This window comes from Pseudophryne corroboree, chromosome 1 (assembly GCF_028390025.1).
Source record: "Pseudophryne corroboree isolate aPseCor3 chromosome 1, aPseCor3.hap2, whole genome shotgun sequence".
NCBI lineage: Eukaryota > Metazoa > Chordata > Amphibia > Anura > Myobatrachidae > Pseudophryne > Pseudophryne corroboree.
The window spans coordinates 436,610,433-436,682,521 of NC_086444.1; the positions used below are offsets into that span (position 1 = coordinate 436,610,433).

At 43.2% G+C, this 72,089-nt stretch overlaps 1 protein-coding gene and 1 pseudogene across 1 annotated transcript; both read left to right on the forward strand.

The window, feature by feature from the left end:
* Positions 1 to 6,533: 6,533 nt before the first annotated feature.
* On the forward strand, positions 6,534 to 59,172 carry LOC134970256 (olfactory receptor 6M1-like). Its single transcript, XM_063946272.1, has 4 exons — positions 6,534 to 6,668; positions 28,191 to 28,274; positions 56,486 to 57,489; positions 59,052 to 59,172. The coding sequence occupies exons 1-4, from the start codon at positions 6,534 to 6,536 to the stop codon at positions 59,170 to 59,172; spliced, it is 1,344 nt and encodes a 447-aa protein (XP_063802342.1).
* Positions 34,669 to 34,788, forward strand: LOC134948407 (5S ribosomal RNA; annotated as a pseudogene).
* Positions 59,173 to 72,089: the final 12,917 nt, after the last annotated feature.

Here is a 72,089-nt window from a genome sequence, read left to right on the forward strand (position 1 = left end):
CTCACCACTTCTCCAAAAACTATAAATCCTCTATGAATTCAGGTCATTCCTCCATCAACCCCTCCCAAGGGGACAAAGTAGACCCGCCACCTCCTGCCCTGTCTACTATAGAAGATATTATGGTAAAACGGTCTTTCATCATGGATTTTTAAGAATCCCTGGAATCTAAATTAAACAAATCTGTTTCATCTACATCTATTAGATCTGATCTCTCGCAATTATCTACCAAAACGTTCAAACTAGAATCATGTCAGGACACTCTCCAAAAGGTCCAGAACGGGACACTGCGGGACGTAGATCACATTATTCAATATTTGACGGATCTTCGCCCTAAAAATGAGGATTTAGAAAATCGCAATAGGAGAAATAATCTCAGGATCCATAACATCCCCAAGTCCATTCTGCCGATGGACTTACCTACATGGAGTGTTCTCTCACTTGCTACCGGATCTGGGCACTCGACAACTCCCTTGGGTGAGGGCCCATACAGCCCTCCTACCTAGACCTCAGGATGGGGATCCACCGAGGGATGTCATCATGCGTTTCTTGAGTTCCAAGGATAAGGAAATGATTTTGGCTCAGACGAGAGGCAAGCTCTTTATTCTTCATGACAATGTTAAACTGCAGTTCTATCAGGGCTTGGCCCCTTTTACCATCATTAAGAGAAGAGAACTCAGAGACCTTAAGAATGTCCTCCGCAACTGGGGGATCCACTACCGCTGGGGTTTCCCCTTTAAATTGTTGGTGGATATCAATGGAAAGACTGTCGTAATTAGGGATCCAAGAGAAGGGAAAGACTTTCTTTCACAACTAGAAGACTCAAGTCCTTCTCATGCTCCATCTTCCACTACTTAAAGAATCAATTTTGGATCCAGTTCCAGACCATGGGGTAATTCAGAGTTGATTGCAGGAGCAAATTTGTTAGCAGTTGAGCAAAACCATGGTGGTCATTCCGAGTTAATTGCTAGCTGCATTCGTTCGCTGTGCAGCGATGAGGCAACAAAATGGCACTTCTGTGCATGCATATGCGGCGCAATGCGCACACGCAAAGTAATATTACAATGAACGATGTAGTTTCACACAAGGTCTAGCGAAGCTTTTCAGTCACACTGCTGGCCGCAGAGTGATTGACATGAAGTGGCATTTCTGAGTGTCAACTGGCCGTTTTCAGGGAGTGTTTGAAAAACGCAGGCGTGCCAGGAAAAACGCAGGCATGGCTGGGCAAACGCAGGGCGTGTTTGTGACATCAAAACAGGAACTGAACAGTCTGAAGTCATCGCAAGTGCTGAGTAGGTTTTGAGCTACTCTAAAACTGCACTAAAAAATTATGCCGCCGCTCTGCGATCCTTTTGTTCGCACTTCTGCTAAGCTAAAATACACTCCCAGTGGGAGGCGGCATAGCGTTTGCATGGCTGCTAAAAACTGCTAGCGAGTGAACAACTCGGAATGACCACCCATGTGCACCGCAGTTGTGGCAGATATAACATTTGCAGAAAGAGTTAGATTTGGGTGGTTTAAATGTTTTCTGTGCAGGGTAAATACTGGCTGCTTTATTTTTACACTGTAATTTAGATTTCAGTTTGAACACACCCCACCCAAATCTAACTCTCTGCACATGTTATATCTGCACCCCTCTGCAGTGCACAAGGTTTTGCCCAACTGCTAACAAATTTGCTGCTGCGATCAACTCTGAATTACCCCCCATGTCTCCAACCCCTACAAATAGTTTTAGTTCTCTCTCTGGTTGCATTCAGCTAAATACAGGGTTGGTGTAAGCCTCTGTGGGGCCCGGGGTGTTTAAGAAAGGGCGGCCTGGGGGAATTGGGATGTTGTATTTGAGATTGTCCATACCTCCCAACGTGACCCATTTCAGGAGGGACAAAATGCTCTCTACCTGGAATTCCCTCTTAATATATGATTGGTGTCACCTGTGTTGAACTATTTAATTGATAAAAAAGGTATGTCAACAGAGGTGATTGCAATCATAAATTAAAAGGGACATCCAGGTAAAGAGAATTTTTTCTCTCCTGGAATGAGTGATTTTGGGAGATATGGATTGTGTATATTAACTTTAAACTAATGGTGTATATCAGATTTAAAGTAATAGTTTAATAATGCCTGGGTACTAAGAATAGGGGATTCTCAAGGGAGCTATAACAATTCAATTGGTATAACTTCTCAAACCACCATATTAATCATTATATCTTCATCAAAAACATATAAGAGTTTGTTTATTGTCATAAAACAAACAATGAATTATTTGACATTGTTATATACGTCTATGACGCAAATATATAAAATAATTTTTACATAAGATCATTCACATCAGTTGTACATAAAAATGATGTTTACAGTATTTCACAGAATTTATCTCTAATGATATCAATAATATTGTGGTTTGAGAAATTGTACCAATTGAATAGTTATAGCTCCCTTGAGAATCCCCTATTCTTTGTATGTTTATCTCGGTACCTCGTCTAACAGGAAGTATTTCTCAAAGGTGTAGCTTTTTATTATTTAGCGCAAAACAGGGTCTTAACAAATACCGTCAATGCCTGGGCACTGTTTATAGCTCCACCTTATTGAGACACAACTATTTCATAAAGTTTCCTGTCAAGGCAGGAAGGAGGAGATGCTGGGTTCCCTGGGACACTTACAGCTTTCTCCCCCCTCCTATCTCTCCTCCAATTGGGAAGTTCCATCAGTATCTAATGAAATATGTACTCCTGTGCCTCTGTCAGTACTGTATACTGTCCGCACATTCTGGCTGCCTGTTTCTACTGTTGGACAAGAGGGAGAGCTAGTGATGTCAAGTGTGTTCTGGCCAGGGTAGAATCCTGAAAGAGGGGGGCCCAGGTTAGAGTATGCCCTGTGCCAACCCCCCCCACCCACCCACCCACCACCACCACCACCACCACCACCACCACCACCACCTTCCCCTCACAATCTGGCTATTGCTAAAAATCCAATCTAGTCTATCAGTCTGTCGCCACCTGGAGTTTACATAAACTCCTACTACAGTGAGCATCAGAACTTGTGGAGTCCAAGTAACTGTGAGAATATAAATCTATATTGAGAAAGGCAACTGCTAATGGTGATGACCTCACTAGTTCTATAACATGTTTCGGGGACTCCTATCCCCTTTATCAAAGAGATCTGCCGTTATGTGTAACCATCTTCAGCAATGAACTTCACCAGTGTTCGAGTGAGCGGCACATTTCATCTATACCCTATCCGTGGCTGCAGCCGGACCCAGCCGTGAGTGAAGACCAGCTTCCGCACTAGACTCCCAGTATTGTTTTTGCGTGGCTGCAAACTTCGTGATTTTATTGTATATCATATTTTAATATTAAACATCAGCTTTTTTGACCATACATTACACTGGACAGTTTCCTGGGGCGATCTAAAAATACCCTTATGTGAACATGTGACAGAATTAATATGTAAGTGATCATCTTTTATGAAGTTATCCCATTTTATTATATATTGAAGAAATTATATCGGGGGTTAAATATACCTTGTTTGACCTGCAGGTGAGAACCCTGATGTAAGTTCTAAATTAAGAGGGTGTGCTTCCCGGCGTACCACTCATGAATATTGAAGGATTTAAGAACAGTATACTGCAAGTGAACACCGCCTACACACAGTTTAATTTTATTTGCATTAGTGTCCTGTGGAGATTTATAGGTGTTCTCCTTTAAACTGTGTGGCTGCAGTTTACTGGTCAGCACATAAACCACATTTTGATTCTTGTGATTGTTAAGAATACTGTAGGCTCAGGCAATTCAATGTTCTGGTCCCAAAAACTTGTAGATTCCCTCAGAATCCAGCTGTGCACCAGCGCTGTGCTGCCTATGGCCACCATCTTGGCACTGCCATATGACAGGGATGTGCGATGAGCTAAATGGCTCAGGAAGCACTGGCTAGCACCAGCGCCAGATTTAAACAAAATATACGAGCCAAAGGGTATATCTGGGCATTATACAGAGGTACAGCAGTATAAACTCCTGGAAATTTGGTGAGTTTTGATAAGAGATGTGCGGAAAAGATAGGCACTGCCTTACCTGCCATAGACTTTTTACTCCAGAGTTTTGGCTATAAAAATGATTAGAATAATGCAAATATGCTTTGTATTTTTCATATACTTTATACAGTCAAAACTCTGGCACAAATGTTAGTATGACAGGAAAGGCTCTGCCTCACCTGCCTCATCCCACTGCATGTCACTGCCATATGGTGTTCCTGGCAGCTACTTCCGTGCAGAACTGTCCCACTTGCCGGGCTCTGACATTTCAGCTGGCACTTCACATGGTAGTCTCCTGGAGCTGTTGACACCAGTATGCCTCCTAGTGAAGCCAGTGATACATCTTGCCTCTGACATTTTAGCTGGCACTTCTAATGGTAGTCTCATGGAGCTATTGACATTGGTATGCCTCCTAGTGAAGCCAGTAACACACAGAGTAGCCTGTCTGTAAATGAGCTGTGTGTTACATACTGCTGCTGCTGAAGGTGATACACCCACCCAGTGGGCTGTCAACGTCATGTAATATTTAATTTTGGCCAGTACTGCTTGTCCACATATCAGTGGTTAAGTGGATAGTAGGTATAATGGCTTTTTGCAGGCCAAAAATTTGTTTTGTTTAACCTCAAGGTACAGACAAGCAATTGCTGTTCTGGTAAAATAGATTTGAGATGGAATTTGGTAGAAGTGACACAGGACTTTAACTGCCAATAATCAGATGCACTAATCGCAGATATTGGCTGAAGATCTAATGCTAGCAAAGCCATCATGGCTTCAGTGATCTGAGCAAATGGATGACAGCATTTATAATTACTTCCTCTTGCAAAGGGTTGTTTCACAGTCAATTGTTGTTTGAAACTACTATTCTTCTTGGTCCCCTTCTTGGATGAAGATTTACCACTGTCAGCAGGAGCCCCAGCATGCAAGAGTTCTTCTGGGGAATTCTGGATTGAGGAGGAGTCAGCTAGCTTGTGCAAATTGGAGGCAGGAGGCCTTCCTTCAATCATTTCTGAGAAGATTGATGATGAAGGTGTTGGTGGTGGAGATTGCATGTGCTAGAATCTAGCTGGGAGCTAGCTGATAATGGACTACTTGGTATTATTCTACCAGAATTTTCAAATTTTCCCAAATACTTTGCTTGCTGCAAATGATATAACAGAGGAGGTTCCTAGGTGTCAATGCCCCTACCTCTTACTTTGGCTGCACAAATGGTACAATGCTACCACTTGTGGCTGACTTGCTTTGACACAAACAACACCCTCATCATCCACATCCTCATTAGCATCAGATACATAAATATCCCTTTCATCCTCTTGCACTTCCACACTACCATCCTCAACGTCAGTGTCACCATCTTTACTTGTACTGCTTATCACCACATTTGCAGAAGGTGCAGAAATGGTGGAAGGATGCTTCTCTTCGAGTACAGTATCAGAACTCATACATAGCACACTTGGACATCCTTAGAGTCTCCTCAGAGATTTTTAAAGTTTGTGAACACAGTTTTAGACAGTGCTTTTTTTCTGCACTGCTTTACCTGCTTTACAGGTGACACCTCTACTACAATCAGAGCGAGAATGTATTGCATCCTCATATGAAGTTACAGAAGAAGATGCCTGGCTGTGTTTGACCCCAGCTCCTGCAATAGGCAGCATGTCATTGAAACAGCAGTAGCACTGGCAGGACCACCAGTCCCAAAAGCCATGGCCTAAAGCCTTTCCTTACCACTGCATGTACTGTATGGCATTTTGTCAATTTTACCTTTTTTGGCAGTAAATTTCTATTTTTATTATTAGAGGTGATGTTTTCTTTAACATAGGGGGTAATTCTGAGTTGATTGCTTGCTAGCTAATTTTAGCAGCCATGCAAACGCTATGCCGCCGCCCACTGGGGAGTGTATTTTAGATTAGCAGAAGTGCGAACGAATGTGCAGCCGAGCTCTGCAAAAACAGTGTGTGCAGTTTCAGAGTAACTCTGAACCTACTCAGCGTTTGCGATCACTTCAGCCTATTCGTGTCCGGTTTTGACGTCATACACCCGCCCAGCAAACGCCAAGCCACGCCTGCGGTTTTTTTTCAGACATGCCTGCGTTTTTGCAAACACTCCCTGAAAACGGTCAGTTGACACCCAGAAACGCCCCCTTCCTGTCAATCTTCTTGTGGCCGTCAGTGTGAAGAAAAACTTTGCAAGAACCTGTGCACAACCACAACGGCCTTTGTATGATAATATTTACCACACACAAAATCACAGGCGCTTCTCTATGAGATTTCAAGGGATACCCAACCTCATTATTATGATGAGAACAAACCTTTAAAAATGACAAAAAAACACAAGCATAGTGTAATACTGTTAAAATATAAATAATCAGAAGGAATGGTTTTTAGATCAAACTCGTACCCAGAACACTCAAGGTAGACAAGTATCAGCTTGGAAGGGAGCGGGCCACAAGCTTATAGATGTTGTTTGTAAATAAACAAAATGTTTTTACACTATTGAGCTCTACTTCATCTGCATGATTATTGTGAATGGACTGTTTGGAGAAGAGTCTATACCCATATGGAGTAGAGAAGGATTGGGACAAACCAAGCTGGTGGCCCACTCCCTTACAAGCCGATACTTGTCTACCTTGAGTAGACCACTGTTCTGGGTACGAGTCTGATCTAAAAACCATTCCTTCTGATCATTTATATTTTAACAGTATTACACTATGCTTGTGTTTTTTGTCATTTTTAAAGGTTTGTTTTCATCATAATAATGAGGTTGGGTATCCCTTGAAATCTCATTGAAAAACGCCTGTGATTTTGTGTGGTAATTATTATCATTCCTTGCTCTATTTATAAGTGTTGGTGACACTTGATACCACTTTTTATTCAGGCTGAATTGTGATCATTATTCTTTGTACAACGGGCTTTGTACCCGTACGACGTGTGTGCGCATTGCGGCCCATACGCATGCACATAAATGCCGCTTTTTCACCTGATCGCTGCGCTGCGAAAATCGGCAGCGAGTGATCAACTCGGAATTTCCCCCATTGTGAAATATTGTTTAGATTTTAGGAGTCCATTTTAAAACTTTATGTCCACTGCACCACCTTTATTACACTTCGAATTACCATCATGACTTGCAGCAACCACAGCATTAGCACTGGGAATTGGCGCTTCTGCTCTTCTATCAACTGATACATACAGATGTAGCTATGTTCATTGTGGCTACACCCGTGCTTGGCCATGCCCTGACAATCACAGGGCACGTTTGCGTCTGGGGGCTCGATGAGCATGGGTACATCTTTATTGACTCACAGCACCTCTAGTAATGGTGGCACCATGTGACATTATTTTTTAACACAGTGTCTGAACACATAAATGTTTTATTTATTTATAATCACATTGCCTAACAGCACTTCTGGTGATTATGACACCTAATGAATGTTATGTTTGAACAAAGTGCCTGAACCTGAACACACACAAGTTTTATTTATTTGTACTGTGAGTCACAGCACTTCTAGTAATGGTGGCACCAGTAGTGGGTCTTGCTACGGGCACACAGGATTTTTGCCTGGGGCGCAGCCTTCAGGAGGGCACCGGGGCCGTCCAGAGGTTGCCACCGCCATGGCAAGATTCTCTACTGGTGGTGCCCCCGGTGCTGTGCGGTGCTGACTGAGCGGTGCGCAATGAAGTCATCGTGCACCGCACTGCATTGTAGGAAAGGCACATAGACACTAGAGATCATGATTGACCTCTAGTGTCTATGCGGTGTTATGGGAGAGACGTCATGATGTCTCTCCCATAGTTCAGAGGAGCGGCACCGACGGCCAGACATGGAGGGCAGCAACAGTCGGGAAGCGGGAGTGGGTATTGTAAGTATAATTATTATTATTTTTTTGTAAGTGGCACCACTCTACTGGGGGCACAAACTAGGGGGAACAACTCTACTGGGGGCAATACTACTGGGGGCACAAACTAGGGGGCACAACAACTGTATTGGGGGAAATATACCTGGGGGCATCACTGACCATGCCCCTTCATGAAGCCATGCCCCTATTTTTTCACCCGGGGCACCACAAGGGCTAGATTCGTCCCTAGGTGGCACCTACTGAATGTTATTTTTTAACACAGTGCATGAACCTGAATACAAACAAGATTTATTGTTTTAAAGACACTGTAACTCACAGCACTTCTAGTAATGATGGCACTTAATGAATGTTGCTTTTTACCACAGTGTTGCAGCCCACAGTCCATAGTGTCTCTATGGGTTTTTATATTTTAATAACATAGTGCTTCTTTAAGTTGAACAGTGCCCCTAAATAGTGTTGTTGTTTTTTTTAAATGACAGTGCCCACACTTGTGGGGGCCCCAGGGCAACTAAGTTGTGGGGGCCCCCACCAATAAATTTGGTGCCCCACCTCCCTTGTGAGGGGGGTATATAGGTGGCAATCATACGCTGGTAAGGAAAGTATAACTCCAAACCTTCAAGCGTTCCCTGAAATCTCACCTATTCAAGCAAGCTTATCCAATTCCACAACCGCTCACATTACCTTCATAAGCTTTCCTATCCAAATATACCCCCACTGTACATTCCACACATATCCTCCACATATTTTCTCTTTCTTTACTTTCCTTTCCTCCTGACCCTGGTTCATCATCGCTGAGATGTGATATGCAGCCCACCGAGAATCTTTATAATCTGGTGGACAACTATTCAATAGATAGCACCTATTCTTGTGTATCCTTGCCTAGTTCCCCATAGATTGTAAGCTTGTGAGCAGGGCCTTCCTACCTCTATGACTGTTTGTTATTACCCAGTTTTGTCTTATCATTGTGTCCAGTTGTAAAGCGCAACGGAATTTGCTGCGCTATATAGGAAACTGTTAATAAATAATAAATAATAAAAATAAAATAAATATAGGTGGCAATCATACCCTGGTGAGGGAGGTATATAGGTGGCAATCATACCCTGGTGAGGGAGGATTATAGGTGCCATTATCAGGTGAGAGCTATGTATATAGGTGACATTACCTTCTAAGGTAGGTATATAGGAGGCATTACCTGGTAAGTGGGGTATATGAATGCCAATATCTGGTAAGGGGGTGGAGATTCCTTGTCCCCCTCAGGCCCATTCCCATGCCATGACTCTTGGGGGTGGACAAGCAGAGCTCAATCACCCTCGCAGCCTGTGTCATCTCTTCTGAGTGATCCAAATCCTGGGCTTTGTGCTAGTTCCCAGGGCCGGTCATCCTCTCTCCCCACTGCACTCTGCCATCAACACATCGGCTGCCATTACTAAGGTCTGAGCTTAGGCAAGCAGTATGCACTGCAGTTCTGACTGTGCATGCAGAACAGCCGCTGCAGCACCTGTCTGAGAATAGGTGCCTCTGGGTACCTATTCTCTGCAATTGCAGGGTCACACTGTGTGTGGGAAACTCTGGATGACCACCCCTGTTTCCCCTCAGTTTGGTACTGAATGTGCAGTTGCTTCTCTGCACTTGTGAAATACTGTACATCTCTGATTTAAGCCAAGTATAAAAAAAGAGATGATGCTGCAACTTTTTTCTAACACCATCTTCTTTTGTGTTACATCTGCAATGTTCATGTTTAAAATGAATTCCTATATGGATAAAGTTGCAGCCCAGCGTCTCTAGCATACTTTGGGATGTAGTTACCAAAGAGTAGGTTTATAGAAGTGGAAATGTTGCCCATAGTAACTAGGGATGCGCGATTGGCACTTTTCGTATTTTGGTTTTGGTTCTAATTCCACTTTTGTGTTTTGGTTTTGGCTTGGTTTTGCCAAAACCACCCTTTCGTGATTTGATTTTGGTTTTGGATCTGTATGATTTAAAAACAAACAAACATAAAAACAGCTAAAATCACAGAATTTGGGGGTCATTTTGCTTCTCCAGTATTATTAACCTCAATAACATTAATTTCCACTCATTTTCAGTCTATTCTGAACACCTCACACCTCATAATATCATTTTTAGGCCTAAAAGTTGCACCGAGGTGGCTGTATGACTAAGCTAAGTGACACAAGTGTGCAGCACAAACACCTGGCCCATCTAGGATTGGCACTGCAGTTGCAGACAAGATGGCATTATTCAAAAACTAGTCCCCAAACAGCACATGATGCAAAGAAGAAAAAGAGGTGCAATGAGGTAGCTGGATGACTAAGCTCAGTGACACAAGTGGCGGCACAAACACCTGGCCCATCTAGGAGTGGCACTGCAGTAGCAGTCAGGATGGCACTTAAAAAAACTAGGCCTCAAACAGCACATTATGCAAAGAAGTAAAAGAGGTGCAATGAGGTAGCATTATGACTAAGCTAAGCGACACAAGTGTGCAGCACAAACAACATGGGACATGCTGGAATTTGCCCAGATGTAATACACGCACAATATTGGTAGCACAGGAGAGTGTACCCCTAAACCACACAGAAACGGCAAAGTCTGTAAAATTAATTTGGATAATAATAACCCTTTTATTTGGAGCTATTATAAAAATATGCAGCACAGGCGAGCGTACCCCTACACTACACAGGGCAAACCCTGTAAAAATTATTTGGATAATATTATAAGTAATGTATATAACCCTTTTATCTGGAGTAAATAATATACAGCACAGGACACCACCACTGGACTTATGGCAGCACAAGACACCATCACTGGACTGATGCAGCACAAGACAGCACCACTGGACTGGACTTATACGGCAGTACCCCGGGACTTAAATGGCAGTACCCTTGGAGTTGTATGGCAGTGTCAGGCAGGATGGCACTTTAAAAAACTAGTCCCCAAACAGCACATGATGCAAAGAAGAAAAAGAGGTGCAAGATGGAATTGTCCTTGGGCCCTCCCACCCTCCTTTATGTTGTATAAACAGGACATGCACACTTTAACAAACCAATCTTTTCAGCGACAGGGTCTGCCTGTATGTACTGAAATGACAGGTTTGTTTGGGCCCCCACCAAAAAAGAAGCAATCAGTCTCTCCTTGTACAAACTGACTCTACAGAGGCAAGATGTTGACCTCATCCTCATCCTCTGGTTCCTCACCCCTTTCACTGTGTACATCCTCCTCCTCACAGAGTATTAATTTGTCCTCACTGGAATCCAACCTTCACAGGTCCCTCTGTACTTTCTGGAGGCAAATGCTGGTAAAGGTCTTCCCGGAGGAATTTATAATTAATTTTGATGAACATCATCTTCTCCACATTTTGTGGAAGTAACCTCCTACGCCGATCGCTAACAAGGTTACCGGCTGCACTAAACACTCTTTCAGAGTACACACTGGAGGGGGGGGCAACTTAGGTAAAATAAAGCCAGTTTGTGCAAGGGCATCCAAATTGCCTCTTTTTCCTGCCAGTATACATATGGACTGTATGACATGCCTACTTGGATGCTGTCACTCATATAATCCTCCACCATTCTTTCAATGGTGACAGAATCATATGCAGTGACAGACAAGTCAGTAATCGTTGGCAGGTCCTTCAGTCCGGACCAGATGTCAGCACTTGCTCCTGACTTCCATGCATCACCACCAGCGGGTGGGCTCGTAAATCTTATCCTTTTCCTTGCAGCCCCAGTTGCAGGAGAAAGTGAAGGAGTAGCTGTTGATGGGTTACGTTCCGCTTCAGTTGTCAATTTTCTCACCAGCAGGTCTTTGACCCAGACTTGTGTCTGCCAGAAAGAGAGATGCAGTACAACAAAGGCTTTAAACCTAGGATAGAGCACTGTGGCCAAAATGTAGTGCTCTGATTTCAACAGATTGACCACCCTTGAATCCTGGCAAAGCAAATTAAGGGCTCCATCCACAAGTCCCACATACTTTGCGGAATCGCTCCATCTTAGCTCCTCCTAAAATCTCTCCAGCTTCTTCTGCAAAAGCCTGATGAGGGGAATGACCTGACTCAAGCTGGCAGGGTCTGATCTGACTTCACGTGTGGCAAGTTCAAAGGGTTGGAGAACCTTGCACACGACAGAAATCATTATCCACTGCGCTCGAGTCAGGTGCATTTCCCCTCCTGTGCCTATATCATAGGCTTGAATGGCCTTTTGCTGCTCCTCTATCCTCTGAAGCATATAGTGTTGAAATCCCCCCTTGTTACCACCTTTTTCTTCAGGTGATGGCAGGGCAGTTTCAGGCGTGTTTGATGGCACTCCAGTCTTCGGCATGCAGTGGCTGGATGCCGAAAGTTGCCCGCAATTTTTCGGGCCACCAACAGTATCTCCTGCATGCCCCTGTTATTTAAAAAAAAATTCTGTACCACCAAATTAATTGTATGTGCAAAACATGGGATGTGCTGGAATTTGCCCAGATGTAATGCACGCACAATATTGGTGGCGTTGTCCGATATCACGAATCCCCAGGAGAGTCTAATTGGGGTAAGCCAATGTGCAATGATGTTCCTCAATTTCTGTAAGAGGTTGTCAGCGGTGTGCCTCTTACGTAAAGCGGTGATACATAGCGTAGCCTGCCTAGAAACGAGTTGACGTTTGCGAGATGCTGCTACTGTTGCCGCTGCTGTTGTTGTTGCTGCGGAAGGCAATACATCTACCGAGTGGGCTGTCACAGTCATATAGTCCTTAGTCTGCCCTGTTCCACTTGTCCACATGTCCATGGTTAAGTGGACAGTGGGTACAACTGCATTTTGTAGGACACTGAGGACACTTTTTCTGATGTCTCTATACCTTCTTGGTATTGCCTGCCTAGTGAAGTGGAACCTAGATGGGATTTGATACTGAGGACACAGTACCTCAAACAATTCTCTAAGTCCCACTGAACTAATGGCGGAAACCAGATGCACGTCTAACACCAACATAGCTGTCAAGGCCTCAGTTATCCGCTTTGCAAAAGGATGACTGCTGTCATACTGTATTTCATCTTCCTCACAAAGGACTGTTGGACAGTCAATTGCTTAGTTGAAGTAGTACAAGTGGTCTTCCGACTTCCCCTCTGGGATGGCGATCAACAGCAGCGGAAGCAACAGCAGGCGTACCACTCAAGGATCCTCCGGGGGAATCCCAGTTAGGAGAGGACTCCTCAGTCTTGCCAGTGGCATGGCCTGCAGGACTACTGACGTTCCTGACTGAGGAGGAAGTTGGTAGTGTGGCTTGCAGGAGCTTGGGGACAAGAGGAAGAAGGGATTTAGGTGTCAGTGGACTGCTTACGCTCTTACCCAAAGTTTCACAACTTGACATTGACTTCTGATGAATGTGCCACAGGTGACATACAGTATAAGGGAGGATGTTCCTAGGTGGCTAACATCCTTATCCCTACTTATTACAGATTGACAGAGGCAACACACGTCTTGACACCTGTTGTCCGGATTTGTGGAGAAATAATTCCACACCGAAGAGGTGGCTTTTTTGGTATTTTGCCCAGGCATCACAATGGGCTTATTCATCCCACGGACAACAGGTGTCTCCCCCGGTGCCTCATTTAAACAAACCACATCACCATCAGAATCCTCATCGTCAACTTCCTCCTCAGTGCCAGCAACACCCATATCCTCATCCTGGTGTACTTCAACAGTGACATCTTCAATTTGATTATCAGGAACTGGACTGTGGGTGCTCCTTCCAGCACTTGCAGTGGGCGTGAAAATGGTGAAAGGAGCCACCTCTTCCCATCCAGTGTTGGGAAGGTCAGGCATCGCAACAGCCGACACACTTGGACTTTACTTGGGGATTTGTGATACCATTTCAGAACGCACAGTTCTTTTCTGTGCTTTTTCCAGCTTAACTCTTTTCATTTTTCTAGCGGGAGGATGAGGGCTTCCATCGTCATGTGACACTGAACCACTAGTCATGAACATTGGCCAGGGCCTTAGCCATTCCTTGCCACTCCGTGTCGTAAATGGCATATTGGCAAGTTTACGTTTCTTCTCAGACAATGTAAATTTTTGAGGGGGTCTTTTTACTGAACTTTGGCTTTTTGGATTTTACATGCCCTCTACTATCACATTGGGCATCAGTCTTGGCAGATGACGTTGATGGCATTTCATTGTCTATGTCATGACTAGTGGCAGCAGCTTCAGCACTAGGAGGACGTGGTTCTTGATCTTTCCCTATTTTATCCTCCAAATTTTTGTTCTACATTATTTTTCTAGAGTTATATAACACAATATGCAGCACAGGAGAGCGTACTCCTATACCACACAGGGCAAAATCTGTAAAAATTATTTGGATTAAATATTAATAACCCCTTTATTTGGAGTTAATAATATACAGCACAGGACAGCACCACTGAACTTATATGGCAGCACAACTGGACTGATGCAGGACAACACAGCACCACTGCAATGGACTGGATTTATACAGCAGCACTGGACATATGGCAGCAGAGGACACCACTGTGAATGGTCACTGGACTGACTGATGCAAAGGACACTACCACTGGTCTGATGCAGGACAACACAGCAACACTTTAAGGGACTTATTCATATATTATACAGCAGTACTGGGCATATGGCAGCAGAAGACACCACTGTAAATGGTCACTGGACTGACTGACTGACTGACTGACTGACTGACTGACTGACAGGACACTACCACTGGTCTGATGCAGGACAACACAGCAACACTTTAAGGGACTTATTAATATATTATACAGCAGCACTGGGCATATGGCAGCATAGGACACCACTGTGAATGGTCACTGGACTTACTGACTGATGCACAGGACACTATCACTGGTCTGATGCAGGACAACATAGCAACACTTTAAGGGACTTATTAATATATTATACAGCAGCACTGGGCATATGGCAGCAGAGGACACCACTGTGAATTGTCACTGGACTGAATGACTGATGCACAGGACACTACCACTGGTCTGATGCAGGACAACACAGCAACACTTTAAGGGACTTATTATATTATACAGTAGCACTGGGCATATGGCAGCAGAGGACACCACTGTGAATGGTCACTGGACTGACTGACTGACTGATGCACAGGATACTACCACTGGTTTGATGCAGGACAACACAGCAACACTCTAAGGGAGTTATTAATATATTATACAGCAGCACTGGACATATGGCAGCAGAGGACACCACCACTGTGACTGATGCAGCACAACACAGCACCACTGAACTGATGCAGCACAACACAGCAACACTTGACATATGGCAGCAGAGGACACAAGTATTGTAACTGGACAGATTCAGCACAAGACACGGACACTGAGGACACTGAGAGAACAGAGACACGTCCTCTCTCTACACTGTCCAATGCCGGAGTGAAAATAGCGGCTACACGTGGGTCCTTATATGGAATCCAAACCCCGTGAAAATCCGACAGTGGGATGATGATGTTTTGCCTCGTTCTGGTTTCCAAGTCAGGCGGGAAAACCCGAGCCTGACTCATAGTCGGGCTCTGAGCGTGAAGTTCGGGGGGGGGTTCGGTTCTCTTAGAATCGAACCCGCTCATCCCTAATAGTAACGAATCAGATTCTAGCTATTATATTCTAGAAGGTGCTAGATTTATGATAAATTGAATCTGATTCGTTGATATGAGCAACATCTCTGCTTCCATAAACCAGCACTTTAGTAAATATACCCATTCCAGTGGTGTTTCACCATCCAGGAAATCATAGCAGAACATGGGCAAGAGCTATGGTTTTACAGCTGTTTTCTGTTTAGCATTCTCAATATTGTATATAATTTTACTCTTACTGATATTACTAATTTTTACTAAATACAAGCTTGTCTCACCTCACAGATAGAAGGGTGAGGGAAAGCAGTTAAACAAATTATTCATATTTCATCTATTTAGCTTTCTAGTGCATTTTTTATTTCACTCGGTACCACACATGAGACTTATATACAAGCTACAAGAATCAGGGCTAGGAAGCACAATATGCACTTGGGTCAAAAACTGGTTAGATAATAGGAAGCAGCGCGTTGTGGTTAATGGATCTTTTTCAACTTGGACTGAAGTGCTAAGTGGTGTGCCGCAAGGCTCAGTATTAGGACCGCTATTTTTCAATATTTTCATTAACGACCTAACAGAAGGTCTAGAGAGCATGGTGTCAATTTTTGCAGATGATACCAAATTGTGTAAGGCTATAAATACAGAGGAGGATGCTGAGTCTCTTCAGAACGACTTAGTTAAATTAGAAGCATGGGCAGCCAAATGGAGAATGCGCTTCAACACAGACAAGTGTAAGGTAATGCACTGTGGTAACAAGAACAAAAATTACACCTACCTACTAAATGGGGTAAAATTAGGGGATTCTGTACTGGAAAAGGACTTAGGTGTCCTCATAGATAGCAAGCTAAGCAGTAGTACCCAAAGTAGGACTGCAGCAAAGAAGGCTAATAAGATATTAGCATGCATAAAACGGGGTATTGATGCTAAGGACGAGAGTATTATACTCCCGTTATATAAATCACTAGTGAGGCCACACCTTGAATACTGTGTACAGTTCTGGGCACCGTACTACAAAAAGGATATCCTGGAGCTTGAAAAGGTACAGAGGAGGGCGACCAAACTAATTAAGGGCATGGAGACGATGGAATACAAGGAAAGGCTTGAAAGACTAGGCATGTTTACATTGGAAAAGCGGAGACTAAGAGGGGATATGATCAACAACTACAAATATATAAGGGGATAATACACAGAGCTTGCGCTGGACCTGTTTTTGGTTAGATCAACACAGAGGACTCGTGGACACTCGCTCAGGGTAGAGGAAAGGAGATTCCGCACAATACGGCGTAAAGGCTTTTTCACGGTAAGGACAATACGTGTTTGGAATTCCCTGCCCGAGGGAGTTGTAATGGCGGAATCTGTCAACACCTTTAAGAATGGGTTAGATAAATTCCTATTGGATAAGGATATCCAGGGGTATGGTGCATAGTCATGCATTATAGTTACTATAAATAGGGATAAAATGCAATGGCTGACAGCAGCATCAGTCAGAAATTTTAGTCAAATCATCATGCATAGGACACCACAAATAGGTTGAACTCGATGGACAATTGTCTTTTTTCAACCTCAGATACTATGTTACTCGGTTAAGTCTCTTTACTTATATATGAACAGATTCCAGATAAAAATAACACCTTATGGGGGTCATTCCAAGTTGTTCGCTCGCAAGCTGCTTTTAGCAGCTTTGCACACGCTAAGCCGCCGCCTACTGGGAGCGAATCTTAGCTTATCAAAATTGCGAACGAAAGATTAGCAGAATTGCGAATAGACACTTCTTAGCAGTTTCTGAGTAGCTCCAGACTTACTCGGCATCTGCGATCAGTTCAGTCAGTTTCGTTCCTAGTTTGACGTCACAAACACACCCAGCGTTCGCCCAGACACTTCTCCGTTTCTCCAGCCACTCCCGCGTTTTTCCAAGACACGGTAGCGTTTTTTCACACACTCCCATAAAACGGCCAGTTTTCGCCCAGAAACACCCACTTCCTGTCAATCACATTACGATCACCAGAACGAAGAAAAAACCTTGTAATGCCGTGAGTAATATACCTAACTGCATAGCAAATTTACTTGGCGCAGTCGCACTGCGGACATTGCGCATGCGCATTAGCGACTAATCGCTCCGTTGCGAGAAAAAAATAACGAGCGAACAACTCGGAATGACCCGCTATATTTTTATTACAAAAAATATCCAGGTATTTATCACGATAAAGGTTTATAATGATTCACTGCACCAAATTTTAAAAATGGAACAATTAAATTATTTTCTTTTATCAGTATTGTTACAGCAGTGACCTGTCGTAATACAGAAATTGTTTCTTAAAAACATCTCTGCAGAGAAAAATCGTACACTGTCTTTTTGTTAATAAGTAATCTGGGTGATGAGCAAATTGATTCTTAAACTGGTTCAAAGAATGAATTCAATAATGTGAAAATTTTACAGTATTTCGCAATTATTTAATTGATCAAAAAATACATTTAGACAGGTTTCTCCTTGTGTGAACCAGCTCAAATTTAAACTTCAGTTTATACATCTTTAAAACTTTTTGGTGTACTGCAAATCTGGAAAGCAAATTAAAAAAGGTGTTCTTCTAACTGTAAAATAACAGTAACAAATTGTTTTTCTCTTTTCTCTTTTCCTTTGGTTAACTTATTTACAGTTAATCATCTTCATCTACCTACGCGTTCATACCCAGGCATGATCAAAATTCACATAAAAATAACTAAATACTAATTATTAAGGAATAAATACATTAAGAAAAAATATTTGAAAACACAAATGTTCATGTGAATCGTAAACTTAAATTATGAATGCAAGCAATGTACAATGAACTTCTACCACAAATAGCAAACTCTGAATGCAAATGGGTAGCCAGGAAGCAAACTTGGGCTACAAATGTAAAAATAATGTCTACAGAGTTATGTGCCATAAAAAAGTTTGGACCATTGGAGCTGGTAAACTTTTATCATATTATTAACTGGTTAAAAACTTTCTTGCATCTCTGCCAGCCAGTAATTCATTACTGGTACAGTACATTTCTGGAAAGATAACTTTCTATCACACTAATTATTAATGATACCAAAGGGAATTTCATGTGTTTAATTGTTCTTTTGAGACACAACATTTTTAGATACTAAATTATTAAAAGGGAAGAAAGGAGAGAACTTTTCTCTTTAATAAATGGCAAGTGCACTATAACAATGAGTGATCCACTTCAAAGGTATTATAAGGTATGTCATTAAGCGCATGGAAATCTATGTCCATAATGTAGACATCTTTATTGTACATCCTATTGCTTGCTGAGTTTTTGAGAAAAGAGTCTTTGACACTGAAACTAGTCAGGTACATACAGCATGGAATCCTACCTCTCATATTGCTCACTGAAACTGCCTAGGATTTGCATCATATTTTGTCATCCAGTGACAGCCGTCTTAAAATCTCCTACTGACAAGAAATCATAACTGCTGCTGCAACTACATTTTGGATTGAGAAATCAAGCACCTTACTTATAAACTGGATTATAACAGATAGGACTGTGTGAGACATAAATGGCATTAAATAGTTTACATTGACTTGATCCAAAACTGGCAAAAGCACAAAAATGGTTAAACAAGTAAGGTAACAAGACCCCTCACGTGTGTAGTGTTCTATATTTTATTCTAATTTCCCACCAGTCCAGAGCAGGTTGACCACTGCTTCCCCTCATGGCCATTAGAATGTGTCTCATATCACTCATACTGTCCTATCATCAGTAGCAAGATGGCAGGTCTGCCAGAAACACGGTCAAGCACTGAGGTGTGTAGTGTGATCAGATTTCTGCATCTAAAGCAGCAGAAATTCATCGCTAACTTGTATTGTGATAATGTCATATCGTGGAAAGAGATATGGGTTTGGTGCACTGCCTTTGATAATGGCAGGACAGATGTTCAAAATGAGCAATGATGTGACTGGCCATGCACATACATCAAGCAATGCACTAAACCCAATCCTGTTTCCAGTTTACTTGATACTTTACTTAATAAACCACCCTGGTAGTTTTATACATGCAGTACCTGCACTTTGGTAAATAGAGGCTATTTGTCACTGCACTAACTCTGGAACACTAATGCGGGCTTATGCTAAATGCATCCTGTTGTGTAATAATGAGATAACTGCTTGAACCATATTAACAACTTACATAATTATTGTTTACATTATATTATGAAACCTAATAATGTATAATGAGAAATAAATGATTGTGCTTACACTGTTAGCATGAATACATATACTCGTAGCATGGACCTCCTAGTTGATAGGATGAATAACCTTCCTTTTCATGGAATATATAGTACAACAATAATCCTTTTCATTCAATTTGAATACCAAACTAAATTGAGTCCTTTGAATCAAATCCAATAATAGGACAAATAAACTGAAAAAGAAGAAGGAACACAATAGTGCAAACAGGAGACTGTTTAATGGTTTAGATTTTGCACTCACAGTAATTGGTATTATGAAGCATGTAACAAATTGTTGGTACACAGGTACATTTGAATCCAGTAGATCCCTTGTTGATTTACAGATAAATAAGGATACTGGAAAATAAAAGGAATGCAATAGTGCAGACACGCTAGTAATAGGGTAGCTATTTAATCATAACTAAAATGCACTCACAAACGTTCATAAATAAAAAAAATATAGCAATTCACTGGTACATGGAGGCACACATATACTCATCGGACAGTCAATTTTTAAATGTCCCACAGAGTTCCGGATACTCAAATGTTCCCACAAAGAAAGTCCTGGTAATGGTTGCTCCATTTCCAGTGGATAAAAATATAGCCACATTGCTTTTTGCATATCAAGGCCACCCGGGTTCTTCCTCAGAAGCGTTAGTGGCTAGTGTTTCGGTGAACATATTTATACCCCCTTTCAATTATCCTAATTAGGCTTATCAGCCATTATTACAAAGAACTTCCTGCTTCCGCCACTCACAGCCGCGGACAGGAAGTGACGTTATGCGTTCCATTGGCAATTTGCCACTTCCTGTTTCTGCCGCCTGTACTACATTTTTCAACCATTGGTCTTAAAGACAAAGGCATACCTGAAAGACACAGGTGATGTTTTAAGAAAATTAAATGATTTACCATGTACCAATTCAAGCATTCTATGTAGTGCTGATGTAAGCACACTGTATACTGTCTTCAGTAAAGAAAAGGGTATTCAAGCTGTGTCTTATTTTCTTAACAAAAGTAAATATGATGAACCCACAAATTTTTTTATTCATAATGGGATCAGTTTCATTTCATTCTGTGGGACCTTTGAAAATTGACTGTCCGATGAGTATATGTGTGCCTTCATATACCAGTAAATTGCTATATATTTTTATTTATGAACGTTAGTGAGTGCATTTTATTTATGATTAAATAGCTACCTAATTACTTGGGTGTCTGCACTATTGCGTTCTTTTTATTTTCCAGTATCCTTATTTATCTGTAAATCATTGAGGGATCTACTGGATTCGAATTTACCTCTGTTTACCAACAATTTGTTACATGCTTCATAATATCAAAGTCTGTGAGTGCAAAATCTAAACCATTATACAGTCTCCTGTACTTTTGGCTGTCTGCACTATTGTGTTCCTTCTTCTTTTTCAGTTTATTTGACCTATTATTGGATTTAATTCAAAGGACTCAATTTGGTTTGGTTTTCAAATTGAATGAAAAGGATTATTATTGTTATTATCCTTTATTTATATGGTGTCACTTACAGAGTACATAAATAAATAATCAAAACAGGAAAACAGCAATTTACAGTTGACGACAATATAGGACAAGTATAGGTTAAAAAAACATAGTTACATCAGCAGATGACACTGGAATAAGTATCAGGTGGCAGAAGACTGCTGGATTTTGTGCAGTTGATTATTAAAGTAAGAAAGGATAAGCACATGACGGAAGAGGGCCCTACTTGTGAGAGCTTACATTCTAAAGGGGAAGGGTAGACAGACAGGTGTGACACAGATGGGGTACATGGAGAACGTGTATTGTGTATTGAATATTGTTGTATATTCCATGAAAAGGAAGGTTATTCATCCTATCAAGGTCCATGCTACGAGTATATGTATAATATTCATGCTAACAGTGTAAGCGTAATCATACATTTTATTACTTTATGATCTTGTATGGAAAAATAGTGACATTTTCCTAAAGTGTATATGCTGCTACAATACACTGTTTAATCAGGGTAAAAAACCTCACAATGAACTGCTTTCTCTGTTGTCATTTAGCCATGTAAGCCAGTACTTTTTTGAGCTTTACCACCCCAATGGTAATATCTGTTTTTAGTATAATCAAATTTAAGTTAGGCCTTCTATAAGAAGAAAGTCTATAACATTTATTTTCATAAGCAGGTTAAAAAGGTTTTTTCTTTATAGAAAGAAATGCCTTTTATTGGCAGAGTTATATTTACTATATATTGAATAGTTGTTTTAACATTTATTTTGCAGATATACTGTAACTAAGTTGTGGAACGGTAGAAAGCTTTTGTTTTGAAGTTTAATGAATATGGTGGGGGTATATAGTTTGAGGTTTCTGAGTATACTGTAGGTACAATACTTTACTTTATATTCACACTAAAGTCTAAACTAAAGAGAATTCCACTATGGTATGTTGAGTTAGAAAATGTCTGACTGTGCAGCTTGTAATTATTTCTAGTAGCCTATTCATTATCCCAATACACATGTAATTACAATCGTTTATGCATGTGTTAAGTTACAGGCCTAGACATTATTTAGGGGTCCAATGTGCCCCGCCACCGTATTCATTAAACTTCAAAACAAAAGCTTTCTACCATTCCACTACTTAGTTATATCTGCAAAATAAATGTTAAAACAACAATTAAAAAAAATCATGCAAAACCGTATGAAACATGAAGAAACCATGTCAACCAGCAGGTAACATGAAGAAGCCATGCTAACCAGCAGGTAACATGAAGAAATCATGCCAACCAGGATGAAACATGAAGTAATCATGCCAACCATCATGCAACCCGAAGAAAACATGTTATCTAGCATGAAACAGGAAGCAACCATGCCAATCAGCATGTAACCTGAAGAAAACATGCTAACCATGCATGAAAGATGAACAGCAACAGCTGACCCAATACTTAGCCAAGTAGTAACACAGGAAAACGAAGCACTGGGCGGGCGCCCAGCATCCTCTATGGACTACGAGAAAAGGATTTACTGGTAGGTAATTAAAATCCTATTTTCTCTTACATCCTAGAGGATGCTGGGGTTTCATTTAGTACCATGGGGATGTACCAAAGCTCCCAGTTCGGGAGGGAGAGTGCTGAGGATCCTGCAAAATGGAGAGACCAAACTTTAGGTCCTCAGATGCCAAAGTATCGAACTTGTAGAACTTCAGCAAACGTGTTTGACCCCGACCAAGCAGCTGGTCGGCAAAGCTGTAAAGCTGAGATACCCCGGGCAGCTGCCCAAGAACAACCCACTGTACGAGAAGAATGGGCCTTAATAGATCTTGGACATGAGAGGCCTGCAGTAGAATAAGCATGCTGGAAAGTAAACCCGATCCAGCGAGCAAATGACTGCTTAGAAGCAGGACACCCAACCGTGTTGGGACCACAAAGGACAAACAGAGCGTCCGACTACCTGTGATGAGAAGTCCTATTCACAGAAACTTTCAAAGCCCTCACAACATCCAAGGACTGTGAAGTAATTGAGGAGTCGGTAGCCACTGGCACCACAGTAGGTTGGTGATATGAAAAACCGACACAACCCTTGGAAGAAATTGCTGACGCGTTCTGAATTCAGCTCCATCTTCATGTAAAAACAAGTAGGGGCTCTTGCATGACAATGCCCCCAATTTTGACACCCGTCAAGCAGATGCCAATGCCAACAATGTGACCACCGTCCAAGTTAGAAACTTGACGTCCACCTCCTATAAAGGCTTGAACCAATCCGACTGCAGGAACTGCACCACCACATTAAGATCCCAAGGTGCCATAGGAGGCACAAAGGATGGCTGGATATGCTGAATCCCTATCAAGAAAGTCTGAATCTCAGGGAGAGCAGCCAATTATTTCTGGAAGAAAACGGACAAGGCCGAAATCTGGACCTTTATGGAGACCAAACGAAGGCCCACAACCACACCTGCTTGCAGAAAGAGGAGAAACCATCCTAGTTGAAACTCCTCCGTAGGAAACTTCTTGGATTCACACCAAGACACATACATTTTCCAAATGCGATGGTAATGATTAGACGTTACCCCATTCCTAGCCTGTATCAGGGTAGGAATGACTTTGTTCGGAATGCCCTTCCGAGCTAAGATCTGGCGTTCAACCTCCATGCTGTCAAACGTAGCCGTGGTAAGTCTTGAATGGCCCCTGTTGCAGAAGGTCCTCTCGAAGTGGAAGAGTCCTCGGATCTTCCAGTAGTAACTCCAGAAGATCCGTGTACCAAGCACTTCTTGGCCAGTCCGTAGCAATGAGGATTGCCTGAAATCTTGTTCTTTTTATTAGCTTGAGAATGCATGGGATGAGTGGAAGTGGAGGGAAGATATACACTGACTGGAACACCCACGGAGTTACCAGTGCATCCACTGCCACTGCTTGTGGGTCTTGTGACCTGGAACAGTATCTCCAAAGCTTCTCATTGAGGCAAGAGGCCATCATGTCTATCTGAGGTACACCCCATCGGCTTGTTACCTCTGTGAATACCTCTGGGTGAAGGCCCCATTCTCCTGGATGGAGATCATGTCTGCTGAGGAAGTCTGCTTCCCAGTTGTCCACTCCTGGAATGAAGAATGCTGACAGCACCCGCGCATGCTTCTCTGCCCAGAGGAGGATTATTGTCACCTCTGACATTGCAGCCCTGCTCTTCGTTCCGCCCTGCCTGTTTATGGAGGACACCACTGTGACATTGTCCGACTGCACCTGAACTGCTTGATCACGCAGAAGATGTGCCGCTTGTAGAAGGTCGTTGTACACGGCCTTCAGATCCAGAATGTTTATTGGAAAGAGAGATACCTGAACTGACCACTTTCCTTGGAAGTTTTACCCCTGAGCGACTGCTTCCCAACCCCTGAGACTTGCATCTGTGGTTAGATGAATCCAATTCTCAATCCCGAACCTGTCGCCCTTGAGTAGGTGAGAAGTTTGCAGCCACCAGAGGAGTGAAATTCTGGCTTTCGGTAACAGGCATATCCGCTGGTGCATGTGAAGATGAGATCCTGACCATAAGAGCAGGATATCCAGTGGGAAAGATTGTGCAAGGAATCTTCCATACTGTCGAGCCTCTTAGTAGGCAACCATCTTCCCAAGAAGGCAAATGCATTGATGAACCAATACCCAGGCTTGCATCAGGACATCCCGGACCATTGATTGGATCACCAACGCTTTCTTCACTGCTAGAAACACCCTCTGCACTTCTGTGTTGAGAATCATTCCCAGGAAGGAACGCCTCCTTATCGGCTTCAAATGCGAAATTGGAAGCTTCAGGATCCACCCAAGATCCCAGGACAGTTGATTTGATTGAGCAACACTCCGTAACAACATCTCCCTGGAGGATGTTAAGGTCGCCCAGATATGGAATTATGTCCACTCCTGGTTTATGGAGTGGGAGTATAAAGGCTGCCATGGCCCTGATGAACACCCCCGGTGTTGTGTAGAAGCCAAGCTCAGTGTTTGGAACTGGAAGTGACATAGTTGTAGTGCAACCTTAGATAGGCCTAGAGAGGCGGCCATATTGGAATGTAAAGTACGCACCCCTGATATCCCTGGATACCAGGAATTCATCTACATCTCGAGCAGAGATCACCACTCCCAGACTCCAACCTGAATTGAACACCCACCAGTAGGGAATCAATGACCCCAGGCTTGAATAGTAACCCCTGTTACGTAAATGAGGTGCAACTGGAATAATGACATTAGTTTGACAAATGATATGATAGCTTCCAGCAGTAGTGCACTTTCTGCCTGAGAAGCTACTAAGCCTGATTTGAATAATCAGTGAGGCGGGAATACTAAAAATTCTAGTATGCACCCCTGGGCATTACTGAATCTCTTTAGTCTCGCTCCCACCTGCCTGATCCCCAGGCAGTGAGGTCCACCAACAAACCGAAGGGTTTGAAAAAAGTCAAATTTGAAATCCATCCCTGGGGACCTGGCAGCGCAGGTTTTCTGGATTTCCCCAACGTCCTCTAAAGGAAGTGGTGGAATATGTGGAATCAGGTTCTAAGGAATTGTAGTTATGTGGAGGACAGCGTTCCCTGTTAGCGTGTGTCTGCAGGGAGAAAATGGCGCTGGTTAGTACTGTATTTGCTCTGAGGAGAAGCTCCGCCCCCTGTAATGGCGCATCTTTCCACACTTTGAGATTATACTGGCCTAAGGTAACTTTTGCAGCAAACAGTGGGTTAGACCTTGAAAACGTTTGAACAGTGTAGGGTATCGCGCTGGCCCAGGACACAGCTCACAGCGCCGTACACAGTGTGCCACTGAGCCTTCCGGAGACTCAGGTATTAGATTCACCACTCTTCTTTCATCTGGCTCTGTTAGGGGTGGCAGCATGCTGCGGGAGTGAGCGGTCACCTCGGGCGGCTAATGATCATCACCGTCAAGAGATCAGTGTCCTGTCAGCGGAGATAGGGGCCATTAACCTCAAAGGTTGGATCCTACTCCCCCCCCTAAGTCCCATGAAGCAGGGAGGCTGTTGACAGCAGCCTGCCTGTAAAATAACAAACTCTAGAGAACAATAAAACTAAAAAAAACTCCTAGGAGCTCCCCTAGCTGTGACCGGCTCCTCCGTGCACATTTTCTAAACTGAGTCTGGTAGGAGGGGCATAGAGGGAGGAGCCAGCCCACACTGTTAAACTCTTAAAGTGCTAGTTGCTCCCAAAGAACTCGTCTATACCCCATGGTACTAAATTGAACCCCAGCATCCTCTAGGACGTAAGAGAAATGACTGGAACTGGTTGGTTGGTGCTTTATCACACTTTTGTATCAATTCATGAAGCAGTGAAATCAGTGGAGAAACAGACCCAATTTCCTTCAAAACCGATTGGTTGCCATGGGCAACTTCTCCACTGGTCCTTTTCTCCGCTATTTTCACTGCTTCATGAATAGACCCTTTATCACTTTTTAAGACTTAATAAATTTGGGCCCTTATTTCCTTAATGATTCCATATCAGAGCAGAAGGTCTGGATTGTGATTATTAATTTGCATTTGAATAAATCTCCTTACCAATATCTTTCAAAAGATTCATGTTGATGGGCTTGTTTATCCCTATTTTAATGACACTTACAACATCTTACATTTAAAACCACCATCACACAGGGCTGGTGCTAGGGTGTTCGGCGCCCCCCTGCAAACTATAAATTTGCGTCCTCCCATACTTTACAAAGGGACAACGCACATAATGCCTTTACACATAATGCTCCCTGTAGTAGTGCCACTTACACATGTAACACCCCCTATGGTAGTGCCGCTTATACACAACGCCCCCTGCAGTAATGGCACTTACACACATAATGCCCCCTGAAGTAGTGATGCTTACACACGTAACGCCCCCTGTACCAGTGACGCTTATACAATACGCAGTGGCGCTTACACACGTAACGCCCCCTACAACAGTGAAGCTTACACACGTAATGCCCCCTGCAGCAGTGACACACACGTAGCGCACCCTGTAGCAGTGATGCTTACACATGTAACGCACCTGTACCAGTGACGCTTACACATGTAATGCACCCTGTAGCAGTGACATTTGCACACGTAACGCACCCTGTAGCAGTGACGCTTACACACGCAATGCCCCCTGTACCAGTGATGCTTATACACGCAATGCTCCCTGTACCAGTGACGCTTACACACGCAATGCACGCTGTACCAGGACGCTTACATGCGCGACGACGACCCCTGTACCAGTGATGCTTGCACACGTAACGCCTCCTGTACCAGTGATGCTTACACACGGAACGCCCCTTATATCAGTGATGCTTACACACATAATGCCCCCTGTTCCAGTGATGCGTATACAAGACCCAACGCCCCCTGTACCATTGATGCTTACACACAATACGCTGCACAGTCACACATACACCACATACTGTACATACATTACACACATACAGTACAATTACACATATACACACACACACATGCACACACACACACACACACACACACACACACACACACACACACACATACATATGCACAGATACTGTATACATATACACTCACACACACACTTTCACCCACTCTTTCCAGCCACTTACATAAAGAAGTCTGGCAACTCATCCTTCTGTGTTGCAGGCTACAGTCTGGTCCTGTGTAGCTCTGCCCCTTATTCCCATGTAGCTCTGCCCCTTTTAGATCCACCCAGCATGCTGCACTGTGAGGTGTGTCTGTGACAGGGGAGGGTGAGAGGAGGCTACATGATGCCGGCGCCGCTGCCTGTCATAGAGTGTGACAGACGTAGCAGCCGCCTTCAGCAGGGGAACTCAGCAGCGGGGATGCAGAGCAGGGAGAGTGCCTCTCTAGTCTGGCGCCTACCTGCTTTGCATCCCTTTGCTGAGCGGTAAGCGCTGGGCCTGCAACCACCTACACTATATCACCAAAATTACATTTAAAAATGATTTACAATATATTCAATATCATAAAACTATGACTTAAATGTCTCATATAATATATCATCAAATTTCAGAGCAGTGGAATGTTTTACACAACAAACATGTTGTTGCCTGCAGGAGCATAAAGGTGCCAGGATAGCAGCAATGAGCAGAAGATTAAAGTTGGAAGACATTCTAAACCTCAAGAATTCTGGACCACAGGTAAGTAAACTTTGGGGATGGGGAGTAATATGATATTCCACTAAAAAATACAGTTTGTGTGGTGTTATGCTTTAATATACAATATTTGCTGGCAATAGAAAACCTCTAGAAGAAAAAGAAAGATGACTTTTTTGGGTGCACTGTGAAAGTTAAACAGTTGGTATGTCCAGATTATATATATAAAAAGACAGACACAAAGGGGTAAATTTACTAAGATTCGTAATTTTCCGTTTGAGGTCAAAGTTCAATCACGAATGACATTGAAAGTGTAAATATGCAACTTTTTGAATTTAGTACGACTAATTTACTAAGCTGCCGTATTCTGCATTTTCGGTTTTACCGATGTCGATGTCATTCGTTTTTTTTGGCAGTGTTTTACGTGAGTGACTTGTAAAACACTGCCGACTTTAATACAATGAATCTCGGCTGGATCTGAGAGATCCGTACTGGGCTTCATTGTGCACTTTTTAAAAAAAAAAATCAGTGTTAAATTAAAAAAAAATGCGTGGGGTCCCCCCTCCTAAGCAAAACCAGCCTTGGGCTCTTTGAGCCGGTCCTGGTTGCAAAAATATGGGGAAAAAAATGATAGAGGTTCCCCCATATTTCAACAACCAGCACCGGGCTCTGCGCCTGGTCCTGGTTCCAAAAATACGGGGGACAAAAAGCTTAGGGGTCCCCCATATTTCTGAAACCAGCACCGGGCTCCACTAGCCAGATATATAATGCCACAGCCGGGGGACACTTTTATATAGCTCCCGGCGGCCCTGGCATTACATAACCAACTAGTCACCCCTGGCTGGGGTACCCTAGAGGAGTGGGGACCCCTTCAATCAAGGGGTCCCCCCCCTCCAGCCACCCAAGGACCAGGGGTGAAGCCCGAGGCTGTCCCCCCCATCCATGGGCTGCGGATGGGAGGCTGATAGTCGTTGTGTTAAAAATGAATATTGTTTTTAGTAGCAGTACTACAAGTCCCAGCAAGCCTCCCCCGCAAGCTGGTACTTGGAGAACCACAAGTACCAGCATGCGGAGGAAAACCGGGCCCGCTGGTACCTGTAGTACTACTACTAAAAAAATACCCCAATAAAAACATAAGACACACACCTTGAAAGTATAACTTTAATACATACATACACACCTTAATATACACATACTTACCTTATGTTCACACGAAGGTCGGTCCTCTTCTCCATGTAGAATCCATGGTGTACCTGTGGAAAAAATTATACTCACAAAATCCAGTGTAGAACCCTCTTCTTCTTTTAATCCAGTTGTAATCCAGGTACTTGTCAAAATAAAAAAACGGACACCCGACCTCGCACTGAAAGGGGCCCCATGTTTTCACATGGGACCCCTTTCCCCGAATGCCAGGAACCCCCTCTGACTTATGTCTAAGTGGGTTCCATCAGCCAATCAGGGAACGCCACGTTGTGGCATCCTCCTGATCGGCTGTGTGCTCCTGTACTGTATGACAGGCGGCACACGGCAGTGTTACAATGTAGCGCCTATGCGCTCCATTATAACCAATGGTGGGAACTTTGTGGTCAGCGGGTGACCGAAAGTAACCTCACCGCTGACCACAAAGTTCCCACCATTGGTTACAATGGAGCGCATAGGCGCTACATTGTAACACTGCCGTGTGCCGCCTGTCATACAGTACAGGAGCACACATCCAATCAGGAGGATGCCACAACGTGGCGTTCCCTGATTGGCTGATGGAACCCACTTAGACATAAGTCAGAGGGGGTTCCTGGCATTCGGGGAAAGAGGTCCCATGTGAAAACATGGGGCCCCTTTCAGTGCGAGGTTGGGTGTCCGTTTTTTTATTTTGACAAGTACCTGGATTACAAATGGATTACAAGAAGAAGAGGCTTCTACACTGGAGTATGTGAGTATAATTTTTTCCACAGGTACACCATGGATTCTACATGGAGAAGAGGACCGACCCTCATGTGAACATAAGGTAAGTATGTGTATATAGAGGTGTGTATGTATGTATTAAAGTTATACTTTCAAGGTGTGTGTCTTATGTTTTTATTGGGGTATTTTTTTAGTAGTAGTACTACAGGTACCAGCGGGCCCGGTTTTCCTCCGCATGCTGGTACTTGTGGTACTCCAAGTACCAGCTTGCAGGGGAGGCTTGCTGGGACTTGTAGTACTGCTACTAAAAACAATATTAATTTTTTAACACAACGGCTATCAGCCTCCCATCCGCAGCCCATGGATGGGGGGGACAGCCTCGGGCTTCACCCCTGGACCTTGGGTGGCTGGAGGGGGGGGACCCCCTGATTGAAGGGGTCCCCACTCCTCCAGGGTACCCCGGCCAGGGGTGACTAGTTGGTTATGTAATGCCAGGGCCGCCGGGAGCTATATAAAAGTGTCCCCCGGCTGTGGCATTATGTATCTGGCTAGTGGAGCTCGGTGCTGGTTTCAGAAATACGGGGGACCCCTACGCTTTTTGTCCCCCGTATTTTTGGAACCAGGACCAGGTGCAGAGCCCGGTGCTGGTTGTTGAAATATGGGGGAACCTCTATCATTTTTTCCCCCATATTTTTGCACCCAGGACCGGCTCAAAGAGCCTGAGGCTGGTTTTGCTTAGGAGGGGGGACCCCACGCAATTTTTTTTCAAAAAATAAACACTTTCCCATCCCCTTCCCACTGATAAACATGCACAGATCTCATGGATCCCTGCATGCCTATCCAAACACGGAATAAAAAAGACGGTCTGTTTTTTTTTATCTCTTTTTCACGAATTGTATTTCTGCACGGCAGTGTTTGGCTATTGTCGGCAGTGTTTGTGATTTGCACTTTTTAGTAAATTACCGATTTCTACCAAATTGCAGGTGTATTTGACCGATGGTGTATTGATTCGTGATTTTTTCCTAGGACTTCCAAAATATTACGAATGCCCTCATCACTGCCGAGATTTTTGCTTAGTAAATTACCGAAATGATACTTTGAAGAAAAAACGGCATCTCGGTCAAAATCGGGACCTTAGTAAATATACCCCAAAGTTTAAAAAGTTGCACATCTGTGATGTCTAGAATGCAAATAATACAAGAGATAATCTCATATAGACAAAATAAAAAAGTGTGATGTCAAAATATTAATCAATGAAAGCCTTCATAGGGTTAATGCATAAATGGTCAGTGTCAATCAATGGGACCCATAAAGGGATAATAATCAATGGACTCATGGGTATGCTCATAAAGAATATTCTTCATAAATAATAACCATAAGAATTTCGAAAATATAAAGGTTATGAAAAAGATTTTTTAGGTGAAGAAAATAATCATACAAGGTTATCTGGAAGAATAGAGAAAAGGCAAATAGAAAAAAGTTGTGAATCTGCTGTCAGTGTTAGGCACAGAGTCTGCCAATCACTTAAACCTCTACTAAACTTAGTCTTCCCAGGAGGTCCCCCATCCAATTACTGACCAAGCCCAACACTGCTTCGCTTCCAAGATCGAATGGTGTCAGGCGTTTACATTGTGGTATGATAAGTAGGGGTATCAATACTCGTTATACTCTGGAATCACTGATGAGATTTCACATAATAGAGAGTATGTGGAAAAATTCAGAATTAGAAAAGATGAGGGAATATACAGGAGGATCTGCTGCCAGCGTTAGGCAGAGTTATATAGGGTAGTGACAAGTCCCTACCGTATACCTATGGATCACTGGTGAGAGTCCAGAAATTCAAAGAGATAGTAAATAGGAGCACAATGGATAAACAAGCAGGCAACAACCTGCGCAAAATTAAGTTCAAATTGGATTCTGATCATAAAGACAGCATCTAAAATACAGCATGTCAAATTAGTATATGATGCACTGATATGAGCCTCTAACGTTGAGGTATGATAAACGACAAATGTTAATGCTATAGTTGTTTGTCAGTGAAAAAATAATACAAAGAGAAAAGACTGAAAGAACTAGGTAAAAACTGTGGAAGATATCTGGAATAAATTCCTCTAGGCACAAAGATGAAAACAGCTATACATAGAATATAGCATGGATACACAAAAAATATATATGAAAGGGCACAGTGTAAAAATAAAGACAGGTTAGTAAATAACCCCTATACTGGTCCTCTAAAAAGAGACTATGTCCTGAACATAGTATATACTGTAGTTATACAGAAAAAAAGATAAAAGTAGAGAGTGCGCTGTCAGCGGTGGCCTATACAGGGAGGGTCAACTCCCTTAAATATAAATACAATGGAAAAGAGAGTGCGTACTGGCGCAGGCTGTTATTTCAAATATTAAAGGGCCAATTTCACCATACACAGTAAAATACAAATGCAATTAATTAACATTCATAAAAATGAGGTTTTCTGGTCCTCAGTTTGTAAAAAGAAGATAATATAAAACATAGATATCATAAATGCAGGTACCACTGGTTTACCCTTTTAGTAGTTATTATAAACCACAGATTCTGGCTAGGGCTCAATTCTACATATGCTCACAAGTTCATTAGAAGATGCATATTACCAGATCCTTCAGAAATAGTCCCCTAGGTATCTCAATTGCCGGAGATCCAAGTTGCAAACGGGGTCAAATACGGATCCACAGATACATGTGCAGGAATTTATCCAGTGGATATAAAGAGTCCGTAAATATTGCCAGTGATGTGAAAAAAGGGTTCAACAATTGTCCTGCAGGGTAGATGAAAACAGCTATACATAGAGTATAACATGGATACACAAAAAAAAATATATGAAAGGGCAAGGTGTAAAAATAAAGACAGGTTAGTAAATAACCCCTATACTGGTCCACTAAAAAGAGACTCTGTCCTATACACAGTAAATACTGTAGTTAGTTCTTATGGGTCAGTGCAATTAAGTCAATGCATATAACAATTCCCAATTATAAATATGCCGTAGGACGGGACTTGGCTAGCAATTACCCGTAGTCCGAATCCGAAAATGTCTGGTCTGGTAGTAAACAGATCTGGTGAGAAGCCAGAGGTATAAGTGTGTCCGTGGTCCAGGTGGCTAATACTGGTGGGGCCGCAGTTTGAATCCACGAATTAGATCTCACAGCAGCGGAACTGATGGCGGCGTGTACCCGTGGTCCAGGTGGCTGACGATAGCGGGGCTGGCAGCAGGCTGAAAGGTCTGATGGTAGCGGAACTGACGGTGGTGTATACCTATGGTCCAGGAGGCTGATAGTGGGGCCGGCGGCAGGCAAAAGACGCGTTTCGCCCATCACTTGGGCTTGATCACTTGTATTAATCAGTATGAGCAACCTCCATGATGAACTGTGTATTCTGGTTACCTAGCAACCTCAAACATCCAGTTATATCTCACTCACTGATGGAATGAGGATGGGCACAAGTGTAGCTTAAAGTTCCGGGTACTCACAGTCATGAGGCAGGAAGTGATCAAGCCTGAGTAACAGCCGAAATGCATCTTCCGCCTGCCGCCAGCCTCCTGGACCACAGGTGTACACCTCCGTCAGTTCCGCTGCCATCAGACCTTTCAGCCTGCTGCCAGCCCCACTATCGTCAGCCTCCTGGACCACGGGTACATGCCGCCATCAGTTCCGCTGCTGTGAGATCTAATTTGTGGATTCAATCTGCGGCCCCACCAGTATCAGCCACCTTGACCACGGACACACTTATACCTCTGGCTTCTCACCAGATCCGTATACTACCAGACCAGACATTTTCAGATTCGGACTACAGGTAATTGCCAGCCAAGTCCTATCCTATGGCATATTTATGATTGGGAATTGTTATATACATTGACTTAATTGCACTGACCCATAAGAACTAACTACAGTATATACTGTGTACAGGACATAGCCTCTTTTCAGAGGACCTGTATAGGGTTATCTACTAACCTGTCTTTATTTTTACACCGTGCCCTTTCATATATATTTTTTGTGTATCCATGCTATATTCTATGTATAGCTGTTTTCATCTTTGTGCCTAGAAGAATTTATTCCAGCTATATTCCACAGTTTTTACCTAGTTCTTTCAGTCTTTTCTCTTTGTATTCTTTTTTCACTGACAAACAACTATATTAGTCATTTATCATAACTCAATCTTAGAGGCTCATATCAGCCTTCCCTGTGCATCATATACTAATTTGACATGCTGTATTTTAGATGGTGTCTTTATGATCAGAATCCAATTTGAACTTAATTTTGCACCAGTTGTTGCCTGTTTATTCATTTATTGTGCTCCTATTTACTATCTCTTTGAATTTCTGGACTCTCACCAGCGATCCATAGGTATGCGGTAGGGACTTGTTACTACCCTATATAACTCTGCCTAATGCTGGCAGCAGATTCTCCTGTATATTACCTCATCTTTTCTAATTCTGAATTTTTCCACATACTCTCTATTATGTGAACTCTCATCAGTTATCCCAGAATATAATGGGTATTGATACCCCTACTTATCATACCACAATGTAAACGCCTGACTCCGTTCGATCTTGGAAGCAAAGCAGTGTTGGGCTTGGTCAGTACTTGGATGGGGGACCTCCTGGGAAGACTAAGTTTAGTAGAGGTTTAAGTGATTGGCAGACTCTGTGCCTAACACTGACAGCAGATTTGCAACTTTTTCTATTTGCCTTTTCTCTATTCTTCCAGATAACCTTGTACGATTATTTTCTTCACCTAAAAAATATTTTTTCATAACCTTTATATTTATGAACTTCTTATGGTTATTATTTATGAAGAATATTCTGTGTGAGCCTACCCGTGAGCAAACCTATGAGGGTATTTATTGATTAATATTTTGACAACATATTTTTTGATTTTGTCTATATGAGATTATCTCTTGTATTATTTGCATTCTAGACATCACAGATGTGCAACTTTTTAAACTTTGTGTCTGTTTTCTATATGTATCATCTGGATATACCAACAGTTTAACTTTTACATTTTTGATTAATAAAGATACTATGTTTTAATTTTTCCATATTCTAGTCAACTATTGACTTTCCTAATAGTGTAACCAAAAAAAGAGACTTCTTTCTTTCTTCTTTTGTTCTAGTTTAGCATCATACTGACTCAGGGTGCACCGCCAATACGAACAGCAAGTGGAATTTGGTCCTCCTAATTTTCTAATTTTGGCCCTATCATGCTGATTAGCATAATATCTATGATCAGTGCGGTATCCCCCATATCTGTTCAATAGAATACCTCTACATGTACTCAGTGGCGGATCCAGGGGGGGGGGGCACTCGGGCCCGTGCCCCCCCTGTCATTTGTGGCCCCATCCGTCCCCCCCTCGCTTGTGTCACTGAGACACGCTGCCGCTCAGTCCGGAGGCAGCGTGTCTCAGCTGTCAGGAGGAGAGCGCGGCTATCTGGTGGCGTGTTGCGGACTTCAAACCAGCCGCCGGTTCGTGAGCCAATCAGAGCTCGCAGACCGGCAGCCAATCAGGATCCGCCGGTCCGTGAGCTCTGATTGGCTCACAAACTGGCGGCTAGTTTGAAGTCCTACACGCCGCCAGACATAGCCGCGCTCTCCTCCTGACACCCTCAGAGCCAGCCGGGCAGAGAAGCAGCAACAGCAGCGGTAAACAGCTGCAGAACTGCTGTGGGGGCATTTGTATACCTGCTGTGGGGGCATTTGTATACCTGGCACTGTGAGGGCAATTGTATACCTGGCACTGTGGGGGCAATTGTTTACCTGGCACTGTGAGGGCAATTGTTTACCTGGCACTGTGGGGGCATTTGTATACCTGACACTGTGGGGGCATTTTTGGATCTGGCACTGTAGGGGCATTTTTGGATCTGGCACTGTAGGGGCATTTTTGGATCTGGCACTGTGGGGGCATTTTTGGATCTGGCACTGTGGGGCCATTTGTGGATCTGACACTGTGGGGGCATTTGTGGATCTGGCACTGTGGGGGCAATTGTGGATCTGGCACTGTGGGGGCAATTGTGGATCTGGCACTGTGGGAGCAATTGTGGATTTGGCACTGCACTATTGGGGGCATATGTCTGTGTATCACGTCTCATTTTAATTGGCCACACTCACTATATGACTGCGGGCATTACTACAGGCAACATTGCTACTGGGGGCAATAGTGGCATTGCATAAGGGGCACCACTACTATGGGGTCTATATAAGGGGCACTACCAGTACAGTGGACATTGCATAATGAGCGCTACAACTGTGGGCATTGTATAAGAAGCGCCACCTCACATGCACCGAAGCCGCACGCAAATGTATTTCCCCTTCCATTGTGCCCCCCCTATCATTTTCTTCTGGATCCGTCATCTTCATGATGTCGGATCTCATGTATCTTGGATTCCATAAATGTCCTTCCGTCTGTGATTCAGGCTCTATTTCACATAGGGTGTGGGGCTGAGGACAGCACTGTCTGACTATAAAAAATAAAAAACCTATATGAGAGAATAAAACAGAGGAGGGGAGGCATAGTTATATATATATATCTATATAATATAATTATTATATTAAACGCCTTTAGGACTCTTAGGAGTCGGACTGGTGCATGAGCACATAAGACAAAGTCAATAAAAGCCAGTAGGTGCACTGTATTAAAGAAGCACTGTGCCATAATTTATTATTAGGAACTCTGTATTACAATACTTAAAAGGGCACTGTGTCTAATATAAAAAAACACACCAGTTGGAGCTCTGTCTTATCATAACTTACAGGAGCAATGTGTCATTAAATGTCATTAAAAAACAAAGAAGCACTGTGATTTGTGGGCTGCAGCACCGTGAGGCACTGTTTTGTGTGTTTAGGGCAGGCATCATGTTAAATTTTTTTTAAATAAAACTGATTTTAAAAATAATGTACATTAGTTATATAAGCTTTAGTGTATACAAAATAAATATAACTTGTGTGATGTGAGTAACGGGGATATTCAATTAACAACGAAGAAGCTTCAGGCAATTATTCCCGCTGTTTCTTCAATGTTTTAGCACCCAGAAAAAACATCCTTTACACTCGAAAACCACAGGTCCAGTGAATCCTGTGTGGTTTAGGTAGAAACAGCCCCATTTTCATCTGAAAACAGGTCTGTTTTCAGGGATTTTGCGGCAGGTGAAACAAATCCCTGATAAGCCGCTTCTCGCACCGACTTATCGGGGCTAATTGAATAGCCCCCAGCATGTTTAAAAAATAAACAACTTGTGTGTGTTGTTCAGGTTCAGACATTGGCCCTCATTCCGAGTTGATCGGTCGCAAGGCGAATTTAGCAGAGTTACACACGCTAAGCCGCCGCCTACTGGGAGTGAATCTTAGCTTCTTAAAATTGCGACCGATGTATTCGCAATATTGCGATTACTAACTACTTAGCAGTTTCAGAGTAGCTCCAGACTTACTCTGCCTGTGCGATCAGTTCAGTGCTTGTCGTTCCTGGTTGACGTCACAAACACACCCAGCGTTCGCCCAGGCACTCCCACCGTTTCTCCGGCCACTCCTGCGTTTTTTCCGGAAACGGTAGCGTTTTCAGCCACACGCCCCTGAAACGCCGTGTTTCCGCCCAGTAACACCCATTTCCTGTCAATCACATTACGATCGCCGGAGCGATGAAAAAGCCGTGAGTAAAAATACTTTCTTCATAGTAAAGTTACTTGGCGCAGTCGCAGTGCGAACATTGCGCATGCGTACTAAGCGGATTTTCACTGCGATGCGATGAAAAATACCGAGCGAACAACTCGGAATGAGGGCCCTTGTGTTGTTAAAAAATGTTCATTAGGTGCCACCATTATTAGAGCTGCTGTGAGTCATAGGCTAGATGCGTCACCACCTGGAAAGTGATAATATGGAGAGTGTAAAAAGCACCAGCCAATCAGATCCGAACTGCCATGTAACAGGCTGTGTTTGAAAAATGACAATTAGAAGCTGGTTGGCTGGAGCTTTTTCACTCACCATTTTATCACTCTAGATGTGATGACGCATCTAGTCCTGTAGTGTTTTAAGAAAAATCTTGTATGTGTTGTTCAGGTTCACACATTGGGTTGTAAAATAATGTTAAGTAGCTGCCACCATTACTAGAAGCACTGTGAGTCATAGTGTGTAAAAAAAAAAAATTGTGTGTGTTGATCAGGTTCATATCAACACCCTTATTAGTGATCGAAGGCAGTCCTTCCAAAAAATTGGTTTGTGTGTGCCCAAAGAACCCAAAAACTTCAGCAACAAAAAGTCAACTCCTGTCGCTGAAGTGCTTGGTTTGTTAAATGTGAATGTTCTTTTAATATACAGGTTGAGTATCCCTTATCCAAAATTCAAAATCCCACATTTGTGGGTCCCCTACTAAGATAATGACATATATATTATATATTATGTGTATACACTGTTGTGCTCATAAGTTTACACACCCTAGCAGAATTTGTGATTTTCTGGCCATTTGTCAGAGAATATGAATGATAACTCACAAACTTTTCTTTCACTCATGGTTAGTGGTTGGGTGAAGCCATTTATTGTCAAACAACCGTGTTTACTCTTTTTAAATCATAATGACAACAGAAACTACCCAAATGACCCTGATCAAAAGTTTACATACCCCAGTTCTTAATACTGTGTATTGCCCCCTTTAATATCAATGATAGCTTGAAGTCTTTTGTGGTAGTTGTGGATGAGGCTCTTTATATTCTCAGATGGTAAAATTGCCCATTCTTCTTGGCAAAAAGCCTCCAGTTCCTGTAAATTCTTGGGCTGTCTTGCATGAACTGAACGTTTGAGATCTCCCCAGAGTGGCTCAATGATATTGAGGTCAGGAGACTGAGATGGCCACTCCAGAACCTTCACTTTATTCTAGAGATGAGCGGGTTCGGTTCCTCGGAATCCGAACCCCCCCGAACTTCAGCCTTTTTACACGGGTCCGAGGCAGACTCGGATCTTCCCGCCTTGCTCGGTTAACCCGAGCGCGCCCGAACGTCATCATCCCGCTGTTGGATTCTCGCGAGGCTCGGATTCTATCGCAAGACTCGGATTCTATATAAGGAGCCGCGCGTCGCCGCCATTTTCACACGTGCATTGAGATTGATAGGGAGAGGACGTGGCTGGCGTCCTCTCCGTTAGAATAGATAGAGACACTTGAGATGATTTACTACTAACTTAGTAATTTTGGGGAGCATTAGGAGTCCTCAGAGTGCAGAGTTTTGCTGATAGTTACTAGTGACCACCACCAGTTTTATTTATTATTTAATATAATCCGTTCTCTGCCTGAAAAAAAAAACGATACACAGTCACATACCATATCTGTGCTCAGCCTCAGTGTGCTGCATGATAATATCATCTATGTATATCTGACTGTGCTGAGTGCTCACTGCTCACACAGCTGAATTGTGAGGGAGACTGGGGTGCAGTTATAGCAGGAGTACAGTGCACACTTTTGCTGCCAGTGTGACTGACCAGTGACCACCAGTATATTGTCTGCCTGAAAAAGTTAAACACTCCTGTGGTGTTTTTTTTTTTAATTCTATAAACGCATTCTGCTGACAGTGTCCAGCAGGTCCGTCATTCATTATATTATATAAATATTTACCTGCAGTAGTGTTATATTTTTTTTGTTCATCTCTATCATCTTTATCATCTCTATATTAGCAGACGCAGTACGGTAGTCCACGGCTGTGGCTACCTCTGTGTCGTCAGTGCTCGTCCATAATTGTATACCTACCTGTGGTGGGGTTTTTTTTTCTATCTTCTTCATACTACTAGTTTAGGAGTCTGCTGACAGTGTCCAGCAGGTCCGTCATTATATTATATATACCTGCAGTAGTGATATATATATTTTTTATATCATTATCATCTCTATACTAGCAGACGCAGTACGGTAGTCCACGGCTGTAGCTACCTCTGTGTCATCAGTGCTCGTCCATAATTGTATACCTACCTGTGGTGGGTTTTTTTTTCTATCTTCTTCATACTAGTAGTTTAGGAGTCTGCTGACAGTGTCCAGCAGGTCCGTCATTATATTATATATACCTGCAGTAGTGATATATATATTTTTTATATCATTATCATCTCTATACTAGCAGATGCAGTACGGTAGTCCACGGCTGTAGCTACCTCTGTGTCGTCAGTGCTCGTCCATAATTGTATACCTACCTGTGGTGGGGTTTTTTTTTCTATCTTCTTCATACTAGTAGTTTAGGAGTCTGCTGACAGTGTCCAGCAGGTCCGTCATTATATTATATATACCTGCAGTAGTGATATATATATATTTTTTATATCATTATCATCTCTATACTAGCAGAAGCAGTACGGTAGTCCACGGCTGTAGCTACCTCTGTGTCGTCAGTGCTCGTCCATAATTGTATACCTACCTGTGGTGGGTTTTTTTTTCTATCTTCTTCATACTAGTAGTAGGAGTCTGCTGACAGTGTCGAGCAGGTCCGTCATTATATTATATATACCTGCAGTAGTGATATATATATATTTTTTATATCATTATCATCTCTATACTAGCAGACGCAGTACGGTAGTCCACAGCTGTAGCTACCTCTGTGTCGTCAGTGCTCGTCCATAATTGTATACCTACCTGTGGTGGGTTTTTTTTTCTATCTTCTTCATACTAGTAGTAGGAGTCTGCTGACAGTGTCCAGCAGGTCCGTCATTATATTATATATACCTGCAGTAGTGATATATATATATATTTTTTATATCATTATCATCTCTATACTAGCAGACGCAGTATGGTAGTCCACGGCTGTAGCTACCTCTGTGTCGTCAGTCACTCGTCATCCATAAGTATACTAGTATCCATCCATCTCCATTGTTTACCTGAGGTGCCTTTTAGTTGTGCCTATTAAAATATGGAGAACAAAAATGTTGAGGTTCCAAAAATAGGGAAAGATCAAGATCCACTTCCACCTCGTGCTGAAGCTGCTGCCACTAGTCATGGCCGAGACGATGAAATTCCATCAACGTCGTCTGCCAAGGCCGATGCCCAATGTCATAGTACAGAGCATGTAAAATCCAAAACACAAAATATCAGTAAAAAAAGGACTCAAAAATCTAAAATAAAATCGTCGGAGGAGAAGCGTAAACTTGCCAATATGCCATTTACCACATGGAGTGGCAAGGAACGGCTGAGGCCCTGGCCTATGTTCATGGCTAGTGGTTCAGCTTCACATGAGGATGGAAGCACTCAGCCTCTCGCTAGAAAAATGAAAAGACTTAAGCTGGCAAAAGCACAGCAAAGAACTTTCTTTGAAATCACAAATCCACAAGGAGAGTCCAATTGTGTCGGTTGCGATGCCTGACCTTCCCAACACTGGACGTGAAGAGCATGCGCCTTCCACCATTTGCACGCCCCCTGCAAGTGCTGGAAGGAGCACCCGCAGTCCAGTTCCTGATAGTCAGATTGAAGATGTCAGTGTTGAAGTACACCAGGATGAGGAGGATATGGGTGTTGCTGGCACTGGGGAGGAAATTGACAAGGAGGATTCTGATGGTGAGGTGGTTTGTTTAAGTCAGGCACCCGGGGAGACACCTGTTGTCCGTGGGAGGAATATGGCCATTGACATGCCTGGTGAAAATACCAAAAAATCAGCTCTTCGGTGTGGAAGTATTTCAACAGAAATGCGGACAACAGGTGTCAAGCCGTGTGTTGCCTTTGTCAAGCTGTAATAAGTAGGGGTAAGGACGTTAACCACCTCGGAACATCCTCCCTTATACGTCACCTGCAGCGCATTTATCATATTTCAGTGACAAGTTCAAAAACTTTGGGCGACAGCGGAAGCAGTCCACTGACCAGTAAATCCCTTCCTCTTGTAACCAAGCTCACGCAAACCACCCCACCAAATCCCTCAGTGTCAATTTCCTCCTTCCCCAGGAATGCCAATAGTCCTGCAGGCCATGTCACTGGCAATTCTGACGAGTCCTCTCCTGCCTGGGATTCCTCCGATGCATCCTTGCGTGTAACGCCTACTGCTGCTGGCACTGCTGTTGTTGCTGCTGGGAGTCGATGGTCATCCCAGAGGGGAAGTCGTAAGACGACTTTTACTACTTCCACCAAGCAATTGACTGTCCAACAGTCCTTTGCGAGGAAGATGAAATATCACAGCAGTCATCCTGCTGCAAAGCGGATAACTGAGGCCTTGGCATCCTGGGCGGTGAGAAACGTGGTTCCGGTATCCATCATTACTGCAGAGCCAACTATAGACTTGTTTGAGGTACTGTGTCCCCGGTACCAAATACCATCTAGGTTCCATTTCTCTAGGCAGGCGATACCGAAAATGTACACAGACCTCAGAAAAAGACTCACCAGTGTCCTAAAAAATGCAGTTGTACCCAATGTCCACTTAACCACGGACATGTGGACAAGTGGAGCAGGGCAGACTCAGGACTATATGACTGTGACAGCCCACTGGGTAGATGTATTGACTCCCGCCGCAAGAACAGCAGCGGCGGCACCAGTAGCAGCATCTCACAAACGCCAACTCTTTCCTAGGCAGGCTACGCTTTGTATCACCGCTTTCCAGAATACGTACACAGCTGAAAACCTCTTACGGCAACTGAGGAAGATCATCGCAGAATGGCTTACCCCAATTGGACTCTCCTGTGGATTTGTGGCATCGGACAACGCCAGCAATATTGTGTGTGCATTAAATCTGGGCAAATTCCAGCACGTCCCATGTTTTGCACATACCTTGAATTTGGTGGTGCAGAATTATTTAAAAAACGACAGGGGCGTGCAAGAGATGCTGTCGGTGGCCAGAAGAATTGCGGGACACTTTCGGCGTACAGGCACCACGTACAGAAGACTGGAGCAACACCAAAAACGCCTGAACCTGCCCTGCCATCATCTGAAGCAAGAAGTGGTAACGAGGTGGAATTCAACCCTCTATATGCTTCAGAGGTTGGAGGAGCAGCAAAAGGCCATTCAAGCCTATACAACTGACCACGATAAAGGAGGTGGAATGCACCTGTCTCAAGCGCAGTGGAGAATGATTTCAACGTTGTGCAAGGTTCTGCAACCTTTTGAACTTGCCACACGTGAAGTCAGTTCAGACACTGCCAGCCTGAGTCAGGTCATTCCCCTCATCAGGCTTTTGCAGAAGAAGCTGGAGACATTGAAGGAGGAGCTAACACAGAGCGATTCCGCTAGGCATGTGGGACTTGTGGATGGAGCCCTTAATTCGCTTAACAAGGATTCACGGGTGGTCAATCTGTTGAAATCAGAGCACTACATTTTGGCCACCGTGCTCGATCCTAGATTTAAAACCTACGTTGTAGCTCTCTTTCCGGCAGACACAAGTCTGCAGGGGTTCAAAGAACTGCTGGTGAGAAAATTGTCAAGTCAAGTGGAACGCGACCTGTCAACATCTCCTCCTTCACATTCTCCCGCAACTGGGGGTGCGAGGAAAAGGCTACGAATTCCGAGCCCACCCGCTGGCGGTGATGCAGGGCAGTCTGGAGCGACTGCTGATGCTGACATCTGGTCCGGACTGAAGGACCTGCCAACGATTACGGACACGTCGTCTACTGTCACTGCATATGATTCTCTCACCATTGAAAGAATGGTGGAGGATTATATGAGTGACCGCATCCAAGTAGGCACGTCAGACAGTCCGTACGTATACTGGCAGGAAAAAGAGGCAATTTGGAGGCCCTTGCACAAACTGGCTTTATTCTACCTAAGTTGCCCTCCCACAAGTGTGTACTCCGAAAGAGTGTTTAGTGCCGCCGCTCACCTTGTCAGCAATCGGCGTACGAGGTTACTTCCAGAAAATGTGGAGAAGATGATGTTCATTAAAATGAATTATAATCAATTCCTCCGTGGAGACATTCACCAGCAGCAATTGCCTCCACAAAGTACACAGGGAGCTGTGATGGTGGATTCCAGTGGGGACGAATTGATAATCTGTGAGGAGGGGGATGTACACGGTGATGAATCGGAGGATGATGATGAGGTGGACATCTTGCCTCTGTAGAGCCAGTTTGTGCAAGGAGAGATTAATTGCTTCTTTTTTGGTGGGGGTCCAAACCAACCAGTCATTTCAGTCACAGTCGTGTGGCAGACCCTGTCACTGAAATGATGGGTTGGTTAAAGTGTGCATGTCCTGTTTATACAACATAAGGGTGGGTGGGAGGGCCCAAGGACAATTCCATCTTGCACCTCTTTTTTCTTTCATTTTTCTTTGCGTCATGTGCTGTTTGGGGAGTGTTTTTTGGAAGGGCCATCCTGCGTGACACTGCAGTGCCACTCCTAGATGGGCCAGGTGTTTGTGTCGGCCACTAGGGTCGCTTATCTTAGTCACACAGCTACCTCATTGCGCCTCTTTTTTTTCTTCTTTGCGTCATGTGCTGTTTGGGGAGTATTTTTTGGAAGGGCCATCCTGCGTGACACTGCAGTGCCACTCCTAGATGGGCCAGGTGTTTGTGTCGGCCACTAGGGTCACTTATCTTAGTCACACAGCTACCTCATTGCGCCTCTTTTTTTTCTTCTTTGCGTCATGTGCTGTTTGGGGAGTATTTTTTGGAAGGGCCATCCTGCGTGACACTGCAGTGCCACTCCTAGATGGGCCAGGTGTTTGTGTCGGCCACTAGGGTCGCTTAGCTTACTCACACAGCTACCTCATTGCGCCTCTTTTTTTCTTTGCATCATGTGCTGTTTGGGGGGTGTTTTTTGGAAGGGACATCCTGCGTGACACTGCAGTGCCACTCCTAGATGGGCCAGGTGTTTGTGTCGGCCACTTGGGTCGCTGAGCTTAGTCATCCAGCGACCTCGGTGCAAATTTTAGGACTAAAAATAATATTGTGAGGTGTGAGGTGTTCAGAATAGACTGAAAATGAGTGGAAATTATGGTTATTGAGGTTAATAATACTTTGGGATCAAAATGACCCCCAAATTCTATGATTTAAGCTGTTTTTTAGGGTTTTTGGAAAAAGACACCCGAATCCAAAACACACCCGAATCCGACAAAAAAAATTCGGTGAGGTTTTGCCAAAACGCGTTCGAACCCAAAACACGGCCACGGAACCGAACCCAAAACCAAAACACAAAACCCGAAAAATTTCCGGTGCACATCTCTACTTTATTCTGCTGTAGCCAATGGCAGGTCGACTTGGCCTTGTGTTTTGGATCATTGTCATGTTGGAACATCCAAGTACGTCCCATGTGCAGCTTCCGGGCTGATGAGTGCAAATTTTCCTCCAGTATTTTCTGATAACATGCTGCATTCATCTTGCCATCAATTTTGACCAAGTTTCCAGTGCCTTTGTAGCTCACACATCCCCAAAACATCAACGATCCACCTCTGTGTTTCACAGTAGAAATGGTGTACCTTTCATCATAGGCCTTGTTGACTCCTCTCCAAATATAACGTTTATGGTTGTGGCCAAAAAGTTACATTTTGGTCTCATCACTCCAAATGACTTTGGCCCTCATTCCGAGTCGTTCGCTCGGTAATTTTCATCGCATCGCAGTGAAATTCCGCTTAGTACGCATGCGCAATAATCGCACTGCGACTGCGCCAAGTAATTTTACAATGAAGATAGTATTTTTACTCACGGCTTTTTCTTCGCTCCGGCGATCGTAGTGTGATTGACAGGAAATGGGTGTTACTGGGCGGAAACACGGCGTTTTCGGGGCGTGTGGATAAAAACGCTACCGTTTCCGGAAAAAACGCAGGAGTGGCCGGAGAAACGGGGGAGTGTCTGGGCGAACGCTGGGTGTGTTTGTGACGTCAAACCAGGAACGACAAGCACTGAACTGATCGCAGATGCCGAGTAAGTCTGAAGCTACTCTGAAACTGCTAAGTAGTTTGTAATCGCAATATTGCGAATACATCGGTCGCAATTTTAAGAAGCTAAGATACACTCCCAGTAGGCGTAGGCTTAGCCTGAGCAACTCTGCTAAATTCGCCTTGCGAGCGATCAACTCGGAATGAGGGCCTTTGTTCCAGAAGTTTTGAGGCTTCTCTCTGTGCTGTTTGGAGTATTGTAAGCTGGATGCTTCGTGGCATTTGCATAGTAATGGCTTTCTTCTGGAGACTCGACCATGCAGCCCATTTTTCTTCAAATGCCTCCTTATTGTGCATCTTGAAACAACCACACCACTTTTTTTCAGGGAGTCCTGTATTTCAGCTGAAGTTATTTGTGGATTTTTCTTTGCATCCCGAACAATTTTCCTGGCAGTTGTGGCTGAAATTTTTGTTGGTCTACCTGACCGTGATTTGGTTTCCACAGAATCCCTCATTTTCCACTTCTTAATTAGACTTTGAACACTGCTGATTGGCATTCTCAATTGCTTGGATATCTTTTTTTCTCATACGTCCTAGAGGATGCTGGGGACACCATAAGAACCATGGGGTATAGAAGGGATCTGCAGGAGACATGAACACTTTAAGACTTTTAAGGGATGTGAACTGGCTCCTCCCTCCATGCCCCTCCTCCAGACTCCAGTTTTAGAATTGTGCCCAGGCAGACTGGATGCACTTGGAGGAGCTCTACTGAGTTTCTCTGAAAATACTTTATGTTAGGTTTTTTATTTTCAGGGAGGACTGCTGGCACCAGTCTCCCTGCATTGTGGGACTTAGGGGAGAGAAGTCAGACCTACTTCTAGTGAGTTAAAAGCTCTGCTTCTTGGCTACAGGACACCATTAGCTCCTGAGGGTTTGGAACACTAGGCACGCCTAGGGGTTCACTCCCAGAGCCCGCCGTCACCCCCCTCGCAGAGCCAGAAGTCAGAAGACAGGTGAGTAGAAGAAGAAAAGAAGACTTCAGTGATGGCTTCTGAGGTACCGCACAGCGATCGCGCTGCGCGCCATGCTCCCACACACACAGCGGCACTACAGGGTGCAGGGCGCGCGGGGGGAAGCGCCCTGGGCAGCATAAAACTCCTCATTAAGGCTGGCAAAGTGGAAAATAAGTGCCTAGGCACTAAATCCTAACCCCCGCCAGTGTAATTATTTTAAAAAATAGCGGGGCTGAAGCGCACCATTAAGGGGATGTGGCTTAGCCCTCACAGCTCTCATCAGCGCCATTTTCTCTTCACAGAGCTGCAGAGACGCTGGTCCTTCCTCAACACTGCTGTACTAGTGACAGTGTGCAAAACCAGGGGGGGGGCACAGTTAATTTGGTGCAAATATAAGTATTATAAAAGCACTACAGGTCTGAAGCTTTATATTAACATTTCAGAACCGGGATTGGGCGCTGGGTTGTGAGCTGGCAATCTCCCTCTGTGTTTCTCTGACAGACTTTACTGTGGGTCTGTCCCCTTTTTGCCCAGTGTGTCTGTGGGTGTCGGTACGCGTGTGTCGGCATGTCTGAAGCGGAGTGCTCTTCCCAGGAGGAGACTGTGTTAGGGACAGAAACGGCTGTTGGAGTGATCCTGTCGGCACCGCTGACTCCTGATTGGGTAAATGTGTTGAATGCCTTGAATGCTAATGTGGCTCTTATTAATAAGAGATTAGATAGATCTGAATCTCAGAACCAGGCATGGAAGAAATCTGTGGAGAATGTGTTATCACAGGTTCAGACCCCTCCGGGTCACATAAACGTTCGTTTGCTCAGTTGGCAGACACAGATACCGAAACGGACACTGACTTCAGTTCGGCTATAGTGATGCCAGATTAGACCCAAAATTGGCAAAGAACATTTTGTACATGATTGTGGCAATAAAAGACGTGTTACATATCACGGAAGACCCTGCGGTTCCTGATACTAGGGTCTGTATGTATAAGGGAAAGAAATCTGAGGTAACGTTTACTCCCTCTCATGAACTGAATACTCTGTTTGAAAAAATGTGGGAAAATCCTGACAAAAAGTTTCTGATTCCCAAAAGGATTCCGGTGGCGTATCCGTTCCCCTCTGGGGATAGAGAAAAGTGGGAGTCATCCCCCATTGTGGACAAGGCTCTATCACCGTTGTCTAAAAAGGTGGCTTTACCGTCTCGTGACACAGCAGCCCTTAAGGATCCTGCGGATCGTAGACAGGAAAATACGTTAAAATCCATTTACGTCACCACAAGTACACTGCTCAGACCAACCATCGCATCTGCGTGGGTGAGTAGTGCTATCGAGAAGTGGGCAGAGAACTTGTCATCTAATATAGATACCCTAGATAGAGATAGCATCCTGCTAACTCTGGGTTATATCAAGGACGCTGCGGCCTACCTAAAGGAGGTGGCGAGAGATATTGGCATTTTGGGATCAAAAGCCAATGCCATGGCGATTTCAGCTAGGAGGGCCTTGTGGATTCATCATTGGAATGCTGATGCTGACTCTAAGAAAGCTATGGAGTCTCTCCCATATAAAGGTAGTGTCTTGTTTGGTGAGGGTCTCACTGATTTGGTATCTACGGCTACCGCGGGTAAGTCGTCATTTTTGCCTTATGTTCCTTCACAACAAAAGAAAGCTCACCACTTTCAGATGCAGTCCTTTCGGCCAAATAAATACAAAAAAGGCTGAGGTTATTCCTTCCTTGCTAATAGGGGAAGAGGAAAAGGTAAAAGATCTCCGGCCATGGCATGTTCCCAGGAGCAGAAGTCCTCCCCGGCTTCTGCCAAATCCACCGCATGACACTGGGGCTCCTCTGCGGGAGTCCGCACCGGTGGGGGCACGTCTCAAGCTCTTCAGTCAATTCTGGGCTCGTTCGGCCCTGGACCCATGGATTTTAGAAATAGTGTCCCAGGGGTCCAAACTGGAGTTTCAAGACGTTCCCCCTCACCGATTTTTCAAATCGGCCTTACCAGCTTCTCATCCGGACCGGAAGGTTGTATGCGATGCAATACAAAAGTTGGGTCTAAAGTCATTATCAGGGTTCCCCCGTCTCAACAGGGAGAAGGCTTTTATTCAAGCCTGTTTGTGGTCCCGAAGCCGGACGGTTCGGTCAGACCATTTCTGAACCTAAAGTCCCTCAATCTTTACCAAAGAAAATTCAAATTCAAGATGGAATCTCTCCGAGCTGTGATCTCCAGTCTGGAGGAAGGGGATTTCATGGTGTTGGTCGACATAAAGGATGCCTACTTACACATCCCCATATATCCTCTGCATCAGGCTTACCTGAGGTTTGCTATTCAGGATTGTCATTACCAATTTCAGACGTTGCCGTTTGGTCTGTCCACGGCTCCGAGGATTTTCACCAAGGTATCTCCTGATAAAGGTGAGATCCAAAGACAAGCTGGAGCAGGACATTGCGCTCTGCCTGACAGTTCTGCAGCAACATGGTTGGCTCCTAAACTTGTCGAAGTCACAGTTGAATCCGAAATGGCTGTCGTTTTGGGGAATGATTCTGGACACAGAATTACAGAGAGTTTTTCTTCCAGAAGAGAAGGCTCTGGAGATTCAGAGTTTGGTCAAACAAATTCTGAAACCAACGAGAGTATCAATCCACCAATGCACTCGATTACTGGGGAAGATGGTGGTGGCCTACGAGGCCATTCCATTTGGCAGATTCCATGCCAGAGTGTTTCAGTGGGACCTATTGGACAAGTGGTCCGGATCCCATCTGCACATGCACCGGAAAATAATCCTGTCCTCCAAGACCAGAATCTCACTCCTGTGGTGGCTGCACAGCTCTCACCTCCTAGAGGGACGCAGGTTCGGGATCAAGGACTGGATCCTAGTAACCACGGATGCGAGTCTCTGAGGCTGGGGAGCAGTCACACAGGGGGAAACCTTCCAGGGAAAATGGTCAAGCCAGGAATTTTGTCTACACATAAACGTTCTAGAGATAAGGGCCATTTACAATGGTCTTCTTCAAGCGGAACGTCTTCTTCACAACCTGCCCGTCCTAATACAGTCGGACAACATAATGGCAGTAGCGCACATAAACCTCCAGGGTGGAACAAAGAGCAGGGCGGCAATGGCAGAGGCCACAAAAGTTCTCCACTGGGTGGAAAGACATACAAGCGCTCTGTCAGCAATCTTCATTCCAGGAGTGGACAACTGGGAAGCAGATTTCCTCAGCAGACACGATCTCCATCCAGGAGAGTGGGGTCTTCATCAAGAGGTCTTCACAGAAGTGACAAGTCTTTAGGGAATTCCTCAAATAGACATGATGGCATCTCGCCTCAACAAGAAACTTCAGAGATATTGTTCCAGGTCGACGGACCCTCAAGCAATAGCAGTGGATGCCCTAGTGACACCGTGGGTGTTTCAGTAGGTATACCTGTTCCCTCCACTTCCACCATTCCAAAGGTGCTAAAGCTCATAAGAAGAACAAAGGTTCAGGCGATTCTCATTGTTCCAGACTGGCCAAGGAGGGCTTGGTATTCAGATCTTCAGGAATTACTCATAAGAGATCCCTGGCCTCTTCCTCTACGAGAGGATCTGTTACAGCAGGGGCCGTGAGTATATCTCGACTTACCGCGGCTACGTTTGACATCTTGGCGGTTGAATGCCGGATCCTAGCCCGAAAGGGTATTCCCAGTGAAGTCATTCCCACATTTCTTCAGGCTGGAAAAGGAGTAACGGCTAAACATTACCACCGTATTTGGAAAAAATATGTGTCTTGGTGTGAATCCAAGAAGGCTCCTATGGAAGAATTTCAGCTAGGGCGTTTTCTCCATTTCCAGCAAGCAGGTGTGGATGCGGGCCTAAAGTTAGGCTCGATTAAAGTACAAATTTCGGCCTTATCGGTTTTCTTTCAGAAACAATTTGCCTCCCTTCCAGAAGTTCAGACTTTCGTGAAAGGAGTTTTGCACATACAACCTCCATTTGTGCCCCCAGTGGCACCATGGGATCTTAATGTGGTGTTGCATTTCCTTCAGTCACATTGGTTTGAACCTTTACAGAAGGTAGAGTTGAAATTTCTCACTTGGAAAGTGGTAATGCTATTGGCCTTAGCATCCGCAAGGCGGGTGTCTGAGTTAGCGGCTTTGTCTCACAAGAGTCCTTATTTAATCTTCCATGAAGATAGAGCGGAGTTTAGGACTCAACAATTTCTGCCGAAGGTGGTTTCATTGTTCCATATGAACCAGCCTATTGTGGTACCAGTGGCTACTGACACCTACACGGAGTAAAAATCTCTCGATGGTGTCAGGGCCTTAAAGATTTATGTCACCAGAACGGCTCAACTTAGGAAAACAGAAGCTCTGTTTGTCCTATATGCTGCCAACAAGATTGGGACGCCTGCTTCCAAGCAGACTATTGCGCACTGGATCTGTAATACGATTCGACATGCTCATTCTACGGCTGGATTGCCGTTACCGAAATCAGTGAAGGCCCACTCTACCAGAAAGGTGGGCTCATCCTGGGTGGCTGCCCGGGGGGTCTCGGCATTACAACTCTACCGAGCAGCTACTTGGTCGGGTTCAAACACTTTTGCCAAATTTTACAAGTTTGATACTCTGGCTGATGAGGACCTCATGTTTGGTCAACTGCTGCTGCAGAGTCATTCGCACTCTCCCGCCCATTCTAGAGCTTTGGTATAAACCCCATGGTTCTTATGGTGTATTCAGTATCCTCTAGGACGTATGAGAAAATAGGATTTTAATACCTACTGGTAAATCCTTTTCTCTTAGTCCGTAGAGGATGCTGGGTGCCCGTCCCTGAGCGGACTCTGTCTGCAATTATTAGTTCTGTTACACACGGGTTGTGTTATGTTATAGTCAGCCTGTTGCTGATGTTGTTCATGCCGTTGACTGGAGTTCTGTTAAATGCCATGTTGCAGGACGTGTTTGAGGTGTGAGCTGGTATGTATCTCACCTTAGTTTAACAATAAATCCGTTTCCTCAAAATGTCCATCTCCCTGGGCACAGTTCCTATAACTGGAGTCTGGAGGAGGGGCATAGAAGGAGGAGCCAGTTCACACCCCTTAAAAGTCTTAAAGTGCCCATGTTTCCTGCGGATTCCGTCTATACCCCATGGTTCTTATGGTGTCCCCATAGAGAAAAGGATTTACCGGTAGCTATTAAAATCCTATTATATCCCTTTCCTGTTTTATACAGTTCAGTAATCTTTTCCCGCAGATCCTTTGACAATTCTTTTGCTTTCCCCATGACTCAGAATCCAGACACGTCAGTGCAGCACTGGATGAAAGATGCAAGGGTCTTTCAGGAGTCCAGAAACTCACTGACCTTTTATACATACACACTGATTACAAGCATACAGATCACAGGTGAGAATGGTTACCTTTAGTAGCCATTTAAACCCGTTTGTGTCAACTTGTGTGCATGTTATCAGGCCAAAATCTCCAGGATATGTAAACTTTTGATCAGGGTAATTTGGGTAGTTTCTGTTGTCATTATGATTTAAAAACAGTAAACACAGTTGTTTGACAATAAATGACTTCACCCAACCACTAACCAAGAGTGAAAGAAAAGTTTGTGAGCTATCATTCATATTCTCTGACAAATGGCCAGAAAATCACAAATTCTGCTAGGGTATGTAAACTTCTGAGCACAACTGTATATATATATTACATATTTTGATTTTGGTATTGGATCTGTATCTCCCTCGTGTTTTGGATCTGTATTTGATTTTGTTAAAACTGTTCTTGTGTGTTTTACTTTTGGTTTTGGATCTGTATTTATGCCAAAAACTCTTAAAAACAGCTAAAATCACAGAATTTGGGCCTTATTTTTTTCTACAGTATTATTAACCTCAATAACACTAATTTCTAGTCATTTCCAGTCAATTTTGACCGCCTCAATGCTCACAATATTGTTTTCATCCATCTCAGACCAAAGGCTGCAGTAAACTGGCTGGTTATTTACTAACCGTCACATCAGCAGCATAAACATGCGCCAGTTTATCGCACATCTATTGTATAAAGCATAGCCACACAGCAGTGCAGACATGAAAAGTGGTGCAAGAATTGTCCTTGGGCCCTCCCTCCCACCCTTATGTTGAATTTTAAAAAGGACATGCAAAATTTAACCAAGCACTACAGTGACAGGGACTGACACTTTTGTGACTGCAGTGCTTGCTTTGTTTGGGCCCCCACAAAACAATTTTTTTGAAGGACTACCTCTGATCACTAATGAGGAGGTTGATGATGAGGGTGTTAATTACATTATAATCTTGTTCAATAAATTTCATTAACTGGGTGCCAATGACGTGAAATGGAGGAGTTGCGGAGATAGCTAACGCCCCTACCTCTACTAACTTTGGCCTCACAAATGGAGCAGATGCCTTCACAAACATTGTCAGGACTTGGGTAAAAATAATTCCACACCCAAGTGGTGGCTTTTTTAGTCTTATGCCCAGGCTTCACAATGACTTTTTTTCTATCATGTACAAGAACTGCAGCCACTGGTGGCTGACTTACACAAACAACATCATCAACATCCACCTCAGTGTCAGCTAGTAGTACACACAATTTCTATTATGCCCTCATCATCACCATCTTTACTTGCACTGCTCCCCACATGTGCAGATGGTGCAGAACTGGTCTAAGGAGGTGAAAGAGGATTCTCTATGAGGACAGTGTGAGAAATGTCAGACTCACACAAAGCTGACATGGACACCCCTAAACAATACTAAGGAATATGTGATGGTTCTGAACGTACAGTTTGTTCTACTGCCTTGGTGGTTTTTTTTTACACCTCTTCTAGACTTTGGGTGAAAAGTTCTTGCATCGTCATTAGATGCAGAAGAAGATGTCTCACTGACAGTTACAGAACCACCACTTAAAGGTCAAGACCTGAGTCTTTCCTTGCCACTTTCATGTTTTTTTTGCAGCTAACTTTCCTCTTGATGTATTTTTTTTTTTTACAACTGTAAAAACTAAATTTCTTCTTTGATTTTACATGCCCTGACTGAAGCCCTCTATTCCCTTGGACATCGGCCTTAGTAGATGAAGTTGATGGATTTGTATAATCATGACTGGTGGCAGCACCTGGAGCACTAGTATGTGCTTCCTGCTCTCCTCTCAATTTTTTTGTCCTCCATATCTATCAACAGACTTGAACCAAGTGGGTACAGCACACACCACGATTTGTGCAAATGTACCACTTACAGTGTCATACAATACATGTATGAGTCAGAAATAGTAATCTAACACTCTGGTTTAATTTCACCAACAGTGTTGCATAATATGTGTATGAGTATGAAAAAAAAATATATTACTGTGGTTCCACCTTCACCCATAGGTGGTCATTCTCAGTTGTTCGCTAGCTAGCTGCTTTTAGCAGCATTGCAAACGCTAGGCCGCCGCCCTCTGGGAGTGTATCTTAGTTTAGCAGAATTACGAAAGATTAGCAGAATTGCTACTGAATAATTCCTTGCAGTTTCTGAGTAGCTCCAGACCTACTCCTAGATTGCGATCACCTCAGTCCGTTTAGTTCCTTGTTTGACGTCACAAACACACCCTGCGTTTGGACAGCCACTCCCCCGTTTCTCCAGCCACTCCTGCGTTTTGACCTGGCACGCCTGCATTTTTTAGCACACTTCCTGAAAACGCCAAGTTGCCGCCCAGAAACACCCACTTCCTGTCAATCACACTACGATCACTCGAGCGTTGAAAAAACGTTGCTCGAGCTTGTGCAAATCTCCAAAGTTTTGTGTTAAATTACTAAGCGCTTGCGCGCTGCGTACCATGCGCATGCGCATTTCCCACCTAATCGCTGCGTTGCGAAAAATGGCAACGAGCGAACAACTTGGAATGACCACCATAGTGTCACACATTACGTGTATGAGTCAGAAATAGTAATCTAAAACTGTGGTTTAATTTCACCAACAGTGTTGCACAATATGTGTATGAGTACAAAATAAAATATATTAATGTGGTTCCACCTTCACCCATATTGTCATAAAATATGCAAATCCAATACAAGTACAGTATGATTAATAATATGCTGCAGTCTGACCGGCACAGAAAAGTTATAGTATAGTACTGTACACTGGGGTTTAATACCCCCAAAAAACACGTTTTTTCTTCAAATGATAAATTATTTAGCTATAACTGGTGAAGCACCCCTAGATTGGCAGAAGACCCCTTTATGTACAACAACGCACGGACCACCTACAGTGTCACTCACAATACCTGCATGATAATTATAGTACACTGTACACTGATTATTATACAGCAGCCCTCTTATGGATGGAGGGAGTACCCTTGAACACAGCAGCCCCATGATGAAACACAGCACCCCTGAAGGACACAGGTACCCCTTTAGCAGTCCTTGATGGACAAAAATAGAGCACCCCTGTGCGTGTCTGTTCACTACCACAGGTGAAGTAAAATGGCGCGATCACTAGGGGCCTTACATAGAATCCAAATCCCGCGGGAATGAGACAGCAGGAGGATGACGTTTTGTCTAGATTTGGGATCTGAGTCAGGCAGGAAAACCTGAGCCAGCTCGGATCCCACCTCGAATCGCAATATTTGGATGGGTCTGGTTCTCATAGAACCAAACCCGCTCATCTCTAATTATTATTATTATTATTATTATTATTATTATTTTGTTGATAGATTTGTTTACATTTTTCTAAATTATTATAATTATGAAAATAGCAAATTATTGAAACCACTAACTAGAGGAAGGTAAAATAGGGTATCATAGTGTCAACAAAAGGAGCAGCGGACAATACCGGTAACAAACCAGGTAATGCCTATGCAAACCATTGCTTCATGATAACCCTCTGCGAAGTCTATGGTATAACTAAAGATTGTTATATTTACAGTCTTTTTTGGATCTGACCATATCAAAATCGTAATGATTTCATAGATATTCTTTGTTTCCATAATGCTCACCACGATTCATAGAAAATTATCGATCATAAGATTGACAAGAGGCTTTGGAGGGATATAAGTCAGTGATGTAGAAGAGAAGAAATGGCACCTCCTCAGAATGCTGAACTGTTTAAACAGATTACCAGCATTATAGAAATTTTGTAAAGTCAAATGAAAGGATTCATTTATATTGGTGATGTGCAGGTATGGATTTACTCGGTTTTTAACGCAAGTTCAGATTTATCCAGATTTTTCTTATTGGCTAACCAAAACACGTGACATCTGAGAGCCAATAAGATGCAGTTTTAAGATCCGGGAAAATCAGAGAAATCCGGGTAATTCCGAACCCACACATTTCTAATTTATATATTTATCATTTCATGTTCTCATAAGACAAAATGATAAATAAGCCTGTTTTGTCACCTACAGTATATGAGTTTAATTGTTTATGGTTTTATTTCATGATAGCTCTAAATAAATGCTAATGTCTATAAATAATGTAAGTGGTTGGTGTATTTTTATTTTACTAAATCAACATTATTAATTGTTTCTCCCATCTCAGGTGCTTTGGGCATATTATGTATGGACTGAATTCTTTCCTGTCAAATTGTTTGATTGTAGCCTGTATTATATATTCTTTCATTTTACTAGCAATATACTGTATATCAGTTTGTAACAGTAGTCCTCAATATATCATCCCAAGTACCAAATATCTCTGCAGAAATGTCTCATATCAACCAAACTATATTTATATTTGTTGGATTCACACATGGTCTTTGGGCACATTCCAGTTTACTATGCATTGTACTTTATATTCTATGTCTAACTGGAAACTTGTTTATTATAACAGCCACCTGGCTGGACAAACGTCTCCATATCCCCATGTATTTCTTCCTCAGCAGCCTGGCTTTCTTGGATACTTGTCTTATATCATGCACTGTCCCCAACCTGCTCACTATACTGGTTTACAACCAAAGGACAATATCTTTATCTGGATGCATTGTGCAGCTTTACTTCTATCTGTCACTTGGAACTATAGAAATGTATCATTTGGCTGTCATGTCAGTGGATCGGTATGTGGCAATCTGTCTTCCACTGAGGTACCATTCAATCTTCACCAACAGGGTCTGTCTATGGTTGGTACTAATAGTTTGGATATTTGGATTTATTACTTTCATTTATCCCATAATATTAATCCCTGATTTGTCTTTCTGTGGTCCATATGAAATCAATCATTTCTTCTGTGATAGTTCAGCCTTAGTGAAGATCAGTTGCTCTGGTGCAAGACAGTTTGATATGGTTTGTGCCATTTTCGCCTCAGCTGTCATTTTGGGATCTTTCTCCCTCACCATAATTTCTTATTACAACATTCTCATCACCATACTAATGATACCATCCACCAGTGGCAAAATCAAAGCTTTCTCCACTTGCACATCTCACTTCACTGTGGTCACAATAACTTATGGCAGTTCTATCTTTATTTATGTACGGCCAGTAGAAAGTTCCTCCCTTGACTATAATAAAACTGTTGCACTTCTGAACAGTATAATGACTCCAGTACTTAATCCATTTATATACAGCCTGCGAAATAAGCAAGTCCAACAAGTCTTCCGAGATTTGTGGTCAAAGATTGTTCCCCACAGTAGATTGTTTTTGTAAATTAATAAAGGAGATAACCATCTTAAAAGCTGTTCTGTCCTCTTCTAGGGCCCCCACCATTACAATGTCCAGCTCCTCCTGAATAGCTTATATAAACTTTCCTCACTTTCAAACATAGTTGGGTAATAGGTTATAAATTCCTATTGTTAGTGAGGCAGATTAATATTAATACTGAAACTGGTGAAGAAGTGTGGAAATATAAAAAATGAGAATCATTCAAGGGTAAAAAATTGTTACAAAATTCTTATTATGTGTATGCTAAATAATACATAATTAACTGATTATTGTTTATAAGCTGTTATACAATATAGCCTGTATTGTAATAATGATGGAGATAAATGATAATTGAATTAAATGGTTTTAAATTGCATATACAATAAGCAGCTAAAGATGTCTCTCCATCTCATATTGCTTATTGAGATGTTGACTGAATCCAAATGCCTAGTTTAATTTCAAGTCCATATGTTATATCCCGTTGTAGTGAGGTATCACCTATCCTTTCTCCAGGTTCAGCCATGGCTTTTCAAAACAATGGAGCCATGGATGCCCAAAACTACATGCCTGAGGATGCTCTGGTGCCCTGCAGAGATTCAGGCTAGTGTGCAGCGCATGGAAAGGGACAGGGGAAAGTCCACAAATGTAACAAAGGAGAAACGAACAATGAAATGTTGAGCCAACAGCAGTCACATGCCTGTGAAATTGGAACCAACATCATGGAGCTGAGGTGCATGAAGATGTCACTGCACAGGACTGTGAGATGTCAAGAGTGACAGACCTGATCTGGTGTGGCAGTGAAGAAAATGCCAGAGACAGAAAGAGAGTGAATACCACTAGATGCAGAGAGAAAGAAGACAGATAAGGCTACAGAAATGTCCAGGGAGTCTAGCTTCAGTTAATAGTTTGGAGTTTATAGTGCGACAGTCTCTTCCAGTGTTTGTTGTAACTACCTTTCTTCAGATCTTGAATTTAGTGAAAGAAACCCATTTATTACTATGATACACATAGCTGGTTAGTGTGACAGACATTGTTGTTATTATTATGTTTTCTAATAGAGGTACAACATAGAATTATACAGTATTGCCTAAAACGTGGACACACAAAAAGATTCTAATATGACCCTGGTTACCACCAATTAAGACATTTAAATAGTCCCCATATTGCATTGTGACCTTGAAATTGCCATTTCAAACTCAGGCTGATAATATTTGCAGTAATTTATTTATGTGAAAGTTCTTTCTTATTTCTGTAGGTATTCAGTGTTAAGTAGGTCTGTATAATAAGTCTTATGATATATTAACTTAGGACTAAAATTAACTTTGTATCATATAATGTATAAAGAGTTAGTTATAAGCTTAAATGAAGCAATATTTAATTAACTTTTAAGCTTAAATAGATAGTAATTGTATCTCTTAGTGCGATACTGTATATTGTTATTGAGAAGTATTATAATCTGTTCCAGCATATTTTGCCAGTCCTCCATTTAAGTGATATGATCCATTCTAATGGATCTCTGGAGTCATTTGTAATAAATACAATTTTTTGCATACCTTATGTCTAGCTTCCTCTGTCTGAGAGGAAAATCCTTGCATCTCTGCTGTGGTGTAAAGAAACAAAGATGCAGAAGTGCTGCTGAAGGAAGAGTTACTTGGCAAGAGCACATTGCATCAGACAAGGAGTAACCACAACAACACAATGGGGTCACAATTCTGATACATAGTAGAATCCCCTTCACCCTTCACTCGGTCTACATGGACTATGATGGTAGATATATTATTCTCATGGGATTGCTGGGCCATCTAGAATGCACTTTTGCAAATTTATATGCACCTAACTCAGACCAGGTCCCCTTTTTTAATGCCTTCTTCTCGCAGTTAAACAAGAGACGAAAAGGTTATTTAATAGTCGGTGGGGATTTCAATACTATTCTTCACTCTACACTAGATAAAACACACTTCACCGCATACACTCGACCCAGCCCACCGACTTATACATTGAACAAACATATTAAGGAAGCGGGACTGATTGACGCCTGGTGGACCCTCAATCCCTCCGCCAGAGACTATACATTTTTCTCGATACTGCATCAGTCTTATTCTCGTATTGATATGTTTTTCTGTTGCACATCAGTTGCTAAACATATTTCCGGTTCTTCAATCATTCCCAATACTTGGTCTGACCACTCAATCTTAACTATTTCAGTTGACATTTTTGAGACCACAGCCTCTCACCAACCTTGGCGCTTAAACAAAACTCGACTGAAAATTCCCCAATTCCAAAATACAATTGACTCCGCCATTTCAGACTATTTCTCCCTCACCATCACTGATTCCGCTTGCTACCCCCTGGTCTGGGAAGCCCACAAAGCTGTGATTAGAGCTCACATTATTAGCTACGCTTCACAAAGAAATAGGGATCATAAACAAAAACTGTCTTCACTGATGGCTGAAGTTCACAGACTGGAAAAATTGCACAAAACTGACCCTTCAAGCGTGTTATTCAGGCAGCATACTTCTGCCAGGGCATTTCTAAATGCCTTATTATACAAAGGTACCGAAAGAGCCTTGTGTAGACTGAAACAATGCTTTTATGAAAAAAGCAATAAAGCTGACACGCTTCTAGCTAATAGACTGAAGGCCCGCAGGGCTCTGACAGCTATCTCGGCTATTAAAGACAACAAGGAGCTCCTTCACTACAATCCTTCTACTATTAACTCTCTTTTTAAAGCATATTATGAGTGCCTATACAATTTGTCAACCCCACAGCCCAAGAGTACTACCTCTTTTGATGAATATTTGTCTTCATGTGACCTCTCTAGTCAGTAGCGGATCTTGCCACGGGCAAGCAGGACTTTTGCCCGGGGCGCCGCCTTCTGGAGGGTGCCGGCGCCATCTGGAGGGCGCCGCACCATGGCAAGATCCGCTGCTGCTGTGCCCCCCGTGCCACTGCCCGCTGCCCGCTGTCCGCTGTCTAGTTTCCCTTCGTCGGCTGCCCGTTGTGAAGGGAAACTAGATGCTATGCGTCTAGTTTCCATTCGTGGAGACGACCTTTACTGTAATGATGTGCGGGGCGCGTTGACGTCATCGCGCACCGCACAGCAAAGGTCCTCTCCACGAAGGGAACTAGACGCTTAGCGTCTAGTTTTCCTTCGTGGAGAGGACCTTTGCTGTGCTGTGCGCGATGATGTCATTGCACACCACACATCCTACTACAGTACAGGGGGCAGTAACTGACCACGCCCCCTGTATGAAGCCACGCCCCCTAATGCCGCCCGGGGCGCAAGAAGCCCCGGAACCGGCTCTGTCTCTAGTATAGACTTCAACACTTCCACCAGCTTTGACAGGCCCATAACTGACGAAGAAATGTTATCTGCTCTTCAAATGCAAAAACTGTTAAAGGCTTCAGGGCTGGATGGCTTCCCGAAGTCTTATTACAAAACATTCCAGTCCTACTTAGTACCTCACTTATCAAAGATGTTTAATCTGATCTTGGACAATACCCCATTCCTCCCAATCACTACTAAAGTCACCATCACGGTTATCCCCAAGCCTGACAAAGACCCCCAATTGGTCTCTAATTACCGCCTCATTTCACTGTTTAATACTGACTTGAAACTTTTTGCCAAAGTTCTCGCTAATAGGTTAAATCCAATAATCCCTTCACTGATTCACCCAGACCAAGTGGGTTTCGTCCCATCCCGGCAAGCATTGGATAATACAAGGTGCACAATTGAAATCATTCATTACATTAATGTTAATAGACTTCCTTCTTTGATACTTGCACTGGATGCCAAAAAAGCTTTCGACAGGGTCTCTTGGCCCTTCATGTTCCAAACGTTGCAACAATTTGATCTTCAAGGGAAATTTTTGAAGGCTGTACAAGCTTTATATCACAGCCCCTCAGCCGTGGTTCAAGCTGGAGGTCTCCTTTCTAGCCCCTGCTTAATCACCAATGGCACTAGACAGGGATGCCCATTATCTCCCCTCTTCTTTGCACTCATAATAGAACCCCTAGCTTGTCGTATATGTAATAACCCGGAAATCACTGGGGTTCCGATCAAACAATCTCAGTACTTTCTCTCCTTATTTGCCGATGACATTCTTCTTACATTGACTAAGCCTCTAATATCACTTCCAAACTTAATTCTTGAACTCTCCCTATATGTGAACCTTTCAGGTTACAAAATCAATAACACGAAATCTGAGGCCCTACTGCTTCATATTCCAGGCCACACCACCACTCTTCTAAAATCAAATTTTGATTTTCATTGGAGAAAACACTCACTAAAATACCTAGGGGTACAGATAACGAATTATTTTAATTCCCTGTACCGCACTAACTATCCTCCCTTAATCAGGTGTAGCTATAAAGACATTCAACAATGTCAATCTTACTTTATTTCTTGGGTCGGTCGTATTAACGTAATAAAAATGAACTCACTCCCCAAACTGCTATATCTTTTTCAAACCCTACCAATACAGGTCCCCTCATCCACTCTCACTGCTCTTCAATCTATGTTTTGTAAATGTATATGGAATTATATAAAAAAATGATAAGTATTCAGACTCAGCAATAGTTTGCCCTGTGTTTCCAGTTGTCCAGCTGCATTGTATCTCCTCATCAGGAGGCTTGGTTTTTCTGGCTGTTCTGATTGGGAGTGTCTCCCTTTATATTTCCTTCCTGTTTCCTCTCCTGTGCTGGTTATGGTTCCTGCTACATGTGAGAACCTGTCAGCTCAGTGTGATCCTGAAATCAGTTGATCATGTGCCTGATCAGATCCAGTCCACTTAGAAATTAGGTATATGTGTGGATCTTCCACACATATTATTACCTTTTGCTCTTTTTGTTTACCATCATGTGCATTGTTGAAGTTATATACAGTTATACGCAGTCTCATACTCCACTTTGTGCATTGTTGCATTTATATATAGTTATACTCAGTTGCTTATTCCACCTTTTGCATTGTTGCATTTATATACAGTTATACTCAGTCGCTTATCCCACCCTGTGCATTGTCTCATTCACATACAGTTAATGTTTAGTCGCTGATTCCATCCTCTGCATTGTTGCACTCACATACACTCTGTTATAAATATCAGTTTGAGAATTTGGCAGTCAGTTTTGTTTGCATCAGGTGAGCATCTCTCCGCACTATACCTTACTCTTGCCCAGCCTCCAATAGCTGCCTTGTCCATCCATAAGACCTGGGGGCATCTGAGTACGGGGCGGACCTAATTCACCCTGGAAAGTTGGCTGCTAAAGGTGAAGCCTAGCTTAGCAGGAGGCTAATGGACTGCTGGGCAAGCATAATTGTATGAGCGCCACCGGGTGACACCTGGTAGCCTTCAAAAGAGAGTAGTCCCCATAACAGGGATTTGTCAGAGAAAATGACTTTACCCCAGTCCTCAGCAGTCCAATCGCTATACCTTTTGCAGAATATCAGTGTGTCCCTGATGTTTTTCCTGGAGAGAAGTGGCTTCTTAGCTTAGCTCTTAATACCAGGCCAACCTCCAAAAGTTGTTGCCTCACTGTGCATGCAGATGCACTCACACCTGTCTGCTGCCATTCCTGAGCATGCTCTGTACTGGCGGTGCCCCGATACTGCAGCTTAATCAAGTTTAGGAGATGGTCCTGGCGCTTGCTGGATGTTCTTGAGTTCCCTGAAGCCACCTTCACAACTATTGAACCTCTTTCCTTGAAGTTGTTAGTGATCTGATAAATGGTTGCAATCTTACTAGCAATCTTACTTGCAGCAATATCCTTGCCTGTGAAGCTCTTTTTGTGCAAAACTATAATGACTGCATGTGTTTCCTTGCAAGTAACCATGGTTAAAAATGATTTCAAGCACCACCCGCCTTTTAAAGCTTCAAATCTGTTATTCTAACTCAATCATTATGACAAAGTGATCTCCAGCCTTGTCCTAGTTGATCTCCAGCCTTGTCCTAGTCAACACTCTCACCTATGTTAATGAGAGAATCACTGACATGATGTCAGCTGGTCATTTTGTGTCAGTGCTGAAATGCAGTGGAAATTTTGTTTTTTATTATGGACCTTATTCAGTAAGGATTGCAAATTCTGCTTTTAGCAGAATTTGCAATCTTAGTCTCACATTCTGGGGACCTCCCATTGCAGGGCAAGGCCACCCAGCATGCTAACCACTGCCCCCTCTATGACCTGCACTACTTGTGATCATGCTGCCATTAGTGCGTGGTCACAGTAAGTAGGAAAGCTATGGCCAGCGCAGCCTGGCTTCGATGGCAGAAAGACCGCCACCATATTTTTGTTCAGAGCGGCTGTGTGTGACATCATCTAGCCTCCCCAATCATGCCCATGCCACGCTCCCTGTTCACGCCGCCACGCCTTCATTTCCCTGTCACCGTACCGCTCCATCTCCACCTTGGAAATGGAACATGCAACCCCCCTCCCACCCCGCGAACGCCTCTGTCTTATTGACAAGCAGAAATGTCTCTGAAATATTACCTGTGAGATTAGGGAGGTAAATGTGTGGTTTATAGATTGGTGTAGAAAAGAGGGATTTGTGTTCCTGGAACACTGGGCGGACTTCTCAGTCAGGCGCCATCTTTTTTGTTGTGATGGATTGAACCTGAATGAGGAGGGGGCAGCAGTTCTGGAGGGAAGGATGGTTAGAAGGCTGGAGGAGTTTGTAAACTAGGAGCCTGGGGGGTGGGTTTAGCAAGAAACTACGGGTCGTGCAGTGAGAATAGTGGGGATGGCAGCAGTGAACGAAATTGGGGAGGAGTAGGGGGGAGGGAAATAGCAGCCGGATGTTATGCACACCAGTGCCAGCAGGAATGTACTGGTGTCTGAACGGTGAGGGATGCAAAACAAATGAACTCACAGACAGACTGGGGAATATGACATTACATACACAGAAGGTGATAGGGTAACAAAATAAACACAAAGTGTACAGAGAAGCCCAAAGGCTAAGAAACTGGGTGTCTCCCTAGTATTAGGAATGCTCAGATGGAAAGAAGCAAGATGTAGTGATTTAATACGTAGAGAACCCGAAATGCTGTTGCTAAGGGCAACAGCAAAACCCTAAAGGGTTACCAACGGGTGTGGCAGTAAACTCCTTGGTCAGAGATGGAAAAATAGACACAAGGAGAGTCTCCACAATCCTAGTCCTCACTTGCAGTGCACTGGTTCAGCTTACTGCCAGTAAACTGACACCTGAACACCTTGCACAGTGAGACAGGATTTTGGCAGGCAAGTCTGAGAATACAGCCGCAAACTTGCTAGGTTCACAGAGTAGCAAAAGAACCCCAGCAGGTTAAACGACTGACTTCAGTCTTACTGCTAGGTCTGGATTGGCAGAGTGTAATACCAAATCCCAAGGCCCATTTGCAGTAAGCAACAAACAAATACAAAGTTTACACAGTACTAGCTAGCTTTCAGGAACTGACTAACCAACAAAGATTCAGCAGCATCTGCCTAACCTGAGAAGAGGGTTTATATAGCAGGTGCTGTCCACGTCCCACTCAGACCTCACAGACTGTGAGCACAAAAACCAGCACCGGATCCCCTGCCGTGCACAGAGCCTGTAACCACTGCACAGCAAAAGACCTGAACCAGAGTATCAGCTACGCTCAGGTTACTCCGCTAGCACTTGTCTCCCGGTTGCCATGATGACGTGGCAGCACAGAGCAGGAGACCCTAACACCGGAAAGGGTATTAACATGGGTTTTAAAAAAGGCATTAACAAAACACTAACTAACGACGATTCCGGGTCATCGTTGCTGCATAAAGATTATGATTTCCCTAGCACAAGGGGAAATACTTGTGTGTTTACAGGTAAAAAGGGGGAACTAGAAATCTTTGCAGCAAGTAAACAGTAGGATACTATAGGCATTACTGAAACTTGGTGGGACGAATGTCATGATTGGACAGTTAATCTAGAGGGTTATACGCTGTTCAGGAGGGACAGATTAAATAAACAAGGTGGAGGGGTATGCCTTTACGTAAAGCCGTTTTTAAAATCCGATATATGGGAAGATATTCAAGAGGGGACTGAAAATACTGTTAAACGTTGTGGGTAGAAATTGCATGCGGGGGTAATGGAATAAAAAAGTTAGTACTGGGGTTATGCTACAGGCCGCCTGGTATTAATGTGTCTGATGAGGAATTATTTCTTAAGCAAATTGAAAGAGCAGCAGGAGTAGGAGACATAGTAGTGATGGGAGATTTTAACTATCCAGAGATAAATTGGAAAAACGATTCATGTGATACTGCTAGGGGTAATATGTTTTTAAACATACTAAATGATAACTTCTTAGTTCAATTAATAGAGGAACCAACTAGGTACAATGCAATCTTAGACCTGGTATTAACTAATAATGGGGAACTGATATAAAATATGATAGGGGAACCCATGGGAAACAGCGACCACAATATTGTCACATTCAATATCAGTTTTCATAAGCAGTCCTATACTGGCTCAAATAGGACTCTAAACTGTAGCAAAGCCATCTTTGACATTATGAGGGAAGCCTTAAAGGACATTGAATGGGAAATTTTGTTTCAAGAAAAAAATACTACAGTGAAATGGGATGTATTAAAATCACTGCTAGTAAAACATACTCTCAAATGTATTCCCACGAGTAGCAAAAGAAGGAATAAAAATCCCAGTCCAATGTGGCTTAACAAAAAGATGAAGGAGCTAATGGGCAATAAAAGGCGAGCATTCAAAAAATACAAATCTGACGGGAATGCAGAGTCATTTCAGCACTATAAGGATTGTAACAAAATATGCAAAAAAGAAACAAAAGCGGCTAAAGTAGAAACTGAAAAACTTGTAGCAAAGGAAAGCAAAGCAAATTCCACATTTTTTTAAAATACATCAACAGCAAGAGATTAAAGAAGGAGGGTAGAGGCCCTTTAAAAGAAAAGTTGGGAATCTTAATCAAAAATGATAATGACATAGCGGACAAACTAAATGAGTTTTTTTTCAACTGTATTTACAAGAGAGGACCAAATACAGGGACTAACACACAATCTCAACTAAGACAATGTCCCACTGCTAAGTGCTTATTTAAGTGAGGAGGTAGTCTGTAACCGATTAAAAAAGTTAAGGATTAATAAGTCACCTGGTCCCGATGGAATTCACCCAAGGGTTCTCATGGAGCTTCACTCTGAACTAGCAAGACCGCTATTTTTGATCTTCAAAGATTCAGTTATATCAGGTATGGTTCCCAAAGACTGGCGTATAGTGGAAGTAGGGCCGACATTCAAAAAGGGAAGTAAAGCTGAACCGGGTAATTATAGACCAGTTAGTCTTACATCTATAGTGGGTAAAGTATTGGAAGGTATACTAAGGGATAGTATTCAGAAGTTCCTTAAAGCCAATAAGGTCATTAATAGAAACCAACATTGATTTGTAAAGGTCAGATCATGTCAAGCCAACTTGGCTTTTATGAAACAGTTAGTGCGAACCTTGATCGGGGTAAGGAGGTGGATGTAATCTTTTTAGACATTGCCAAAGCTTTCGACACAGTACCAAACATGCGACTTATCTATAAGTTACAAGAAATAGGGCTAGGGAGCACAATATGCACGTGGGCCAGAAATTGGTTAGATAATAGGGAGCAGCGCATTGTGGTTAATGGATCATTTTCAAATTAGACTGAAGTGCTAAGTGGTGTGCCACAAGGGTCTGTACTTGGGCCACAATTGTTCAACATATTCATTAATGACCTAACAGTAGGTCTAGAGAGCATGGTGTCAATTTTTGCAGACAATACCAAATTGTGTAAGGTTATGAATATGGAGGGGGATGCTGAGTCTCTTCAGAACGACTTAGTTAAACTAGAAGCATGGGCATCAAAATGGAGATTGAGCTTCAATACAGACAAGTGTAAGGTAATGCACTGTGGTAGCAAGAACAAAAATAACACCTACATACTAAATGGGGTAGTATTAGGGGATTTTGTACTAGAAAAAGACTTAGGTGTTCACATAGATAGCAAACTAAGCAGCAGTACCCAAAGTAGGATTGCAGCAAAGACGGCTAATAAGATATTATCATGCATAAAACGGGGAATTGACGCAAGGGACGAGAGTGTTATACTCCCATTATATAAATCACTAGTGAGGCCACATCTTGAATACTGTGTACAATTTTGGGCATCATACTACAAAAAGGATATCCTGGAGCTAGAAAAGGTGTAGAGTTGGGCGACCAAACTAATAAAGGGCATGGAGACGCTGGAATATACGAAGAAAGGCTTGCAAGGCAAGGCATGTTTACACTGGAAAAGAGGAGACTAAGGGGTTTATTTACTAATATTAGTGTTTGTGCTGATTTTTAGGGAGTTTGATCTTGAATTTTATCAGACATATTTTACTGCAACTTTTTGAATCCATCTACGGTAATTTACTAAGCTGCAAAGTTTTCTATTTTCGGATTTTCTGATGTCGATGTGATTCGTATTGTCGGGCAGTGTTTTACGGGAGTGATTAGTAAAACACTGCCGGACATAACACAATGAAGTCCGGCCGGATCAGTGAGATCAATGCAGGGCTTCATTGTGTACGTTATGATAGGATTTCTTTAGGCAACACCAAGACCATTAACCACAAACAATAAAAGTGACACAATTGGTAACACTTTGGGAATTCTCAGGAAACCTTAATTTGCCTTGCCCTTATTCTGGCATTGCTGACAGTGGTTGTGTCCTCCATTCAAAGTTTTACAAATATTTATATCTAGGTAAGAGCCAGTATACAAGAGGTCAAATCGGCACCTAGGATGTTTTAATAAAGTATGATTATTTGTATAATGATGGGATCAGGTTAATATTTGCTGGACATACCAGAAAGATCCCAGCCAGTATAAGGATGTCTATAAATGGTGAGGAGACACTTACAGTATGTTGAAAATGGAATAAATTTAAAAAATAATATCTTAGAAAATTTCCTCCAAAATTATGAACTATCTTCCTTGCTGGGATTGAGGGAATTGAGCTGCATGCATGGACAACTGATGACCTGCTTCAACCGAGCTCGGGTGCGCACATCATTCATCATTTACTGTGTACATACCAGATGATTTGAACTATAGATCTTTCAAAACCGTCATTGCTCAAATCGCTGGAGAAATCTTCTAGTGTGTATGGGCCTTTAGACAGAAAGGTGACAAGAAACAATTACACTGGTTTACTTTCTGGTATCAAGAAGTCAATAAGAGCAATTCTAATATATCTGATAACACTTCAGCTTAATGTGTCCAAATTCCATACAATATTTTACAGTAACACTTCAGCTTAATGTGTCCAAATTCCATACAATATTTTACAGTAAGATAATAAAGAGCAAGGTACAGTATTATATAATAAATGTATAATGATCTTGTTTATTTCTAGCAAGGCAGCTGTGAAATGTTAGTGAGTCAGTCTCCACAATCAAACAATATAGCAAAAAATGTTACAGTGCAGGCCTGTATCATACAGTAGTAAAATCTGAGCCATGTCTAAAACCATAATTTAAATAAATGGTATCAATTCCATAAACACATAGCACAACAAATAAAAAAAATTTAAAATAAAATCAATGGCCCTTTGCATGCACAAAGTACTGAACATCTGTATTTTGCGCATCAGGACGGCAGGCCAATGTTAGCTTCACTATTCTTTATCTCTCTGCTGTTCAGCCCTCACTCATGTTGCTGTTCCAGATACAGGGGGTAATTCCAAGTTGATCGCAGCAGGATTTTTGATAGCAATTGGGCAAAACCATGTGCACTGCAGGGGAGGCAGATATAACATGTGCAGAGAGAGTTAGATTTGGGTGGGTTATTTTGTTTCTGTGCAGGGTAAATACTGGCTGCTTTATTTTTACACTGCAAATTAGATTGCAGATTGAACACACCCCACCCAAATCTAACTCTCTCTGCACATGTTATATCTGCCTCCCCTGCAGTGCACATGGTTTTGCTCAATTGCTATCAAAAATCCTGCTGCGATCAACTTGGAATTACCCCCACAGTTCCTGACTGTGTACAACTGACTAGCTGCATTTGCATTGCTGATTTCCTGTTTTCTGCGTGCAATTGGATCCAGTTCCAGACCATGGGGGTAATTCAGAGTTGATTGTAGGAGCAAATTTGTTAGCAGTTGGGCATAACCATGGCCCTCATTCCGAGTTGATCGCTCGCAAGGCGATTTTAGCAGAGTTACACACGCTAAGCCGCCGCCTACTGGGAGTGAATCTTAGCTTCTTAAAATTGCGAACAATGTAATCGCAATATTGCGATTACAAACTACTTAGCAGTTTCAGAGTAGCTTCAGACTTACTCGGCATCTGCGATCAGTTCAGTGCTTGTCGTTCCTGGTTTGACGTCACAAACACACCCAGCGTTCGCCCAGACACTCCCCCGTTTCTCCGGCGTTTTTTCCGGAAACGGTAGCGTTTTTATCCACACGCCCATAAAACGCCGTGTTTCCGCCCAGTAACACCCATTTCCTGTCAATCACACTACGATCGCCGGAGCGAAGAAAAAGCCGTGAGTAAAAATACTATCTTCATTGTTAAATTACTTGGCGCAGTCGCAGTGCGAATATTGCGCATGCGTACTAAGCGGAATTTCACTGCGATGCGATGAAAATTACCGAGCGAACGACTCGGAATGAGGGCCCATGTGCACTGCAGGTGTGGCAGATATAACATTTGCAGAGAGAGTTAGATTTGGGTTGGTTATATTGTTTCTGTGCAGGGTAAATACTGGCTCCTTTATTTTTACACTACAATTTAGATTTCAGTTTGAACACACCACACCGATTTCTAATTCTCTCTACACATGTTATATCTGCCCCCCTCCTGCAGTGCACAATGTTTTGCCCAACTGCTAACAAATTTGCTGCTGCAATCATCTCTGAATTACCCCCCCATGTCTCCAACCCCTACAAATAGTTCTAGTTCTCTCTCTGTCTGGTTGCATTCAGCTAAATACAGGGTTGGTGTAAGCCTTTGTGGGGCCCGGGGTGTTTAAGACAGGATGGCCTGGGGGAATTGGGATGTTGTATTTGAGATTGTCCATACCTCCCAACGTGACCCATTCCAAGAGGGACTAAATGCTCTCTACCTGGAATTCCCTCTTAATTTATGATTGGTGTCACCTGTGTTGAACTATTTAATTGATTAAAAAAAAGGTATGTTAACAGAGGTGATTGTAATCATAAATTAAAAGGGACATCCAAGTAAAGAGAGTTTTGTCTCTCCTGGAATGAGTGATTTTGGGAGGTATGGATTGTGTTTATTAAATTTAAACTAATGGTGTATATCAGATTTAAAGTAATAGTTTAATAATGCCTGGGTTCTAATAATAGAGGATTCTCAAGGGAGCTATAACAATTCAATTGGTATAATTTCTCAAACCACCATATTAATCATTATATCTTCACCTAAAACATATAAGAGAGTTTTTTATTGTCATAAAAAAAGAATGAATTATTTGACATTGTTATATACGTCTATGACGCAAATATATAAAATAATTTTTACATAAGATCATTCACATCAGTTGTACATAAAAATGATGTTTACAGTATTTCACAGAATTTATCTCTGATGATATCAATAATATTGTGGTTTGAGAAATTGTACCAATTGAATTGTTATAGCTCCCTTGAGAATCCCTTATTCTTTGTATCTTTATCTCAGTACAGTGGCGTAACTACTGCCCCCGCAGCCCTCGCGGTGGCTTGGGGGCGAGGGGCTGCGGGGGCGCCACTGATTTACAGCAGACTGACATGCGGACGAGCGTCCGCATGTCAGTCTGCAGTCTCCTTCCCTCCGCCGCTTTTTGGAGGGACAGAGGGCACAGCGCGCCTCCCTGTGTCCCTCCTGCTGCATCATCTCCGGCGGCCGCGGGTCTAATAGGGGAAAGTGCCGTCAGTGAGCTCTAATTGGCTCACGAACCGGCACTTCCCCCTATTAGACCGGCGGCCGCCGGAGATAATGCAGCAGGAGGGACACAGGAGAGGTGAGCTGTGCCCTCCGTGTCCCTCCAAAAAGCGGGGGGGGGGTGATATCTGGCACTGGGGGGAATATCTGGCACTGGGGGCATATATGGCACTGGGGGGGAATATCTGGCACTGGGGGGAATATCTGGCACTGGGGCATATATGGCACTGGGTGGAATATCTGGCACTGGGGCATATATGGCACTGGGGGGGAATATCTGGCACTGGGGGCATATATGGCACTGGTGGGGAATATCTGGCACTGGGGGCATATATGGCACTGGGGGGGGAATATCTGGCACTGGGGGGAATATCTGGCACTGGGGCATATATGGCACTGGGGGGAATATCTGGCACTGGGGCATATATGGCACTGGGGGGGAATATCTGGCACTGGGGGCATACATGGCACTGGGGGGGAATATCTGGCACTGGGGGCATATATGGCACGGGGGGAATATCTGGCACTGGGGGCATATATGGCACTGGGGGGGAATATCTGGCACTGGGGGCATATGTGGCACTGGGGGCATATTTGGCACTGGGGGGAATATATGGCACTGTGGGCATATGTGGCACTGTGGGGCATATGTGGCACTGAGGGGGAATATCTGGCACTGGGG

Excerpts from the sequence above, each read along its gene's own strand:
- LOC134970256 (XM_063946272.1), top strand. The coding sequence starts at position 6,534 with ATGATTATTGTGAATGGACTGTTTGGAGAAGAGTCTATACCCATATGG. Across the intron at positions 6,669-28,190 it reads TGAGTAGACCACTGTTCTGG|GAGCATAAAGGTGCCAGGAT; the intron begins GTACGAGTCTGA and ends TGTTGCCTGCAG. Across the intron at positions 57,490-59,051 it reads CCCCACAGTAGATTGTTTTT|CTTCCTCTGTCTGAGAGGAA; the intron begins GTAAATTAATAA and ends CCTTATGTCTAG.